The 63245-nt window shown below is 46.2% G+C and overlaps 1 long non-coding RNA gene across 1 annotated transcript; it reads right to left on the reverse strand.

Annotated features, from left to right (window-relative positions):
* Positions 1-45275: 45275 nt before the first annotated feature.
* Positions 45276-49609, reverse strand: LOC119271530. The gene is made up of 5 exons (XR_005134581.1): positions 49198-49609; positions 46909-46952; positions 46638-46781; positions 45886-45969; positions 45276-45600 (listed from the first exon to the last, which is right to left on the reverse strand). It is a non-coding gene; the product is annotated as an uncharacterized LOC119271530 (long non-coding RNA).
* Between the last annotated feature and the right edge of the window lie 13636 nt (positions 49610-63245).

The raw sequence follows: 63245 nt of genomic DNA on the forward strand, positions 1-63245 counted from the left end.
GGAGGGTTTTGCTTGGAGTAGGGGACAAGAATTAGACTAGGATTAGGAAACAAAGAGGGAAAAGATCTAGAAACAAAACGGAATAAACGGAAGTAGGACAAAAGTCCTACTAGGATTTCCAAAAGAAGCGGCGGCGGCTCCGTGGCGCCTGGCGCGGCGCGCGCTAGCGATGGCCTTGGCCTCCTGGCCGGCCGGCTGGCTTGGCGGCTTGGGCCTTTGGCCCAAGGCGCTGCGGCTCTCTCTTTTTTTTTAAACGGTTTCACGCGTAGAAAAAAAATCTATACAAACTCCAAAATTAATAAAGTAAACTTTCCCCGACTCCTAAAAATGAGTCAAACAAAATGAACTTTACTCGGGGCCTAAAATGCAATTTTTGAAAACACGCATTTTTCCCTAAGGCAATAAACTCCGAGAAAAATCCAAAATTTGATTTATTTATTAAATCTTCATTTTTCCTAAATTTTGGGAAGTCATATTATTCCCTCTCTTATTTTTGATATTGGAAAATATTTGAAGATAAAATAAATAAATCCAATGATCCTCTTTTCATAGTTTTGAGAGAACTCAAATACGAAAATTTCGAAATCTCCAACTCTCTCCGAGGGTCCTTGAGTTGTGTGAAATTTGTAGGATCAACAAAATGCAAGAAAATATGATATGCATGATGATCTAATGTATAACATTCCAAATTTAAAATTTGGGATGTTACAATCCCACCATGGCCATCGCCCACGAAGGACTTGCCTCACTAGCGGTAGATCTTCACGAAGTAGGCGATCTCCTTGCCCTTACAAACTCCTTGGTTCAACTCCACAATCTTGTCGGAGGCTCCCAAGTGACACCTAGCCAATCTAGGAGACACCACTCTCCAAGAAGTAACAAATGGTGTGTAGGTAATGAACTCCTTGCTCTTGTGCTTCAAATGATAGTCTCCCCAACACTCAACTCTCTCTCATAGGATTTGGATCTAGTGGAAAGAAGATTTGTGTGGAAAGCAACTTGGGGAAAGCTAGAGATCAAGATTCATATGGTAGGAATGGAATATCTTGGTCGCAACACATGAGTAGGTGGTTCTCTCTCAGAACATATGAGTTGGAATTGTGTATGTGTTCTGATGGCTCTCTCCACGAATGAAGAGGAGGTGGAGGGGTATATATAGCCGCCACACAAAATCCAGCTGTTACCACAGTTTTCCAATCTCGGTGGGACCGAATCAAAAAACTCGGTTGGACCGAAAAGGTAAACCTAGTGACCGTTAGAGATTTTCGGTGGGACTGACATGCAACTCGGTAGGACCGATATGGTTAGGGTTTGGGCATAACGTAATCTCGGTGAGACCGATTACACAAACTCGGTGAGACCGATTTTGGTCATTAGCTAACCAGAGAGTTGGTCAGGCAAACTCGGTGGGACCGATTTGCTCTTTCGGTGAGACCGAAAAGTTACAAAAAAGAAACACTGAATTTACATTGTAATCTCGTTGGGATCGATTCGCTCTTTCGGTGAGACCGAAAAGTTACGGAAGGGAAACAGAGAGTTTGCAATCCCATCTCGGTGAGACCGAGATCCCTATCGGTAGAACCGAATTGCTAGGGTTTGGCAGTGGCTTATGACAAATGAAACTCGGTGGCGCCGGATAGAAAGAATCGGTAGGACCGAGTTTGGCTTAGGGTTTAGGTCATATGTGGAAGTGGGAAAGTAGTTGAGAGTTTTGGAGCATATCACTAAGCACATGAAGCAAGAGGCTCATTAAGCAACACCTCATCCCTCCTTGATAGTATTGGCTTTTCCTAAAGACTCAATGTGATCTTGGATCACTAAAATATAAAATGAAGAGTCTTGAGCTTTTGAGCTTGAGCCAATCATTTGTCCTTAGCATTTTGAGGGTTCCACTTTCACATCCATGCCATGCCAATCATTGAGCTTTCCTGGAATAATCATCTTGGAATAGCATTAGCTCAATGAGCTATATGTTGTTATGAATTACCAAAACCACCTAGGGATAGTTGCACTTTCAGGAAGACATCTAAAACTTCAAGGTCATGTTGCATGAGCTCAAGGAGGCGTTCCACAAGAAACGTGAAGAAGCTAAAGGTTCTTGAGAGGGCATGAAACACCTGGCTGCAAAATGTGTTCAAGGCTACATTGAAGCTGAAGAGCGCAAGGCTCTCGGGCAACCAGGCATCGACCCCATAATGGCTGCCAAGAAGAAGAAGAAGAAGCCTGCTGTGGCCCAACCAGAAGCATCAAGGCAGGAAGAACCTCGCATTCTCTTCCCGGCCAGTATGACAGGCTCGAAGCCTAAAGTTCCCAAAGTGGCTTCGGAGCTCGAGAAAACAAGGGCAGCTGAAGCCGAAGCCCGAAAGCGCAAGACCAAGGCCACCACTGATGATGCTCCACCGACCAAGAAGAGAAAAACCAAGAAGAAAGATCGGGCTACTCCCACAAAGCCCCTTGCCGTCGGGCCAATCTCAGTTGCTCGTCCTGCATCTGAACACCGTGAGCACCAGTTGATAGTTCATGAGCCTGCTTCCATAGAGGCTGCAGAAGTTGAAGACATTCTAGCTTTTGACCCCACCGCAGCTGAAGACATTGGTCATCAAGACAATGTTGAAGATGATGAAGTCCTTCCTCAGATCGAAAACAATGTGGTATCATCACCTGTTCTCATGAACAACGAACTCATCAGCATTGGTCGTCCATTGAAGCCAATTGCTCAGGATGACTCATTGGCTGATCACCCACAAGACTCCCCCCATCGAGAAGAATCACCAAGTACTCCCCCACCTCAAGTAACCACTTCGGTGCTTGTAGACAATGACTTTGTGGCCCAACCAACTCCATCTTCACAAGCGTCGCCAGTGTTCCGCAGGCTTCGCAAAGGACCACGGCCACATGTCACTCTGTCAAGTGTTTCAGAAGGAGAAGAGCGCCAATCCGTTTCACGCCAAGTCTTTCTTGAAGCCTCTCCTCCTGCGAACATCCCCGAGCCTGAAGCCAAAGCGGCTGAAGATATTCCGGATGCATCAGCCGATGAACAAGAAGAGCCAAGACATGAAGAAGAACGTGTTGCTACACCCACAACCAACCCTGAAGTTGTTCTCGAGGAGAACGTGTCCGACCCTCCAGCTACTCGAGTGGAGGTTGATCACATTGAGGCAACCACCAACACCCATACTAAAGCTAATGACGTTGTCATGGCTGAAACTAATGTGGCGCCTGAAGTATAATTGCACCTATAACTAGTGCGCCAATAGTTTCAAACAACATATTAGAAAAGTATTTATGCTACATTGTCATGATACGAGGACTTTCTGGTAGATGGCCTTGACGTTTCCTCAGGCCATGAAACTGTACTATAGTTTGCTTGTCATCAATTCCCACAAATCAACAGATGTGGGTGTGTGTTTGTGTGTGTGTGTCGGAATCATTTTGCTTACATCAAAGAAATTTACAGATGTCTGTATTGCTGGTAAATGGTACCGAATTATTACTTTAAAACGTTGCCAAGAACTTGTTAGTTTTACTAGTTCATGTGTCATTAAATATGTTGCCAATATTGGTTAGTTTTACTAGTTTGATGTTAGTTTCTTATGGCTCTTGGAATACTTTATTTATGATTGCCAACATTCAAGTTTGCAGGATCCAACTGAAACTCTGATGGCACAATAGGTAGGTTTTCAAAAAGTTCCTTGTTTACCTAGTTGCTGCTATAACTTGTTGTTGTAATCATGTTACCAACTTGAAGTTTTCTGGATCCAATTGGAAGTCCAATTGCACAGCAGATACATTTTCAAAAATATATTTGTGGAACAGGTTTGCTGTTCTAACTTGTTGCTCTAATCAAGTTACTGGCTACTCAACTTTTCAGGATCCTAGAGAAACTCCAATGCCGTAATAGGTTCCTTTGGCAAAACTTTTTTGTTTAACTGCTTTGCTGCTGCAACCGGTTTCTCTAATCACGTTACTAGCTACTAAACTTCTTAGGATCCAAGAGAAACTCCAATGCCACAACAGGTACCCTTTGGAAAACTTGTCTGTTTAACTTCTTTGCTGCTGCAACCGGTTACAATGATGTCAATAACTACTTTTCAGCATCATATCGAAACTCTTTAATCCTTGTTTGTTTAACTAGTTTGTTGTTCTAACTCCCAGTTCAGATGTTTTGTGATGTAAGGTGGAACCCTAGGGGTCGATCTTTCACGATTGGAGCGGATCCTAGGAAGAACACAAGGGGAAAACATGAGGGGAAACATAAGAAAAATCACTCAAACCAACAAGATTTGATTACACATATGCTAGGTCCGCGAAACACAAAGAGATACACGATCCACAATCAACAAAGGACGATACAAGTAACAAGTTCTTCTCTGTGAGGAGGTCTTGAGGGTCCTGTCAGGACCCCTATTCCAAGTCACCTCGATCTAGCCGGTAACACCTCATATCACTTTGCGGCCTCACGCACGGTATTCCCACGGGTGTCGCCTTACCCTGGCCCGGGACCGTTTGCGCCTTTTGGCTCACGTATATGATTGTGTCGCTAGCATCCATGTGACAGAGAACCCGGGCCGACATGGCTAGTCGTGAACCCAAAGCGGCACTAACCTATGGGGACAGGCATACATGATTCACATCGAGCATGTCGGTCAGCAGCGTGTGAATCTGGGCTGTAGCTCTGGGCTAACAGGACTCCGAGGAACCTGGGCTGTAGCAGGCTAGGCAGGACTCTGGATGTCACCGCGTGACATTTCCCCGAAGGGACAGACACAGGAACGAGTGAAACACATGCCGGCCAGTCAAGTGTCCTGAGCAGTAGTGCTGGGCTAGCAGGACTCCGGTGAATCGGGCTGTAGCGGACTACTATGGCTCAAGGAAGCACTAGACTACATTTCCCCATAAGAGAGGCTGCCAAGGATAAACAACTAGATTGTCGGATCCCACACATAGCAATACACGTCACACGTACGCATAACATGCAAGTATGTGCTGTACAACATGGCATCACAACATAACGCAACTCATATAGCTAAAGACCCAAAAGAGCCACATAGCATTAAATACAAACAGGGGTCACATGACCCGTCATTCAGAGCATACAAGCAACAGAAGCATTACATGTTTGAGTACAGACAACTACAAAAGAAAAAGGCTGAGAACCCCGACTAACTACAAGTCCCTCCCAAGGGTACATGATCGTAGCTGAGGTAACAAGCTAGTCGTCGAAGTCCAAGCGGTACTACTAGTGAGACATATGTCTCACTTGCAAAACATAAATAAAGCAAACGTGAGTACAAAGGTACTCAGCAAGACTTACATCAGATCATATCATACATGCATTTGTATCAAGAAGGTAATGCGGGGTTTAGTTGCAGCAAGCCAGCTTTGACTCAGTTGCTATCCTGTTCTACGTCAACGAGAAACTTCTTTGAGGTGAGGCAGCGCACACGAGTCCACTAATCACCACATCAATACACTACTATGGATTCATCCTCGTCTTCTTACGAGAAAGCCATCCATAGCACTCACACTTGTCTTGAGCATTTTAGAGTATCCAATTCAAGTTGTCTATGTACCACGTAAGAATCCAAGAAGTCCATAACCGCGGACACGGCTATTCGAATAGATCATGATAACCCTGTAGGGGTGTACTTCTTCACACACGCTCTGACCACTTATCACCATGTACACGTCATGTACCTCGGCAACCTTCAAGTGGAAGCCTGGCGAGGGTGTCGGCCACGACCTGACTAACCACACAAGTCTCTCATCCAGGTTTATCACCTATTCGGGTTCCATCCGCAAGGAGATCCGGTCGGGGTGTCGCTCACGGCCCCAAACGATGTGAGCAGGGTTCCCAAGCCCACCATCCGGGTGCCACTTGGTACACCGTGCCACTATGCCTAGTCTGTCCCAAGCCCACCTAGCCGGGTGCCACTTGCTAGACTACTAACACTACCTACAAACACCAGAAACTAGTTGCGACTCCTGGACAAAGATCAAGTTGGTTAATAAGTCGAGAGGGGTCGAGTTACCGGAACCCAATGTGTGGTAGTATCGAGTCATTGGACAACATACACAGAACTCAGTTCTTAGGGACGGTTCCAGTGAGATAACCCACCATGTACTCCTACATGGCCTCTCACCGCTGCCTTTACCAAATCGTGTTCACACACTCAACTCTGAACATCAGAACATAGCACTGTACTCCAATTCATTCCCAATGAATCAGACCTGACATACTCTAAGCAATAGCAGGAAATGCATGGTAGGAACACCACATGGCTCAATCAACTCCTACACATGCTAGTGGGTTTTAACTAATTACTGTGGCAATGACAGGTCATGAAGAGGAATGGGTTCAACTACCGCAGCAAAAAGTAGCAGTTGAATCGTTGTTGTCCTAATGCATTAAATGAGAGCAGGAGCGAGAGAGTAGGGTTGTATCGGAATGAACAAAGGGGGTTTGCTTGCCTGGTAGATCAACAGGGGGGCACTGCTCCACTGACAGGTACTCTGGATTGGTCTCCGGAGTAGGACCTATCAAGAAGGAACGGTGTCGAAAATCAAACACAAGCATATGCAACATTATGATGCATGAACATGGCATGAGTATGTGATGTTGTTTGAGTTAATGCATCTAGCATTTATTTGGTTGAAGTCCATTTGAACCAAGGGTTCAAATACAACTCCAAATTATGCTCTTAAATATGCCATAAGTGTGTTTTCATATATACAGCATGTACAGGTTGGTTTTTGATGCATGAAAATGGTACAGATGGATAGATTGAAATTTTCTAAACATTTTTCATATATAAATTATTTCAATCTGAGCTGCGGTTGAATTTCTATGAATTTTTGAAGTTTATAACAATTTCTGGAATTTCCTGATTTAATTTAAAACCAGAAAACCATTACTGCGTCAGCATGACAGCAGCATTGCGTCAGCAAGTCAAAGGCAGCTGACCAAGTCAAACCTGGCGTGTGGGGTCCACACGTCAGTGTCTGTGGCTAATCCTAAATTAAATTAAACCTAAACTGGTTTAGTTAATGGGGTTGGGCCCACGCGTCAGTGACCCAATTAGTTAACAGGGTTTAATTAGTTGTTAAACTAATCCTAAATTAGAAATTAGCAGGCCGGGCCCCACGTGTCAATGACCCATACGAGTTAAAACTGGTCAACTGGGGGGTGAAACACGGTCAACCCGCCGGCGTTTAGCCGCCGGCGAGGCAGAACGCGGAGGAGGGCCTCGGATTTGGTCCTCCGGTGACCATTTGGGCGGCGGAGGCCACGAGCGAGGATCCAGAGCTCGTCCGCGTCTTCTGGGGCAAGAGGGAGAGGCAGGGACGGCCGGAGCTAGCCGGAATCGAGCTCGAGGCGGCGGCCGAAGCACGGCTCCAGGCGGGAATGAGCCACGGGGCACGGTAGGGGCTACGGAGTGCCTCGACGGCCTCCTGGCGTTGCACTGAGCATGGTGGTGTGCTCGGGCGCTAGCTATGGTGGCCCTGGCCACGGCGGCGACATGGCTGGCGGCGAGGCGCTCATGGTTGCGATGGTTAGCAGGGCTACGGCACGGAATCGAGCACGGGGAAGGAGGGGGGATGGAGGAGAGCTCACAGCGGTCTCGATGGCGTCAAGCGCGAGCTCAGGGGAGGCCTGGACGAGGTGAATCGCCGGCGAGGACCTCCGGGTACCGAGGTCGAAGAAAATGTTGGGGACGGCGTTGTGGTTCTTCTCAGGTTGCTTGGCTCGACGTGGAGGAAGAAGACGATGATGCGGAGCTCGAGGACTCATCGGCAGGGAGTGGAGTGGCCGGTGGCCATGGCTACGGCGAGAGGCGGCTCCGGTTGCGTGCGGTGGTCGCGTGGGTGAGAGCTGGGGAGGAGGAGAGTGAGCGAGAGATAGGGGAAAGGATCCAGGGGGCGCGTGGCGTCGGCTTGACGCGTCTGGGATGAAGCAGGCAGGGAGGAGGTGGCTCGCGCGCGGCGACCACGCGCCCTTCGTCCTCCTGGCAAGAGGAGGAAGACGACAGGGGAGGTGGGGATGGGCCGGGCTGGCCAGCTAGCTGGGCCGACTTCTCTCCCGGGCCAGGTAAGCCAGGTGAGGTTTTTCCCTTATGGTTATTCTTTTCTATTTCTGTAATTTGTTTCCTGATTTAGTAAAATACTAAATCAACTTATTTTCTTCTGAAATTTATTGTAGGAGCTAGTTGAAATATTCCAAAGCCCCTCACATAAAAATCAGAATTATTGGACATATATAAATAAATATATCATATATATATCCAATGCAAATAATTATTGCATTAATTCCAAATGGCCAAATAAATATTTATGAGCTCATGAAAATATTGGTTTGATTTTTATCTCTGTCCAATATTTTCAGAGAGCAACATGAACATTTTCCTGGACCTTTTTGGAGCAAATTTTATCTGGGTCATTTCAGAAATGATTTCTGAGGGTTTCGAAAATCCCCATTTCAAGTTTCAATGAAATTTAAACATGATGCAAACATGAAGGCTAGCCTAGGTCATACCAGAACTAGGGATGTGACAACTCGCCCCCACTCGGAAGAATCTCGTCCCGAGATTCAGGAGTTGGCGGAAAGAAAGTGGGGTACTCAAGTCGAAGATGATCTTCTCGCTCCCAAGTAGGTTCTCTCTCGGAATGATGAGACCACTGAACCTTGAGAAACTTGATGTTATGACGTCGAGTGACACGCTCTGCTTGATCCAGAATGCGGACAGGGTACTCTTGATAAGTGAGGTTATCTTGGAGATCAAGCATTTCGTGGTCCACTCTGCGGATGGGATCCGAGAAGCAACGCCTCAGTTGAGAGACGTGGAAGACATCATGTACTCGGGAAAGATGTGGGGGTAGTTCCAACTGGTAGGCAACCTCTCCTCGTTTAGCGAGAATGTGAAAAGGACCAATGTAACGAGGAGCCAACTTGCCCTTGAAACCGAATCGATGGGTACCCTTCAAAGGGGTAACCCGAAGGTAAGCTTTGTTGCCAACTTCATAAGCCACTTCCTTATGACTACGGTCATACTGGCTCTTTTGACAAGATTGGGCTGTTTTCAAATTCTCACGAATGATGCGAACTTGCTCTTCTGCCTCCTGTATCATATCCGGTCCAAAGAATTGTCTTTCACCGGTTTCTGACCAGTTCAAAGGTGTTCGACATCTTCGTCCATACAGAACCTCAAAAGGAGCTTTCTTGAGGTTGGATTGGTAGCTATTGATATAAGCAAACTCGGCGAAGGGAAGACACTTCTCCCAATCCATACCGAATGAGATAACACAAGCTCTAAGCATGTCTTCGAGAATTTGGTTGACCCTTTCCACCTGACCACTTGATTGAGGGTGGAAAGCGGTACTGAAGGAAAGATGGGTGCCCATGGCAGTTTGAAAACTCTCCCAGAATTGAGAAGTGAAAAGACTACCACGGTCTGAATTGATCTCTAGTGGAATACCATGAAGTGACACTATTCGAGAAATATATAAGTCAGCGAGCTGACTAGTAGTGATACTCTCTCGAACAGGTAGGAAGTGAGCCACTTTGGAAAGACGATCAATGACTACGAAGATAGCATCATTCCCTCTCTTGGTCCTGGGAAAACCGGTGATGAAGTCCATACAAACTTTATCCCATTTCCACTCAGGAATAGCTAAAGGTTGAAGGGTGCCAGCAGGTCTTTGATGTTCTGCCTTAACGCGACGACAAACGTCACATTAGCAATGAACTCAGCGATTTCTCTTTTCATCCTAGTCCACCAGAACCTCTAGCATAGGTCCTGATACATTTTAGTACTACCGGGATGAATCGTGAGAGGAGATTCATGCGCCTCCTTAAGGATTAATTGCCGAAGATGTTGCTTCTTGGGAACCACCAGATGATTCCCGAAGAGAACAACACCTCGAACATCTATAGAGAAACTACCAGCAATGCCCTTGGCAATGTTTCTCTTGATCCGGGTAATCCCCGTATCATGATTCTGGGCCTCTTTCATATGATCCACAAGAGTAGGTTTCGCCACCAAGGTAGAAAGGAATTCGTGAGGAGAAATGTGAAGGTTGAGCTTACATAACTCCTCATGGAGAAGTGGTTGGCCCTGTTGCAACATGAGATTGTTGCAATAGGACTTACGACTTAGCGCATCAGCCATGACATTTCCCTTGCCTGAGGTGTAGGTAATCTGTAACGCCCTCGATGCGGCTATAGCTCCCACGTGTTGAGGCACGACTTAGAGACATAACCGCATTGAAAGCAATGTCACAAGTTAGGCAATCATCACAACATCCCATGTAATATAGATAATAAAAGGGGAGATACATACTTGGCTTACACTCACCATGTCAATCAAAGTACATAAATAACATTACAACATTCAAACACTCATGGCCCGACTACGGCGCCAAAATGAAAGATAAACCCAACATGCGACACGGCCCCGATCACCCCAACTGGGCACCACTACTGATCATCAGGGAAAGACACTCAGTATCGTTGAGAGTCCTCGTCGAACTCCCACTTGAGCTCAAGAGCGTCATCTGGAACGAAATCATCAGGCCCTCCATCTGGTTTGGAAGTAATCTGTGAGCCATAGGGACTCAGCAATCTCGCACCCTCGCGATCAAGACTATTTAAGCTATAGGTAAAGGCAAGGTAAAAATATGTGGAGCTGCAGCAAGCGACTGGCATAAATGGTGGCTAACCTGTTCGCAAAAGAGAGCGAGAAGAGGAGGCAAAGTGCAAATGAGTAACTAAAGGATAACCTGCACAAGCATTACTCCAACACCGTGTTCACTTCCCGGACTCCGCCGAGAAGAGACCATCACGGTAACTCACACTGTTGATTCATTTTAATTAAGTTAAGGTTCAAGTTATCTACAACCGGACATTAACAAATTCCCATCTGCCCATAACCGCGGGCACGGCTTTCGAAAGTTCAAATCCCTACAGGGGAGTCCCAACTTAGCCCATGACAAGCTCTCACGGTCAACAAAGGAATAGACCTCCTCCCGAGACATTCCGATCAGACTCGGCATCCCGGTACTACAAGACAACTCCGACAATGGCAAAACAAGTCCAGCAACACCACCCGCTGTGCCGACAAATCCCGATAGGATCTGCACATATCTCGTTCTTAGGGCACACCGGATAAGCTAAGCATACGGGAGCCAACGTAACCCAAGTTGCCAAGGGACGGCCCCGCACGGTGCTCTAGGTTGGACCAACGCTCAGGGGAGCACTGGCCCGGGGGGGTTTAAAATAAGATGACCCTTGAGTCCGCGAAACCCAAGGGAAAAGGCTAGGTGGAAAATGGTAAAACCAAGGTTGGGCATTGTTGGAGGAGTTTTATTCAAGGCGGACTGTCAAGGGGTTCCCATTATAACCCAACTGCGTAAGGAACGCAAAATCCGAGAACATAACACCGATATGATGGAAACTAGGGCGGCAAGAGTGGAACAAAACACTAGGCGAGAGGCCGAGCCTTCCACCCTTTACCAAGTATATAGATGCATTAAGATAACAAGGCAATATAATGATATCCCAACAAGTAAATAATGTTCCAACAAGGAACGGTCTCCAATCTTCACCTGCAACTAGCAACGCTATAAGAGGGGCTGAGCAAAGCGGTAACATAGCCAATCAACGGTTTGCTAGGACATGGTGGGTTAGAGGTTTGACATGGCAATTTGGGAGGCATGATAAGCAAATGGTAGGCATCGTAGCATAGGCATAGCAAAAGAGCGAGCATCTAGCATAGCAAAGATAGTAGTGATTTCGAGGGTATGATCATCTTGCCTGCAAAGTTGTAATAGTTGACTGGATCCTCGAAAGCTAACTCAATGGGCTCCTCGTTAGCGAACTCGTCTCCCGGCTCTACCCAAACAAGACAAACAAGCAACAAGGACACAATCAACCACGTGCAAACTCAAACAACATGATGCAAAGATGATATGCTATGCGGGATGCAATATGTGATGCATATGCGAGATGCCTACCATTTGCTTATCATGCCTCCCAAACTGCCATGTCAAACCTCTAACCCACCATGTCCTAGCAAACCATTGATTGGCTATGTTACCGCTTTGCTCAGCCCCTCTTATAGCGTTGCTAGTTGCAGGTGAAGATTGGACACCGTTCCTTGTTGGAACATTATTTACTTGTTGGGATATCATTATATTGCCTTGTTATCTTAATGCATCTATATACTTGGTAAAGGGTGGAAGGCTCGGCCTCTCTCCTAGTGTTTTGTTCCACTCTTGCCTCCCTAGTTTCCGTCATATCGGTGTTATGTTCCCGGATTTTGCGTTCCTTACGCGATTGGGTTATAATGGGAACCCCTTGACAGTCCGCCTTGAATAAAACTCCTCCAGCAATGCCCAACCTTGGTTTTACCATTTGCCACCTAGCCTTTTCCCTTGGGTTTCGCAGTCTCAAGGGTCATCTTATTTTAAACCCCCCCGGGCCAGTGCTCCCCTAAGCATTGGTCCAACCTAGAGCATCGTGTGGGGCCGTCCCTTGGCAACTTGGGTTACGTTGGCTCCCGTACGCTTAGCTTATCCGGTGTGCCCTGAGAACGAGATATGTGCAGCTCCTATCGGGATTTGTCGGCACAGCGGGTGGTGTTGCTGGACTTGTTTTGCCATTGTCGGAGTTGTCTTGTAGTACCAGGATGCCGAGTTTGATCGGAATGTCTCGGGAGGAGGTTTATTCCTTCGTTGATCGTGAGAGCTTGTCATGGGCTAAGTTGGGACTCCCCTGCAGGGATTTGAACTTTCGAAAGCCGTGCCCGCGGTTATGGGCAGATGGGAATTGGTTAATGTCCGGTTGTAGATAACTTGAACCTTAACTTAATTAAAATGAATCAACAGTGTGAGTTACCATGATAGTCTCTTCTCGGCGGAGTCCGGGAAGTGAACACGGTGTTGGAGTAATGCTTGCGCAGGTTATCCTTTAGTTACTCGTTCGTGCTTTGCCTCCTCTTCTCGCTCTCTTTTGCGAACAGGTTAGCCACCATTTATGCTAGTCGCTTGCTGCAGCTCCACATATTTTTACCTTGCCTTTACCTATAAGCTTAAATAGTCTTGATCGCGAGGGTGCGATATTGCTGAGTCCCTGTGGCTCACAGATTACTTCCAAACCAGATGCAGGGCCTGATGATTCTGTTCCAGATGACGCGCTTGAGCTCAAGTGGGAGTTCGACGAGGACTCTCAATGATACTACATGTCTTTCCCTGATGATCAGTAGTGGTGCCCAGTTGGGGTGATCGGGACCGTGTCGCATGTTGGGTTTATCTTTCATTTTGGCGCCATAGTCGGGCCATGAGTGTTTGAATGTTGTAATGCTATTTATGTACTTTGATTGACGTGGCGAGTGTAAGCCAACTATGTATCTCCCCTTTTATTATCTATATTACATGGGATGTTGTGATGATTGCCTAACTTGCGACATTGCTTTCAATGCGGTTATGTCTCTAAGTCGTGCCTCGACACGTGGGAGCTATAGCCGCATCGAGGGCGTTATATAATCCCTAAGTCGTAATCTGAGATCAACTCCAACCAACGTCTTTGCCTAAGGTTCAAATCTGGTTGGGTGAAGATATACTTGAGACTCTGGTGATCGGTGTAAATCTCGCAACGCTTACCAAGAAGGTAATGTCGCCAGGTCTTAAGTGCATAGACTACGGCTGCAAGCTCTAGATCATGTGTAGGATAATTATCCTCATGTGGATGCAACTGTCGAGATGCATAGGCAATCACATGACGATCTTGCATAAGAATGCAACCTAGTCCCTGTCGTGAGGCATCACAATAGATAACAAAGTCCTTAGTGAAATCCGGTGGCACAAGTATGGGAGCAGAAGTCAGGCATCTTTTCAGTTCCTGAAAACTGTGCTCACACTGTGGGGACCACTCAAACTTTTTATCTTTCTTGAGAAGTTCCGTGAGAGGTTTGGCCACTTTGGAGAAGTTCTCAACAAAGCGGCGACAATAACTAGCTAGACCAAGGAAACTCCTAACTTGCTTAACTGTTTCAGGCGGAGTCCAATCAAGAACAGCCTGAACTCTCTCGGGATTGACAGAAATGCCCTTACCAGAGATTACGTGGCCGAGATAGGTCACTTCTGGTAACCAAAATTCACACTTGGAGAACGTGGCATAAAGGCGGTGCTCTCTGAGTTTTTCTAACACAAGTCTAAGATGTTCGGCATGCTCTTCCTCGTTCTTTGAGTAAATAAGGATATCATCGAGGTAAACCACGACGAACTTATCTAAGTACTCCATGAAGATCGAGTTCATCAAGCGGGAGAATGTAGCTGGAGCATTGGTTAGACCGAAGGACATGACGGTGTACTCATACTGGCCATAACGAGTGACAAAAGCCATCTTAGGAATGTCCCCGTTTCTGATCTTGATTTGGTGATAGCCTAACCTCAAATCCATCTTGGAAAAGACTGGGGATCCAGTGAGATGATCATACAGATCGTTGATCCTGGGGAGCGGATACTTGTTCTTTATCGTGACCAAATTAACGGGACGATAATCTACAACCATTCGGTTCGTACCATCCTTCTTCTTGACGAAGGGGACGGGGCAAGCCCAGGGAGAAGAACTGGGATGGATGAAACCCTTTTGCAAGGATTCATCGAGTTGTTTCTTAAGCTCAGCTAGTTCTAAGGGTGCCATCTTGTAAGGTCTCCTAGAAATTGGGGCGGTTCCTGCGATAAGATCTATGACAAACTCTACATCTCTGTCAGGTGGAATACCTGGCAGTTCCTCTGGAAAGACATCCGGAAAGTCACGGACTACCGTGATATCTTCAAGGTCTGGAAGAGGGCTGGCATTAAGAGAATAGAGTTGGCGCTTTGCAACTCTAGTGGAGATGGTGACTATCTTGCCAGATGGGTGTGTAAGCTGAACAGACCTTGTGTAACAATCAATCTTGGCATAATGAGCTTTCATCCAATCCATACCTAAGATGATGTTGATATCTGTAGACTTGAGGGCTATAAGTGATGCAAGGAATACAAGTTTGTCAACAAGGATTTCATTACCATGGCTTACACTAGAAGTTTGCCATTTGGATCCAGGAGTTTGAATGACTAGTGGAGAGGGCATATCACAAAATGACATGTTGTGCAAGTTAGCATAGCTTTCAGAAATGAAAGAGTGAGATGCTCCAGTGTCGAACAGAACCGATGCTGGATGACAATTGACAAGGAGTGTACCAAGAACGACATCTGGATCATCATGAGCGTCTTTAGCTGAAACGTGATGCACATGTCCACGTTCAGTGGAAGCTGACTTGACACTGACCAGCTTGAGTGATGGCTTACCACGGCCAACAGACTTCTCAGGCTGGGGTGGAGCATAATTGGTTTGAGAGCAGTCACGTGCATAGTGTCCTGGCTCTCCGCATGTGAAGCAAGTCCCTGAGGTAGGACGTGGACCCGCTTTGAAAAGCGGTCTACCAACAGGCTTGGGTGGAGCATGTAACTGAACTAGGTGAGGCGCCACATAAGAGGGCCTTTGTGAATAACCGGGTGGAAGAGCGGAGTTCGGAACCCAAATCCGGCGCTTCTGCGAAGTAGAACCGGAGGAAGAACCCAAATCACGAGTGTGCTTACGAGACTCCTCTTAAGTGAGTTGAGCTGTCTCTGCATTAATGGCCTTGTTCACAAGAGCCTGGAATGTATCACAGTGATGCAGGTGGAGATCACGACGCAACTTGGGGTTGAGACCCTTCCGGAACCTAGCCTGCTTCTTGGCATCTGTGGACACCTCGTTTGTAGCATAGCGGGAAAGGTTCTCAAATTCCCTACTATAAGCATCAACAACCATCTTACCCTGGGTGAAACTACAGAACTCTTCTCTCTTGCGGTCAATGAGAGCCTGAGGAATGTGATGCTCATGAAAAGCCTCAGTGAAATCTCTCCAGGTGGTTATCTGGCCAGCTGGAAGCATAGCCTCATAGTTCTGCCACCAAATACTAGCAGGACCTTCTAGGTGATATGCAGCATAGGTGACCTTGTCACTCTCAGCTACGTTCGCAGAACGCAGCTTGTAAGTGATACTACGAAGCCAGTCATCTGCATCGAGTGGTTCAATGGAATGATGGAAGGTAGGTGGTTTCAGACCAATGAAATCATAGATGGTCACTGACTCTTTGCACTGGGGTGCGGTGTTCTCCTCAATACGTGCTAACAAGCGGTTAGACTCACGCTGATGGAGTCATGTACCTAGGGTAGGGTCACAGACCTGATCTAAGTACCCTGCCTAGGGACATCCTTAGAAGAGATCACCTTCCAGTCGACCTACGAGGGACTCACTCGACTGACTTGAAGGACTCGACCACGAAGACTCACTCGACCACCAGAAGGTCAAGAGGCACTCTGCACTGCAACGGTCTGTAATTAAGTAGACTTTATGATAGTAAAGACACTTTATGTGGGGCGTTACCAGTAACGCCCCGGACTTAATGCACCTTAAACCCTCTCCTACGTGGGCTGGCTGGGGTCCTGGCGCACTCTATATAAGCCACCCCCCTCCACAGGTAGAAGGGTTCGGCACCCTGTAACTCATATACACATAATCCACTCGACCGCCTCCGGGCTCCGAGACGTAGGGCTTTTACTTCCTCCGAGAAGGGCCTGAACTCGTACATCTCTTGTGCTTACAACCTCTCCATATCTAGGACCTTGCCTCTCCATACCTACCCCCACTCTACTGTCAGACTTAGAACCACGACAGTTGGTGCCCACCATGGGGCAGGTGTTTTAGCGATTTTGTGGAGAAGTTGCGATTCTTCCGAGTACTTTCATCATGGTGGCTGCTGGAGTTTTGGTCGAGGGCCGAGAGATCCGTCTCGGTGCTCTCACCTTCGTCGCCGACGACTCCGCCTGGCTCTAGGAGGCTCCACTCGACGTCGATGCGCTCCCCGTCCGCGGTGCGACGCATTTTCGCGCATGTGTCCGCGGCGTTCTGCTGCGGCAACCGTCGACCCCGTATCAGTCGACTCCCCCATCGGCCACCCTCCCGGTCTCCCGCCAGTGCAAGCGCTCGGGCCGGTCGAGGCTTCAGCGGTGGGTGAGGCACGCGGTGGCTCGCCAGACGGCCACCACCCAAGTTGCGGTAATCGAGCCCGACGAATCTCTTTACGGCCTGTTCGATCTGTCGACTGGCTCCGTAGAGACTGCATCCGAGTGCGATAGCAGTGATCCAGCGGCGGAAATCCTGATGGTCGACGGGCCCCGCAGTCCCCCTGGCTTCGCCCGTGATGGTGGGGCAGGCGACGGAGGCGACCCCGCACGAGACCACGAAGAGTACCAGCCCGAGCCACTCGACTCTCTGCAAAGAGAGGAACTTCGCCGCAGGAACGTGGATGCCCTGCGTACTCCCATCGCAGGAGAAACCCCCGAGGCTCGTGCCTTGGAGGAGGCACGTTTGGCCAATTTGGCCGAATGCACTCGCCTGGAGAATCTTCAGCGAGCACTCGACGAGCGCGCGCGGCAATGAGTTCCCGACACCAGTCGACGTCAACTCTTCCCGCCGACTCAGGTATATCGAACCCCGATCCAGAATTTAGCAGCTGCGACCCGTATTGCAGAGTCCATCCAGCCCTCTTAGTCGGAAGCTGGCAGAGGCTTGATGCAGATCAGGGATCTGCTCCGGGCAGCAGGTGATCAGAATTCGGCCGTGTCGCAGTCGCGCAACAGAATTCACAGTCGATCCGTCGCTGCGAATACGGTTCAGTCGGCTCACAGCCCCAGATCGCCTCCGCGGCGTGAAGGGCGCGAGAATCGGCAAGACCAATATGGAGACCGATACGACCGAGATGATAGGCGTCGAGTGCCCAATTCCCCTCCGAGGGGTGGGTCTTACGCTCCTCGGCAGCAAGATGACAGACGTCAGCTCAGTGCGGGGCGAAGAGTTCCAGTCGACCCCAGAGAACCAGGCTTCGACGCGCGATCCATTATCGTGCAAGGCTTGGTCGACCGGAACAGAGCCCATCGAGGTGGACTCGACAGAGATGCGCCTACGAGCAGTCGAGTGCATGTTTCTGGTCCGGAATGTTTCAGCAGAGCTATCAGAGCCGCAGTGATCCCTCCCAATTTCAGGTTGGCAACAGGAGTCAGCAAGTTCACTGGTGAGTCTAAGCCTGAAACTTGGCTTGAGGACTACCGAGTGGCGGTTCAGATTGGTGGTGGGAATGATGAGGTGGCCATGAAACATCTGCCCCTCATGTTGGAAGGTTCTGCCAGAGCATGGTTGACTCAGTTACCTCCTAGCAGCATTTACACTTGGGAAGATCTGTCCCGAGTGTTCGTCAGAACGTTTGAAGGAACTTGCAAGCGACCGACTGGATTGACGGAGCTGCAAGTCTATGTGCAGAAGACCAATGAGACTCTCAGGGAGTATATTGAGAGGTGGATCACTTTGCACCATACTGTGGAGAATGTGTTTGATCATCAGGCAGTCTGCGCCTTCAAGGATGGTGTCAAGAACAGAGAATTGAGTTTGAAATTTGGTCGAACCGGTGACATGACCTTTAGTCGGATGATGGAAATTGCTACCAAGTACGCCAACGGCGAAGAAGAAGACCGACTCCGAAGCGGCAAGCAGAAGCCGAGTCAGTCGGAGAAGGGAAACACCAGTCGAAAACAGAAGCGGAAGGCTGAACCGGCAGCTCCTGGAGAGGCTCTGGCCGTGACTCACGGAAAGTTTAAGGGGAAACCAAAAGGATCCTGGAACCCTAAGAAGGTAAAGGATAAAGAAGGGAACGACGTGATGGATATGCCGTGCCACATCCACACGAAGAAAGACGAAGAGGGGAATATCATTTACCCAAAGCATACCACTCGCCAATGTCGACTCCTGATCCAGCAGTTTCAAGGAAAACAGTCTAAGGACAAGGAAAAGGAGTCGAACAAGGCCGAAGGCAAGGAGGACAGTGAGGAAGGATATCCGCATATCAACTCCACTCTGATGATCTTTGCAGATGTGGAAAGCAAGAGTCGATTGAAAGTCATTAACCGTGAGGTGAACATGGTTACCCCAGCAAAAGAAAATTATCTCAGATGGTCCCAAACACCCATCACATTCGACCAATCTGATCACCCGACTCATATTGCCACCCCTGGGAGGCAAGCTTTGGTGGTCGATCCAGTTGTCGAAGGCACTCGACTGACAAAAGTGCTGATGGACGGTGGTAGTGGTCTGAATTTGTTGTATGCAGACACACTGAAAGGAATGGGCATTCCGATGTCCCGACTGAGCACCAGTAACATGAGCTTTCATGGAGTTATACCAGGGAAGAAAGCCGAGTCACTCGGCCAAATAGCTCTGGACGTGGTGTTTGGTGATTCCAAACATTTTCGCAAAGAGAAGTTGACGTTTGAGGTCGTGGATTTTCAGAGTGCATATCATGCCATTTTGGGGAGACCAGCTTATGCACGGTTCATGGCTCGACCATGTTACGTGTACCTCAAATTGAATATGCCCGGCCCCAAAGGAGTGATCACTGTCACCGGTGATCGGAAAAAGGCAGAAGAGTGCTTTTAGAAGGGCTCAAAGATTGCTGATTCCCAGGTGACAGCGGTCGAGTTCGAAGAATACAAGCAAAACGCAGATCCGAGTGACTTGCTGCGATCCAAGAAACCCGCCACAAAATCTGCATTTCAGTCGTTCGGTGAGACGAAGCCTGTTCACATTCACCCGACCGACCCCGATGCAGCTCCGACCCACATCTCCACAACACTCAACCCGAAATAGGAAGAAGCGCTCATCCAGTTCCTCCGTGAGAACTGGGACATTTTTGCATGGAAGCCCGCTAACATGCCAGGTGTTCCCAGGGGACTGGCTGAGCATCGCCTAAGAGTCGACTCATCTGCAAAACCAGTCAAAGAGCATCTTCGGCGGTCCGCCGTCCAGAAGAGAAAAGCCATTGGTGAGGAAGTGGCTCAACTGTTGGCGGCATGATTTATCCGAGAGATATACCACTCCGAGTGGCTCGCTAATGTCGTCATGGTTCCTAAGAAGGACAAATCACTCCGAATGTGCATTGATTTCAAGCACATCAACCGGGCCTGCCCGAAAGATCATTTTCCTCTCCCTCGCATAGATCAAATTGTTGACTCGACCGCGGGATGCGAGAGATTGTCTTTTCTAGACGCCTACTCCGGGTACCACCAGATCCATCTGTACGGACCCGCGAGGTAAAAACAGCTTTCATCACTCCATTCGGGTGCTTCTGCTATATCACCATGCCATTCGGCCTCAAGAATGCCGGAGCCACATTTATGCGAATGATTCAGAAGTGTCTACTCACTCAAATCAGTCGGAATGTGGAAGCGTATATGGATGATATCGTCGTCAAGTCACGAAAAGGTTCCGACCTGCTCGCTGACCTCACCGAAACATTTGCCAACCTCAGAAGGTATGATATCAAGCTCAATCCATCAAAGTGCACATTCGGAGTTCCTGGTGGCAAGTTACTCGGTTTTCTCGTTTCCGAGCGAGGGATCGACGCTAATCCAGAGAAGATCGGCACTATTCTCCGAATGAAATGCCCTGTGCGAGTGCACGATGTCCAGAAGCTTACTGGATGCTTGGCCGCATTAAGTCGATTCATCTCACGACTCAGTGAAAAGGCATTGCCTCTTTACCGACTGATGAAGAAGGCAGACAAGTTCGAGTGGACTCCAGAAGCTGATGCAGCGTTTGCCGAGCTAAAAGCTCTGCTCTCCACCCAGCCGGTGCTTGCTGCTCCAATCAGCAAAGAGCCTCTGTTGCTTTATATCGCAGCCACAGGACAAGTCGTCAGTACTGTGCTTACGGTCGAGCGGGAAGAAGAAGGAAAAGCTTTCAAAGTTCAGCGCCCAGTGTATTATTTGTCTGAAGTCTTGACTCCATCCAAGCAAAGATATCCTCATTATCAGAAGGTTATGTATGGAATATACATGACCACAAAGAAGGTTGCTCATTATTTCTCTGATCATTCCATCACACTCGTCAGCGACGCTCCACTATCAGAGATTTTGCACATCAGAGATGCAACTGGTCGAGTGGCTAAATGGGCGATTGAACTTCTTCCCCTTGATATCAAGTTTGAGGCAAAGAAAGCCATTAAGTCCCAGGCAATAGCAGATTTCCTCGCCGAGTGGATTGAATAGCAGCAGCCGACTGAAGTTCACTCGGAGCATTGGACCATGTTTTTTGATGGCTCTAAGATGTTGAATGGTTCCGGTGCTGGGGTTATCCTGGTTTCCCCCAGAGGAGATAAGCTCAGATATGTGCTCCAGATTCACTTTGATTCCTCCAACAATGAGGCAGAGTATGAGGCCCTCTTATACGGATTGCGCATGGCCATTTCACTCGGCGTCCGTCGCTTGATGGTCTATGGCGACTCAGATTTAGTGGTCAACCAAGTGATGAAGGAGTGAGACGTGAGAAGCCCAGCCATGACTGGATACTGCAGTGCAGTGAGGAAGCTGGAAAAGAAGTTCAAGGGGTTGGAGCTCCATCATATACCCCGACTGAAAAATCAAGCAGCTGATGATCTAGCAAAGATAGGTTCCAAGAGAGGAGCCATTCCGAGTGGTGTGTTTTTGGAGCATATACGCACTCCGTCAGTCAAAGAAGATCCTTTCACCGAAGAAGCTCCACAGCCCAAGAGTGCCACAGATCCGACTGAGGTTGAAGTCCCAGCAGTAGTCGACTTGGTCATGGAGGTCTTGGTGGTCATTCCCAACTGGACAGTTCCGTATATCGCGTATATCCTGAGAAAAGAGCTCCCGGAGGATGAGGAAGAGGCTCGACAGATCGTCCGTCGATCTAAAGCCTTTACCGTAATCAAAGGACAACTATATAGAGAAAGCACGACTGGAGTTGGTCAGAAGTGCATAACACCAGAAGAAGGTCGAATCATCCTTAATGATATCCACTCGGGAACCTGTGGTCATCATGCGTCCTCTCGGACCATCGTGGCCAAAGCATACCGAGCCGGATTTTACTGGCCAAAGGCAAATGAGATGGCAAAGGAAATAGTAGACAAGTGCGAGGGATGTCAGTTCTACTCGAATATGTCGCACAAGCCTGCATCAGCTCTGAAGACCATTCCACTCGTCTGGCCTTTCGCAGTATGGGGGTTGGACATGGTCGGTCCTTTGAGAACAGGGCGAAGTGGCTTCACGCATGTGCTGGTGGCAGTCGACAAGTTCACCAAGTGGATTGAGGCTAAACCAATCAAGAACCTTGACGTCGGTGCTGCTGTTAGCTTCATCAGGGAACTGATATTCAGATATGGAGTCCCGCACAGCATCATTACGGATAATGGGTCGAACTTTGACTCGGAAGAATTCAGGGATTTCTGCAACTCTCAAGGCACACGAGTCGACTACGCTTCAGTCGCCCATCCGCAGTCGAATGGACAAGCAGAGCGAGCCAATGGTCTGATTCTCAAGGGATTGAAACCCCGACTGATGCATGATCTCAAGCATGCAGCTGGAGCTTGGGTCGACGAACTTCCCTTGGTGCTTTGGGGACTGCGGACCACACCTAATCGGTCGACCGGAAGAACTCCATTCTTCTTGGTCTACGGAGCTGAAGCAGTCTTGCCGAGTGATCTTCTCCACAATGCTCCTCGAGTTGAGATCTACAACGAAGCAGAAGCTGAACAAGTGCGGCAGGACGCAGTCGACCTTTTAAAGGAAGAAAGGGAGATGGCTCTGATCCAATCGACCATCTACCAACAAGATTTGTGTCGTTTCCACGCCAGAAATGTGAGGGGTCGAGCCTTCCAGGAAGGAGATTTAGTTCTCCGAGTGGATCAGAAGAAACCACACAAGCTTGCTCCTTCTTGGGAAGGACCCTTCATCGTCACCAAAGTTCTCCACAACAGGGCGTACCGTCTTTACAACGTCGAACATAATATCGACGAGCCCCGAGCTTGGAACGCGGAACTACTCCGCCCATTTTACACTTAAGTTTATCACTCGGATGAGTTGCAATAAAGTACTCCTGTAGTTCATGGATTTCAAAATAATAGTGTCATAGTTCCTCCATAGTTTTTGTCACTTTTTATTTTTGTCCAATAAAATTTTCCCCTCAGTGGGTGACTTAGCCACGAATCCGTTTCGCCTAAGTTTGTAAAAATCCTTACCGAGTGGTGAACCAGACTCCCACTCGGAGGCTTAGCTGCAAATCCGTTTCGCCTAAGATTAAATAAAATCCTACCGAGTGGTAAGCCAGACTTCCACTCGGGGGCTTAGCTGCAGTCCAAGTACTCGCCTAAGATTAAATAAAATCCTACCGAGTGAAGAGCAAACCTCTCACTCGGAGGCTTAGCTGCAGTCCAAGTACTCGCCTAAGATTAAATAAAATCCTACCGAGTGGTAAGCAAGACTTCCACTCGGAGGCTTAGCTGCAGTCCAAGGACTCGCCTAAGTTACCAAAATCCTACCGAGTGGTAAGCCAGACTTCCACTCGGAGGCTTAGCTGCAGTCCAAGGACTCGCCTAAGTTACCAAAATCTTACCGAATGGTAAGCTAGACTTCCACTCAGAGGCTTAGCTGCAGTCCAAGTACTCGCCTAAGATTAAATAAAATCCTACCGAGTGGTAAGCCAGACTTCCACTCGGAGGCTTAGCTGCAGTCCAAGGACTCGCCTAAGTTACCAAAATCCTACCGAGTGGTAAGCCAGACTTCCACTCGGAGGCTTGGCTACAGTCCAAGGACTCGCCTAAGTTACCAAAATCTTACCGAGTGGTAAGCTAGACTTCCACTCGGAGGCTTAGCTGCAGTCCAAGTACTCGCCTAAGATTAAATAAAATCCTACCGAGTGAAGAGCAAACCTCTTGCTCGGGGGCTTAGCTGCAGCCCAGTGCTCGCCTAAGATATAAAAATCCTACCGAGTGAAGAGCAAACCTCTCACTCGGAGGCTTAGCTGCAGCCCAGTGCTCGCCTAAGATATAGAAATCCTACCGAGTGAAGAGCAAACCTCTCACTCGAGGGCTTAGCTGCAGCCCAGTGCTCGCCTAAGTTATCAAAATCCTACCGAGTGAAGAGCAAACCTCTCACTCGGGGGCTTAGCTGCAGCCCAGCGCTCGCCTAAGTTATCAAAATCCTACCGAGTGAAGAGCAAACCTCTCACTCGGGAGGTTTAGCTGCAGCCCAGCGCTCGCCTAAGTGGATTAAGGAATAAGTCGACTGCAGTGAGCGTCTTGCTTTGAACCTGCAAAAGACATTTCGAGCCGAAAGCAATCATATTCAAACACCAAATTCGAGTTCAGATCGATACCTAAAGGAACCGAAAGTGCTCAGGCACTAAGCCTGTTAAGGTTTATCGGTTACAACTCCACTCGGCATACCGAGGCAAATTTAAAGCGTCGAGCTTAGAAGAAGTTTTTTACCCCTCCTGTGGAGGGTTGGAAGGTGCAACAAACTCATCGAGATCAATTCCATCTGCGATCCGAGTAGCAGCAGCAAGGAAAGTTTCCATAAAGGACCTGAAGTCGTGTTTCTTAGTGTTGGCCACTCGGAGGGCAGCCAGCTTGTCTTCTCGCGCATCTTTGCAGTGGACTCGGGCCAGACACAGAGCAACATCTGCACCGCACCGAGCCGAGGACTTTTTCCACTCATGCCCTCGACCAGGGACAACGTTCAAATGAGCCATCAGCGACTCGAGGTCGTTCTGGAGTGTCTCCCCGGGCCAGAGCGTTGAGTCGATGCGAGATGTGGCGACCTTCAACCTTGCAAGATAGTCCACGGCAGCTGCAACACGGGACTCCAGTCGGAAAACATTCATGGCAACTTCGTCGTTCACCGGAGAATTGACGGGGTCAAGGTTTGGTTCCAGTCGGCTAGTCTCTTCTTCAAAGTTTTGACAAAATTCTGCAAGGACGATCACGGAGTCAAGGCAATGGTCGAATGAAAAAAACCACCGTTGAAAATGATTGTTGAGCGTAAAGGTTTACCTTCAAGCATAAGAAACAGCTTCTTGGCAAGGCCACTCAGGAAGACCTCCAGGTCATTTTTCTTCCCAAGAACAGCTTTCAGAGTAGCATTTTCTTGCTCAAGCTTTGTGACTGAAGCTAACTTCTCGTCAACAAGCTTGATCTTCTCAGCCAGTTCAAGGTCTTTTTCCTTTGGGCCTCCCTCACCTTACCTGCAAGTTACAGCAAGATCAGATTTTGAAACAAATGAAGGGAAAAAGCCGTCGTCGAAGTCTCACCAAACATACCTTCGGTCTCCTCCTTCGCCTTCGTCAGATTCTCCTGAACCAGCTTCAAATTCAGCTCGAGCTAAATGTGCCTGTTTTCCAGTTCAGTGTAGCAAGCCACAAGGTCACAGGAGTTCTACGAAGAACCAATCGACTAAATGTCAAAAATAATTCACTTCCAAGTGAAAAAGGAAAAATCACGTGTTTCTAAGACTACAGCCGAATTCAAGCATTCGACCGTAGTCTCGGGGACTACACCCAGTGGGTGCACTCAGCGTGCCCCCACTAATCCTATTGAAGACAGAGTCGACCAGTCGACCTCAAAAAAAAAGAACAAGATGTATTCTTTAAGACTGTAACCGACTGCCTGCAGTCGACCACAGTCTCGGGGACTACACCCAGTGGGTGCACTCAGCGTGCCCCCACCGGTTTGCGAAATCCATTCGCCGTAGTCGAATGACGGAGAGACTGCCCTTATAAAGCCTAAGGCCGACTGCCAGCAGTCGACCTTAGCCTTGGGGACTACACCCAGTGGGTGCACTCAGCGTGCCCCCACCGGTTTGCGAAATCCATTCGCCGTAGTCGAATGACGGAGAGACTGAACTTATAAAGCCTAAGGCCGACTGCCAGCAGTCGACCTTAGCCTTGGGGACTACACCCAGCGGGTGCACTCAGCGTGCCCCCGCTAACACGGAGTTTAAATCGGCACACCCAGTGGGTGACTACTATAAATTTTGGAAAGAAAAGTTTTTGATAGCATATCCTAACAGAACAAACGGTGGTCGACTGACCTGAACATTGCTTTGGAGGGCGGAACTGGCGTCGTAAGCTGCCTGGCTCGCATCCCGGATGGTCCTCAACTGCTCCATCATGATCCCTGCCTGGCGTATCGCCTCCTTCGCTGCGCCAGCTTGGTCCTCTGGGACGTGGTGTGTCGTGAAGAGGGAGGGCTGCGGAGCACTCGTCAGCGGATCTGCGAAGGACACAGTGTGTCGAGTGGCGTTTTCCTCCTCCGCGACCAGAGTCTCAGGCACCGTCACATCCTGGGGCACCCTGCTGGCAGACGCTTTCCTTCTCATTCTGTGCTTCAGCGGTTCCTCATCTTCATCATCATCAGGGAGAGTGATAACAACATTGGATGGATCTACAGAAAAGAATCAGAATTAGAGATCATGAGTCAGTCGACTAGAAACGGTGTTAAGGGTATAATACCAGGTTTTGAGGTTGCTGCGTCCTCCATCTCATGGTCGTCAGCCCGGGCCGAGGTCTCAGAAGTAGCAGCACTGCAACTCCAAAGAGTCAGTCGACTAACTCCAGCGCCAACCAGAGATAAAGTTCACGCAAAACAAGAAGACTTAAGCAACATGATTACCCTGATATGGTGGGGATGGACACCTTCATCTTCGGCAGGTGCTTGGTCGGCTTTGACGGGGCCGCCCTGGGCTGCTTCGACGCCTTTTCAGTCGGCGCCGGAGAGGTGGTCCGAGGGCGCTTGGTCGACTGAGTGATAGTCACAACCCCCTTGCCACGTTCAGTCGCAGGGTCATGGACAAGCTTCGACCGCCTTTCCGAGCGCGGTGGTGCAACCTCCTCCTCCTCCTCTTCCTCGTCCTCATCAACATCATCATTATCGTCATCAGTGTCATCATCATCATCATCATCCTCAGCGGCGTCCGAGTCCCACTCCTCCTCCTGGCTCTCGCTCCCGCTCGCTTCTCCCTCCTCAGTCGGAGCTTGTGCTCCGTTGGGCATCGAGTACAACTCAGTGAGGGCCTGATAGACATCCAGACAAAGATCAGTCGACCGATCGGCAGGGAAAACAGAAATAAATATGATGAGAATACAATGGGAAGTGGAGCAGACATACCTTGTTTGGATCACTGTGGCAGTCGAGTGGAGGAATCCTTCTGGCTCCGCGAGGGTTATCCTTGTTCCCAGTAATAGCGGCCATCCACCTTTCCAGAGTGGCATCGTCGACTATTTCTGGATTGACCCGAGTCACATCCTCAGTCCTGCAGTACAACCACATGCAATGGCTCCGGAACTGAAGAGGCTGGATACGACGCCTAAGGAAAACCTCCAGGAGATCCATACCCGTCACTCCATCCCGAACCAACTGAACTACACGCTCCATCAGCATCTTCACGTCAGCTTTCTCCTCCGGAATCACCTTCAGAGAGGAGGGCTTGTTCACTCGGTCCATGGTGAACTAAGGGAGTCCACTCGACTGCCCCGGCGTCGACTGATCCTGGCAGTAGAACCAGGTCGACTGCCAGCCTCTGACTGACTCGGGAAATGTCATGGCTGGGAAGGTGCTCTTGCTCCTCACCTGGATCCCCAGACCCCCACACATTTGGACAACTCGGGTTTTTTCGTCGCCTGGGCTCGCCTTCTTCACGGTCTGAGAGCGACACGTGAATATGTGCTTGAACAAGCCCCAATGCGGTCGACAACCCAGAAAACTCTCACACATGGACACAAACGCGGCAAGATAGGCGATAGAATTCGGGGTGAAGTGGTGGAGTTGCGCTCCAAAGAAGTTCAAGAAACCACGAAAGAAAATGCTCGGCGGCAAAGAGAATCCGCGGTCGACATGGGTAGCCAGAAGCACGCACTCACCCTCTTCTGGCTGGGGCTGCCACTCTTTCCCCGGAAGCCTCGCAGCTCCATGAGGGATCAGGCCCTCGTTGGCCATGTCGAGGAGATCCTTCTCCGTGATGGTCGACTGGATCCAATCTCCCTGGACCCAGCCTTTCGGCAGGCGAGATCTAGATGAAGACCCGCCGCGGCTAGTGGATCTCCCCTTCGCCTTCTCCGTCGCCGACGCCTTCTTCGCGCGTTCCAGTGCCGCCGTCTTCTCCTTGACCATGGCTACCGGCGAGGCGCGCGAGGAGAGGTTGTGCGGAGGCGAGAGCGAGCACGTTGGGCGGAGACAAAGGGAGCAGAGGGAGAATGCTGAGGCACTGTTCAAAAAACCCTCGCCGGGCGCATTTATAAGATCCCTTCCGAGTGGATGACAGGTGGGCCCGGTCGATCTAATCATATCCGGAAACAGTTGCGCGAGCGTGACACGTGGCGAAAAAAGCGGCGCAGGGATCAAGGCGTCTATGCCCCGTCCCATCCGAGCGCCGCGGACCGCTCCGCTTCACGCGCTCCCCCAAATTCCGTATCCCGCGGAATCCGCGAACGGTAGATCAGTCTGCCAGACGCGGGATTCCCTGCGATCCGTCGCTCGGAAATCAGCGAAGTCCAAAAGATCACTCGACGAAGAAAAAGAATGGATCGAGTCAACTGAAGAAAAGTTGCTCACTATCAACAAAGAGATTTTTTGGTTCAAAGCAACGCACGACTAGCATGCGAAGGCTAATCGGAAACAACATCAACTCCTTCATCACTCAAGCCTCAATCCATTCGGGGGCTAATGATGGAGTCATGTACCTAGGGTAGGGTCACAGACCTGATCTAAGTACCCTGCCCAGGGACATCCTTAGAAGAGATCACCTTCCAGTCGACCTACGAGGGACTCACTCGACTGACTTGAAGGACTCGACCACGAAGACTCACTCGACCACCAGAAGGTCAAGAGGCACTCTGCACTACAACGGTCTGTAATTAAGTAGACTTTATGATAGTAAAGACACTTTATGTGGGGCGTTACCAGTAACGCCCCGGACTTAACGCACCTTAAATCCTCTCCTACGTGGGCTGGCTGGGGTCCTGGCGCACTCTATATAAGCCACCCCCCTCCACAGGTAGAAGGGTTCGGCACCCTGTAACTCATATACACATAATCCACTCGACCGCCTCCGGGCTCCGAGACGTAGGGCTTTTACTTCCTCCGAGAAGGGCCTGAACTCGTACATCTATTGTGCTTACAACCTCTCCATAGCTAGGACCTTGCCTCTCTATACCTACCCCCCACTCTACTGTCAGACTTAGAACCACGACACACGCTTGTTCCTCTCCATCTCTAACATGAACTCTGCCAACGAAGACTGATCGGGAGGATCCTCATCCCTACCATCTCCGTGGTTCCGACTACGAGCAACAGAACTTTGGTTAACTGATGACATCCTGAAGAACCAACCAAGGAAACAAGGATGGATTCAGCATCATCATAAGGATGTAGAATATCAAACAAGGAGAATACTATCTCTTGAACTCCTAAGGCAATTCCGGCAGCATAAGGGCAGTAAAATGCTCAAAATGAGACATCCTGCAAACGATGGGGTAGTACCAAACTCAACACCATCACTCAAGGTTCTGAGATATTACTAAACAGACTACACCGAAGGTACTCGAACTGGGATATGACTCAGATCAACCAATCTTAAGAGACTACGAAGTAGTAACACGTGATCCTGATAGACAGAAGAGGAGGACTAGTTCCTTAACCCCGTAGGAAAGATAGGATGACAACAGATCAGAAGGCATGAGGTATAAGGAGTAAAAAGAGCCTTACGTTCCCTTCCACAATCAATTCCCCTATATAGATAAAGAATTTCTAGACTCAACTTCCACCACGTTGGCTTGGAAATCCTACAGGCAGTCAGGCTCTGATACCAAAGCTGTCAGGACCCTGATTCCAAGTCACATCGATCTAGCTGGTAACACCTCATATCACTTTGCGGCCTCACGCACGGTATTCCCATGGGTGTCGCCTTACCCTGGCACGAGACCGTTTGCGCCTTTTGGCTCACGTATATGATTGTGTCGCTAGCATCCATATGACAGAGAACCCGGGCTGACATGGCTAGTCGTGAACACAAAGCGGCACTAACCTATGGGGACAGGCATACATGATTCACATCGAGCATGTCGGTCAGCAGCATGTGAATCCGGGCTGTAGCACTGGGCTAACAGGACTCCGGGGAACCCAGGCTGTAGCAGGATAGGTAGGACTCCGGATGTCACCGCGTGACATTTCCCCGAAGGGACAGACACAGGAATGAAGTGAAACACATGCCGGCCAGTCAAGTGTCCTGAGCAGTAGTGCTGGGCTAGCAGGACTCCGGTGAACCGGGCTGTAGCAGACTACTATGGCTCAAGGAAGCACTAGACTACATTTCCCCATAAGAGAGGCTGCCAAGGATAAACAACTAGATTGTCGGATCCCACACATAGCAATACACGTCACATGTACGCATAACATGCAAGTATGTGTTGTACAACATGGCATCACAACATAACGCAACTCATATAGCTAAAGGCCCAGAAGAGCCACATAGCATTAAATACAAACAGGGGTCACATGACCCGTCATTCAGAGCATACAAGCAACGGAAGCATTACATGTCTGAGTACAGACAACTACAAAAGGAAAAAGGCTGAGAATCCTGACTAACTACAAGTCCCTCCCAAGGGTACAGGATCGTAGCTGAGGTAACAAGCTACTCGTCGAAGTCCAAGCGGTACTACTAGTGAGATAGATGTCTCACCTGCAAAACATAAATAAAGCAAACGTGAGTACATAGGTACTCAGCAAGACTTACATCAGATCCTATCATACATGCATTTGTATCAAGAAGGTAATGTGGGGTTTAGTTGCAGCAAGCCAGCTTTGACTCAGTGGCTATCCTGTTCTACGTGAACGAGAAACTTCTTTGAGGTGAGGCAGCGCACACGAGTCCACTAATCACCACATCAATACACTACTATGGATTCATCCTCGTCTTCTTACGAGAAAGCCATCCATAGCACTCACACTTGTCTTGAGCATTTTAGAGTATCCAATTCAAGTTGTCTATGTACCACGTAAGCATCCAAGAAGTCCATCACCGCAGACACGGCTATTCGAATAGATCATGATAACCCTGTAGGGGTGTACTTCTTCACACACGCTCTCACCACTTATCACCATGTACACGTCATGTACCTCGGCAACCTTCAAGCGGAAGCCTGGAGAGGGTGTCGGCCACGACCTGACTAACCACACAAGTCTTTCATCCAGGTTTATCGCCTATTTCGGTTCCATCCGCAAGGAGATCCGGCCGGGGTGTCGCTCACGGCCCCAAACAGTGTGAGCAGGGTTCCCAAGCCCACCATCCGGGTGCCACTTGGTACACCGTGCCACTGTGCCTAGTCTGTCCCAAACCCACCTGGCCGGGTGCCACTTGCTAGACTACTAACACTACCTACAAACACCAAAACTAGTTGCTACTCCTGGACAGAGATCAAGTTGGTTAATAAGTCGAGAGGGGTCGAGTTACCGGAACCCAATGTGTGGTAGTATCGAGTCATTGGACAACATACACAGAACTCAGTTCTTAGGGACGGTTCCAGTGAGACAACCCACCATGTACTCCTACATGGCCTCTCACCACTGCCTTTACCAAATCGTGTTCACACACTCAACTCTCAACATCAGAACATAGCACTGTACTCCAATTCATTCCCAATGAATCAGACCTGACATACTCTAAGAAATAGCAGGCAATGCATGGTAGGAACACCACATGGCTCAATCAACTCCTACACATGCTAGTGGGTTTTAACTATTTACTGTGGCAATGACAGGTCATGCAGAGGAATGGGTTCAACTACCGCATTAAAAAGTAGCAGTTGAATCGTTGTTGTCCTAATGCATTAAATGAGAGCAGGAGTGAAAGAGTAGGGTTGTATCGGAATGAACAAAGGGGGTTTGCTTGCCTGGTAGATCAACAGGGGGCACTGCTCCACTGACAGGTACTCTGGATCGGTCTCCGGAGCAGGACCAATCGAGAAGGAACGGTGTCGAAAATCAAACACAAGCATATGCAACATTATGATGCATGAACATGGCATGAGTATTTGATGTTGTTTGAGTTAATGCATCTAGCATTTATTTGGTTGAAGTCCATTTGAACCAAGGGTTCAAATACAACTCCAAATTAAGCTCTTAAATATGCCATAAGTGTGTTTTCATATATACAGCATGTATAGGTTGGTTTGTCATGCATGAAAATGGTACAGATGGATAGATTGAATTTCTCTAAACATTTTTCGTATATAAATTATTTCAATCTGAGCTATGGTTGAATTTCTATGAATTTTTGAAGTTTATAACAATTTCTGGAATTTGCTGATTTATTTTAAAACCAGAAAACCATTACTGCATCAGCATGACAGCAGCATTGCGTCAGCAAGTCAAAGGCGGCTGACCAGGTCAAACCTGACATGTGGGGTCCACACGTCAGTGTCTGTGGCTAATCATAAATTAAATTAAACCTAAACTGGTTTAGTTAATAGGGTTGGGCCCACGCGTCAGTGACCCAATTAGTTAATAGGGTTTAATTAGTTGTTAAACTAATCCTAAATTAGAAATTAGCAGGCCGGGCCCCACATGTCAATGACCCATACGAGTTAAAACTGGTCAACTGGGGGGTCAAACACGGTCAACCCGCCGGCATTTAGCCGCCAGCGAGGTAGAACGCGGAGAAGGGCCTCGGATTTGGTCCTCCGGTGACCATTTGGGCGGCGGAGGCCACGGGCGAGGAGCCAGAGCTCGTCCGCGTCTTATGGGGCAAGAGGGAGAGGCAGGGACGGCTGGAGCTCACCGGAATCGAGCACGAGGCGGCGGCCGAAGCACGGCTCCGGGCGAGAATGAGCCACGGGGCACGGCAGGGGCTACGGAGTGCCTCGACGGTCTCCTGGCGTTGCACTGAGCATGGTGGTGTGCTCGGGCGCTAGCTACGGTGGCCCTGGCCACGGCGGCGACATGGCCGGCGGTGAGGCACTCGCGGTTGCCACGGTTAGCAGGGCTTTGGCACGGAATCGAGCACGGGGAAGGAGGGGAGATGGAGGAGAGCTCACAGCGGTCTTGATGGCGTCAAGTGCGAGCTCGGGGGAGGCCTGGACGAGGTGAATCGCCGGCGAGGACCTCCGGGTACCGAGGTCAAAGAAAACGTTGGGGACAGTGTTGTGGTTCTTCTCAGGTTGCTTGGCTCGACGTGGAGGAAGAAGATGATGATGCGGAGCTCGGGGACTCATCAACAGGGAGTGGAGTGGCCGGTGGCCATGGCTACGGCGAGCGGCGACTCCGGTAGCGTGCGGTGGTCGCGTGGGTGAGAGCTGGGGAGGAGGAGAGTGAGCGAGAGGGAGGGGAGAGGATCCAGGGGGGTGCGTGGCGTCGCCTCAACGCGTCTGGGATGAAGCAGGCAGGGAGGAGGTGGCTCGCGCGCGGCGACCACGCGCCCTTCGTCCTCCTGGCAAGAGGAGGAAGACGACAAGGGAGGAGGGGATGGGCCGGGCTGGCCAGCCAGCTGGGCCGGCATCTCTCCTGGGCCAGGTAAGCCAGGTGAGGTTTTTCCCTTTTTGTTATTCTTTTCTATTTCTGTAATTTGTTTCCTGATTTAGTTAAATACTAAATCAACTTATTTTCTTCTGAAATTTATTGTAGGAGCTAGTTGAAATATTCCAGAGCCCCTCACATAAAAATCAGAATTATTGGACATATATAAATAAATATATCATATATATATCCAATGCAAATAATTATTGCATTAATTCCAAATGGCCAAATAAATATTTATGAGCTCATGAAAATATTGGTTTGATTTTTATCTCTGTCCAATATTTTCAGAGAGCAACATGAACATTTTCTTGGACCTTTTTGGAGCAAATTTTATCTGGGTCATTTCTAGAAATGATTTCTGAGGGTTTCACAAATCCACATTTCAAGTTTCAATGAAATTTAAACATGATGCAAACATGAAGGCTAGCCTAGGTCATACCAGAACTAGGGATGTGACAGGTCCTCCCGTTAGGGGTCTTGAATCCAAGTTGGATCTTCTCCATAGAGGCCGCGGTCTCTCTTGGTGGGGTAAATTATGATGGATGAGCAAAGCTCTATCTCTCAAATGAGCTATCACCTTGCTAACCCTAGAAAAAGGGAGGAGGAGAAGTATATATAGTCAAAGGGGGTGAGAGGATACAAGGGCCTCGGCTCAACACGCTGTGCACAGACAAGCGTCGATCATCCGGACACTGTCAGACGTCCGGTGGCTCGCGAGGGTCCAGACGTCCGAAAACGGTCGGATGTCTGACATTTTGGCTCGGGTCAGGTGGCGTCAGATTTCTGGAGCCGGTCGGTTGTCCGGTCGTCGGTCGTCCGGAGGCTTCGGACTTCCGATAATTTACCTTCTATTGGGTAACACCGGATGTCTAGAGGGGCTCGGTCGTCTGGTCGCTAGGGGTTGTCGGACGTCCGGTCTGTGTCGGTCGTTCGACCACTGTAGCGAGCGCAGGATGGAACTTGGCTGGCGAGCCGGCGCTTCAGGCATCGGACATCTGGTGAGGTCCGGTCGTCCGGTGGCTGTAGAACTCCTGGTAGCACGTTTTCTTGGACCCTGTACTTGGTGTCCTCACCGTTATGGCCGTTGTGTGTAGTTGCTCCATGGCTATCCTCTAGGTACTGGATCACACATAGTATTTCTTCTTGAGGTAGTAGCCATGTCTCACATGTAGAAAGTGGTAGTTCAGAGAGGAGCGAGTTCACCTTATCTTCGATAGCCTTTGCTCGAGCTCTTCTCATTGGTCCAAGTGGTGTCGTGGGAGATGTAGATATGTCCATGGGGATGACCGAAGGACACTCTGCATCATCTCCCCCCTGGGAAAGATTCGACCTCGGATCAAAAACATCATCACCATGATAGGGAGAGAGAGATCTCTGACAGTGAAGACATCACTCACATTGTACTTGTCGCGCGGAAGATAGATCTTGTAAGCATTGTTGTTGTAGCATGCTAGCACCTTGAAGGGTCTGTCGGCTCGAGGTAGAAGCTTGGATTTGCATTCGTTGGGGAAATAGTCCTTGTGAAGTTGTAGCCACACGAGATCTCCGATATTGAATAGCATGGGTTGCTTGTTGAGGTTGAGCTTGGTCACGAGTCATTGTACTGTGCGCTTGATGGTGTGCCTTGAATCTTCATGCATCTTCTTGACGCAGCTCACTCGTGCACTCATGTCCATGTTGATGCGCTCTTGTACAGGTAGAGGAAAAATGTCCTATGCGGATGATGGGTTGAAGCCATAGAAGACCTCGAAGGGGGACTTGCCGGTAGTCGGATGTCTTGCACGGTTGTAGGCGTACTCGGCGATTGGTAGACATTCCTCCAACTCCTTGATGTTCTTCTTGTTCAACGCGCGTAGTAGAGTGGAGAGCATCCAGTTTGTGACCTCTGTTTGGACGTCGCTTTGTGGATGGTATGCCAAAGAGAACAAGAGCTTTATTCCGAGCTTGGCGCATAAGGTCTTCCAAAAGTATCTCAAGAACTTGACGTCGCGGTCCAAGAGAATAGTCTTTGGCACTCCATGTAAGTGCAAGATTTCTCTACAAAAAAAGATTTGCAACATGTGAAGCATCCTCTATCTTGTTGCATGGGATGAAATGTGCCATTTTAGAGAAATGGTCCACAATAACAAACACAGAATCTTTGCCATTTCTAGTTTGACGCAAACCAAGCACAAAGTCCATACTAATTTCTTCACATAGGTGATATGGAATAGGAAGTGGCATATAGAGACCATGGGATTGAGCTTTTCACTTAACTTTGCAACATGTAGAGCATCAGTTTGTAAAGCGTAGGACATCATGGAACATCTTGGGCCAAAAGTAGTTCTTGGAGAGCGTTGCGAATGTCTTGTCACGTCCAAAGTGTCCCATAAGTCCTCCTCCATGAGATTCTTGCAAAAGTAACAAACAAAGAGAATACTCAGGGATACATAGTTTGTTAGCTCTCATAAGATAGTAATCTTTGATGAAATAGCGTTCCCAAGATGTATGCGTCATACATTTAGCATAAGGAATAGCAAAAGTAGGATCATGCAAATAAAAGTCGTTTATGTGCTCAAAGCAAATGACATTCAATTCCAAACATGCATCAATGGGAAAGTGCATCCACCACAACATTTTCCTCACCTTTTATGTACTTGATGGCATAAGGAAATGACTCAATGAATTCACTCCACTTAGCATGATGCTTGTTCAACTTAGTTCGACCCTTAAGATACTTGAGTGTTTGATGATCCGTGTGAAGAATGAGCTCATGAGGGCGGAGATAATGTTCACAAACATGCAAGACTCTAACTAAAGCATATAACTCTTTATCATAGATGGGGTAATTGATTTGTGCTCCAGAAAGTTCTTCACTAAAGTAAGCTATGGGGTGCTTCTCTTGGATTAACACACCGCCTATGCCATAACACCGCTAGCATCGCACAAATGGTTTATCAAAGTTGGGTAATGCAGGCAAAGGAGCATGTGTAAGAAAATTCTTCAGCTCATTAAATGCGGTATCTTGGGATGGTCCCCAAAGAAAAGGTGCATTTTTCTTACTCAAAGCATGCAAAGGGGATGCAATAGTGCTAAAGTCCTTAACGAATCTATGGTAGAAACCGGCTAAACCAAGAAAACTACGTGCTTGTTGCAAGTTGGTTGGATGGGGCCAAGTTTTAATAGCATTGATTTTAGATTCATCAACATGAACACCCTTAGAAGACACAACGAAACCCAAGAAAACGAGCTTATCAACACCAAAAAGGCATTTGTCCATATTAGCATAAAGGCGCTCTTTTCTAAGAGTTTGCAACATGGTTCTAAGATGAGTGACACGATCTTTAAGAGATTTGCTAAATACAAGCATATCGTCAAAGTAGAACAACAAATACGCCAATGTACGGGTGAAGGACAAAATGCATCACACGCATAAAGGTGTCGGGTGCTTCGGAAAACCCATTGGCATGACCAACCATTCATACAAGCCAAACTTGGTTTTGAATGTGGTTTTTCATTCATCACCTTCTTGTATGCATATTTGATAGTATCCACTTTGAAGATAAATTTTAGAGAAGATGGTGGCTCCGCTAAGCTCATCTAGCATGTCGTCTAAGCGTGGAATAGGATAGTGATACCTAACCGTGATAGCATTGATAGGACGACAATCGGAACACACATGATATGTAACATCTTTCTTGGGAACAAGGATTATCGGGACGGCACAAGGGCTCAAGCTTTCTCGTACATGGCCGTTGTCTATGAGATGTTGTACTTGCTGTTGGATCTCCTTGGTTTCCTCGAGGTTGACGCGGTAGGGGGCCTTGTTAGGAAGAGGTTCTCCGGGGATGATGTCGGTGCGGTGTTCGATGCCTCGTAGTGGAGGTAGACCCAAAGGTAGCTCGTCGGGGAATACATCTTGGAATTCCTGCAATAGAGAAGATAAGACTAAAGGTAGATTGTGAGTGGTGTTAGTTTTTGGTGTCTCGTCCTTGCACAAAAGGACATAGTGCATAACACTTGATGGGTTCTCACACAATTTTCTCACCTCACTTTTGGTGGCAAATAGTACTAAGTTTTTCTTGTCACTCATCGTGGAGGCACTCAATTTGGGCTTGTGGCGCTCACTCTCTTTTTGGTGGTTCACTCTCTCACTATTCTCTCCACGATGGGTGGCTTTCTTGTTGGCGATCACTTGGATTGGAGACATTGGTCATAGCACATACTCCTTGCCCTTCATCTTGAAGCTATAGTGATTGGTACACCCGTTGTGGATGACGCGTCGGTCAAATTGCCATGGTCGTCCAAGAATGAGACGGAAAACGGACATCAGAACGACATCACATTCCAACGTGTCTTCATATGCTCCTATCTTGAAGGAAACTTGCACCACGTGCTCCACTTGAATAGTGCTAGAGTCGCTTAACCATTGGACCTTGTAGGGATGAGGTTGCTTCATCTTGACCAGTTGGAGGTTGGAGCATAGTTCTTCAATTGCCAAATTAAGGCAACTTCCTCCGTTGATGATGACCTTCACGGACCTTCCATGTATGCGGGCCTTAGTGTGGAAGATATGGCATCTTTGGTGTTCGTCTTGTTGATGTTGAAGTGTCAAGACCTTGGAGACAACAAGAGCGAGGCTCAAATCTTCGTCACAAAAGACTTGATCATCGTCATCCATATTCACTTGTCGGTGCATAGCCAGATTCTCAAGGGCTTCCATTTCTCCTTCACTCATGGAGTCGTATGTACCGTCATCGCTGAAAATCATGGTGCGCTTGTTGGTACATTTAAAGGACTTGTGGCCTCGGCCACCGCATGTGAAGCATTTGGTGGAACTTGTCTTATGGTCTCATCCGGTGGAGTTTTATATGATGAAGCTCTCGGCTTGAAGTTGCTTGAAGTAGGAGGACGACTTGAGGTTTTCGAAGTTTTCTTGTAACTTGACTTGTCGCCGTTGCTTGTAGAAGGCTTGCTTGAGGTAGACGGTGTTGGAGTCATTGAATCTTGGGTGTTGGAGAAGCCATAGAACTTGGAAGAGAAATTGGCATACTTGAAGTCATGTTGTACTTGTGGCTCCGCCTTGGTGGCTTGGTGTACTAGCTCGATGAGGTTTGAGTACGGTTGGATGTCGACGATCTTCTTGATATGATGATTGAGTCCATTGAAGAAACGTGTCGTAGCACTACTAGGAAAAAGCCTAGTAGTAGCGTGGATTAAACAACTAGTAGTAGCGCGGGTGCCCGCGCTACTACTATGACGCTACAGCTAACTGGTAGTAGTAGTGCGATGCATCCCGCGCTACTAGTATGTGTGTTAGTAGTAGCGCGTGTCTGTGACCTGCGCTACTACTATTAATTTCAAAAACCAAAAAATATCTCGACCCCGTGCATGTTGTCAATGGTTCGATCCAGTGACGACAGGGGTCGCCGGAGGTGCGGACAGGTAGCGGCAGACCAGATCCGGTGACGGCTGTTGGAGAGGGACCAGATCCAGTGTAGAGAAAGACAACGGTGTGAGGATCCTCATTGGAGGCCAAGGTGGAGAGCTCCTGGTTGGCCATTTTGACGACCTGCACAGGCATGGGCATGGGAGGTGAGTAAAATGGAAGGGAGAGGGGGAGGGAAAAAGAGAAACCAGGGAGAAAGGAAGGAGACGGAGGGCACATCAGGGCAGCTCACCGGTGGTGAGGTGCTCCCTTGTGGTGGCGTGGAGGCGAGGGGGAAGACGGGAGAGGTCCTGGATGCCAGCGACGCGAGGAGGCAGACTTGTTGGGTGCCATGGAGGAGTAGATGTCCTTGGGCAGGAGCACCTAACCACCGGAGAGCCTATGGAGAGAGGGGAGAGTGAGGGAGAGAGGATGGACTCGGCCGAGGATATGGGGGACTTCATGATGTAGGGTGGAAACCCTCAGGCCGATCTTTCACGATTGGAGCGGATCCTACGAATGACCACAAGAGGGGAACAAGGGGATACACAAGAGAAAACTCTCAAACCAACAAAATTCGGTCACACATATGCTAGATTCTCGAAACACAATGAGATACATGATTCGAATCCAACAAAGTACGATACATAGGTAACGAGTTCTTCTCCGTGAAGAGGTCTTGAGGTCTTCCCATTAGAGGTCTTGAATCCAAGTGGATCTTCTCCGAGGAGGTGACGGTCTTTCTCGGTGGAGTAGATCCGGATGGATGAGCGAGGCTCTATCTCACATATGAGCTATCACAACGCTAAGCCTAGAAAGAGGGAGCAGGAGGTCTATTCATAGTCTAGAGCCACGAAAGGGTAAGTGGGCTTCAGCCCAACACGCGGGCGACATATAGGAGTCGGACGTCCGACCACCATCGGTCGTCCGGTGGCTCGCATGGGACCGGACGTCCGTCCAGGGTCGACCGTCCGATGTTTTGGCTCTGTTGGCGCTTGGTCGGTCGTCTGGTCAGGGTCGAATGTCCGGTGCGTCGGTCGTCTGGTCGGGGTCGGATGCCCGGTGCGTCGGTCGTCCGGAGGTCTCAATTCTTCTGATGTTTTGGCTCGGACCCAGAGGTGTCCGATTTCCGTAGGGCGTTGGTCGTCTGGTGGCTGGTGGCTGGAGGGTATCGGCCATCCGATAGCTGTCGGACGTCCGGGCGCTGGAGCCTCTTCTGGCTGGGACTTGGTCGGTGGGCTGATGCTCCAAGCGTCGGTCGTCCGATCGGGGTCGGTCGTTCGACGGATGAGGACTTTCAGGCTGCTTTTCTTCTCACTCCTTGTACCTGGTGCCCTCGCCGTCTTCTCCCTTGGGTGTAGCTGATCCGTGGCTGTCCTCTAGGTACCTGATCACACATAGTGTTTCCACTTGAGGTAGTAGCCATGTGTCACATTTAGTAAGTGGTAGTTCAGAGATGAGCGAGTTCACCTTATCTTCGATAGCCTTTGCTCCAGCTCTTGTCATTGGTCCAAGTGGTGTCGTGGGAGACGTAGGTAGGTCCATGGTGATGACCTTGGGGTGCTACGCATCATCTCCCCCTCTTGGGAAAGATCTGACCTAGGATTGAAATCTTCATCACCATGGTAGGGAGCTAGATATTTGACATTGAAGATGTCGCTCATGTTGTACTTTTCACGCGGGAGATCGATCTCGTAAGCATTGTTGTTGTAGCACTCGAGCACCTTGAATGGTCCATCGGCTTGTGGTACAAGTTTGGACTTGCATTCAATGGGGAAGCGGTCCTTGCGTAGGTGTAGCCATACGAGATCTCCAATGTTGAATATCATGTGTTGCTTGTTGAAGTTGAGCTTGGTCGCAAGTCGGTGTACTTGTCGCTCGATGGTGTGCCTTGTATCTTCATGCATCTTCTTGATATAGTTCACTCATGCACTCGCGTCCATGTTGATGTGCTCTTGTAATGGTAGAGGAAGAATGTCCAATGGGGACAACGGGTTGAAACCGTAGACGACCTCGAAGGGGGACTTGCCGGTAGTCGAGTATCTTGCGCGGTTGTAGGCGTACTCGGCAATGGGTAGGTACTCTTCCCACTCCTTGATGTTCTTCTGATAAACACATCTAAGAGAGTGGAGATCATTCGATTCGTCACCTCCATTTGGCCGTCGGTTTGAGGGTGGTATGCCCAAGAGAACAAAAGCTTTATTTCAAGCTTGGTGTATAAGGTCTTCCAAAAGTAACTCAAGAACTTAACGTCGCGGTCCGAGACAATCGTCTTAGGCACTCCATGTAGGCGCAAGATTTCCCTACAAAAAAGATTTGCAACATGTGAAGCATCGTCTATCTTGTTGCATGGTATGAAATGTGCCATTTTAGAGAATCGATCCACAACAACAAACACGGAGTCCTTTCCATTTCTAGTTCTAGGCAAACCAAGCACAAAGTCCATACTAATATCTTCCCTTGGGTGATATGGAATTGGAAGTGGCATATAAAGGCCATGAGATTGAGATTTAGACTTAGCTTTGCGGCATTTAGAGCATCGGTTGGTGAAACGTGAGACGTCACGGAACATCTTTGGCTAAAAATAGTTCTTGGAGAGTGTAGCAAATGTCTTGTCGCATCCAAAGTGTCCCATTAGTCCTCCTCCATGAGATTCTTTCAAAAGTAATAAATAAAGAGAAGACTCGGGGATGCATAGTTTGTTAGCTCTCATAAGATAATCATTTCTGATGTAATAGCGTTCCCAAGATGTATGTGTCAAACATTTGGCATATGGAATAGAAAAAGTAGGATCATGCGCATACAAGTCTTTTATGTGCTCAAAGCCAATGACTTTCATTTCAAGTTTGGTGACAAGCATGCATATGTGGGAAAGAGTGTTTGCCACAACATTTTCCTTATCTTTAATATACTTGATGACATAAGGAAATGACTCAGTGAACTCACTCCATTTAGCATGATGCTTGTTCAACTTAGTTTGACGCTTAAGGTATTTAAGCATTTCATGGTCGTATGGATGACAAATTCATGAGGGCTAAGATTATGTTCCCATTCATGCAAAACTCGCACTAAAGCATATAGCTCTTTGTCATAGATGGGGTAATTGTGTTGCTCTCCGGAAAGTTTCTCACTAAAGTAAGCTATGGGGCACTTCTCTTGCGTCAACAAACCTCCTGTGCCATTACCACTAGCATCACAATGAATTTCAAAGGGTTTGTCAAAGTTGGGTAATGCAAGCACGGGAGCATGAGTAAGCAAACTCTTAAGCTCATTAAATGTTCTATCTTGAGATGGTCCCGAAACAAAGGGTGCATACTTCTTACTCAAAGCATGTAAAGGAGATGCAATGGTGCTAACATCCTTAACAAATCTATGGTAGAAACCGGCTAAACCAAGGAAGCTACGCACTTGTTGCAAGTTAGTTGGTTGGGGCAAAGTTTTAATAGCGTTCATCTTAGATTCATCAACATGAACACCCTTAGGAGACACAATAAAACCCAAGAAAACAAGCTTATCAACACCGAAAAGGCATTTTTCCATATTAGCGTAAAGGCACTCTTTCCTAAGAGTTTGCAACACGATTAGATGGGTGACATGGTCTTCGAGGGATTTGTTAAACACAAGAATATCGTCAAAATAGACCACAACAAATACACCAATGTAGGGCCTAAGAACAAAGTACATGACTCGCATGAAAGTACCAGGTGCTTCGGATAAACCCATTGGCATAACAAGCCATTCATATAAGCCAAATTTGATCTTAAATGCGGTTTTCCATTGATCACCTTCTTGGATACGTATTTGATAGTAGCCACTTTTAAGCTCAGTTTTAGAAAAAATGGTGGCTCCGCTAAGTTCATCTTTCTTGAATGGGATAACGATAACCCACGGTAATAGCATTAATAGGACGACAATCGGAACACATGTTATATGTACCATCTTGATAACCCACAATTTTAGGGTATCATTTGTATCCTTCTTCGATAAATAAGAGTGTCGAACCCAACGAGGATCTAAAGGCAAAACAAATATTCCCTCAAGTTCTATCGACCACCGATACAACTCTATGCACACTTGACATTTGCTTTATCGGAAACAGGTATGAAACTATTTTGTAGGTGTGATGCTATAACTACTTTGCAACAACAGAACTAGAAGTACTTTGCAAGATCAGAAAAGTTAAGTGTTTAGAAAAAGGCTTTGTGTCAACAAGAAAGTTATTTGTCCCTAGGCAATCGATAACAAGTACCGGTAATCATTCTTGCAACTTTATATGAGGGAGAGGCATGAGCTAACATACTTTATCTACTTGAATCATATGCACTTATGATTGGAACTCTAGCAAGCATCCGCAACTACTAAAGATCATTAAGGTCGTGAAACCCAACCATAGCATTAAGTAGCAAGTCCTCTTTATTCCCATATGTCACGTGAATGACACAAAACTAAAAACATACTGATACTTGTTGAAGAAAGATGGGATGCCTTCCGGGGCATCCCCAAGCTTAGACACTTGAGTATCCTTGAATATTTACTTGGGGTGTGATGAGGACATGACTACCTTGGATACGACCAAAAATATTGCATACATGCATATTTGTCAGGTGATTTTTAGTGCAAACTATTCAATAATCTATTTATGTTATTTAGAATAAAAATACTTCACACTTTTGTGTTTTGTCTAATTGTAGGTGTATGAGACATTTGTACAATCCACATATGAAGATAAGGGAAAATGAGAAGTTTAGGTTCTGCTCAAAAAGTCCTCTCACGTCACTTTTGGGCCAAAAGAAGATAGAGTCCAAGTCTCTCACGTTTTGGATTCAGATTCAGACTGCACAGATATACCTGAATCAAAACGTCAACAACTTTTTCATACGGACTCCAAATTGGGTGATTCTTTTTTTTGGAAAGTAGATTTAGTGCTCTTTCCAACTCAATTGAAATCACCTTCAAATTCGTCCGAAGCATTGAGATATCGACGAAACAATCTGACGCTGCAGCAGAATCTTCTATTATATACTTAAAACAGAAGTAAAACAAACCATTACGTGCGTCCACATAGATTAAATTATTTTGATCATTTATTTTATCTTTTAATGGCTGAGATTAAAATATGGAAACGTTACATAAAAATATGTGTACATGTACAAGTAGTAAAACATGCCACGTACAAACAACGCACATAGGTTCCATCCGAACGTCAACTAGCCCGCAGAAACAGAAAAAATATATTTCAATCAATGGGTCAAGGAATCAAAAATAATAGGAAACCTAAACAAATAAGGACAACGATTGGACCTAACCAGACCTCACATGAGAAACTTCCAAAACAGGAACCATGACACGAAAAAAGACCGATCTGCTTTCTCCACGGTCACAACCACCTGAACCCACACACCTCCACCCATATATAAATGAGTACAGCCGGCCGCAGAAGCACACACCCAAAGAATTAGAAGTCAGCAAAGACGTCACACGCGACTAGGCAACTCGACGTCGACATGAAAAGCCACCTCAGCCACCTCCAGCCGCTTCACTTGACGTCCGATGAAGTCACGCCAAAGCACGCTCAACGCATGACGAAGCCACGCCCAGCTACTCCAATCGACATCGGACGAAGGGACGCCAAAGCACTTTTGGCCTGAATCATCAGATAATTTAGTAATTGTTATTAACAGTCTTATTTTCTCTAGATATAATCTTTATAAATATTGTATCAATTGAAAAATTGTTCCCTATTAATATTCAAGGCAAAACACTATGGCATGTAACAAGTTGAGCGACTTAAATACAAGGGGACATCACTGGAACATTCAAGTAAAACAAATGTGAATATGGGATTCATTCAATCCTACCACCGATGAGCTTATTAGCCTAGATATGATACACGTGCAAAGTAACATTACAAATCGACCAAATAATCGGTGCGGAGATCCCAGACAAAGATGACGATCCGGATGGATATGAAACTGTGGAAAATTTCATGATGCACGGGCCTTGCAGAGTGTCAAATACAAAATCATCATGCATGATTGACAACAGATGCACTAAGCACTTCCCAAAAGGATACAATGTCGATACCACAAACGATGAGGATGGCTTTCCAGTATATAGAAGGCGAGACAATGGAAGGAAAATCAAAAAGGGAGGAGCAATGCTCAACGATAGATTTGTCGTACCCTACAACCGAAACCTTTTGGCCAATTCCAAGCTCACATAAATGTCAAGTGGTGCCACAGGCCAAGGTCAATCAAGTACCTACCTATTTAAGAACATCCATAAAGATGACGACCAGGTAACAACCTTGCTAAAGGGAAGAGATGCAGCAAATGACTATGATGACATCAAGAAATACCTAGAGATGAGATACATATCAACAACTGAAGCATGCTGGCAAACATTCCTGTTTGATATACACCATCATGATCCACCAGTCGAGAGACTACCATTCCACATTAAAAATGAGCAAGAACTTATTTTTCTGGACTCCACTGACATAGAGAAGATAGTAAGAAGGCCAGGATCCACGAGTACTAAGTTCACTGAGTGGATGGAGGCAAACAAAATACATGAGGCGGGAAAAGAATTAACCTATGCAGAATTACCATCAAAATTTGTATGGAAAAGCGAAACCAAAACCTGAGGAGCGGAAAAGGGGCTTCGCTATTGGGAGAATCTACTATGGACACCCTGCAAGTGGAGATAGAGAAACTAATGAGGCAAGCAAGAAAAACACTAAAGGACTATCCATACATAGAACTACGAAATGCTATAGAACTTGAACAACTTGGGAACAGAATGATAAACGAAGAACTTATCTACGACATGGAGGCACTAAAGAATGAGCACGAAACCATAATAAGCAATGTCAACCACAGCTAGATAATGACCTTTGATGCAATAATAGAATCAGCTAAGAAAGGACTTGGAAAACATATATTTGTAGAAGGCTATGGTGGCACAGGCAAAACTTACCTATGGAAAGCAATTACAACGAAGCTACGATCAGAAGGAAAGAAAGTGATTTCGGTAGTATCATCTGGCATTGCAGCTTTGCTCCTATAAGGTGGAAGAACAGCGCACTCAAGATTCCACATTCCAATAAATACGACGGAAGAATCAACATGTAAAATAAAACAAGGATCACATTTGGCTGAACTGGTAAAGAAAACCTCGGTGATATTATGGGACGAGGCTCCTATGACAAACACTGCTTCGATGCACTAGAAAAAAGCCTTAGGGATATTCTAAGGTTCACAAACGAAAATAGTGACGAAAGGCCATTTAGTGACATGACAGTTGTGCTAGAAGGCGACTTCAGAAAAATACTTCAAGTGATAACAAAGAGCAGATAGTAAATGCCTCGGTCAAAGGTCATACCTATGGAAGTACTTTTAAATATTTTTCTAACTGAAAACATGCGGCTAAAGTTTGTCAGAAGATCCAATACAAAAGCAAAATGTGGCCGAATTTGCAGAATGGATCAAATTGCGATAAAAAAATGATGAAGCAGATGATTGGGTAAGAATACCTAAAGACCTACTTCTACTTAAAGGAGAAGACCCCAAAGAAGAGATAGTAAAAATCACGTACCCAAACTTGCAGCAAAACTATCGTAACAGTGAATTTGTCGAAGAAAGAGCAATACTGTGTCCAAGGAATGAAATAGTTGAGAGAAGATAAATTACTACATAATGAGCCAAATACAAGGTGAAGAGATGACATACCTATACTTGGACACTGTATGCAAGGCAACAATGAATTACAACACAATGGAGAATATGTGTCTAGCAGAGTTCCTCAACAACATGACCTTCCCAGGAATTCCAATCCACGAGCTAAAACTGAAGGTAGGCTTGCAGGTGATGCTCCTACGGAACATCAATCAAGCGGCAAGTTTATGCAATGGCACAAGAATGACTATCACACAGCTGGGCAAAAGGTACATTGAGGCACAAATAATCACAGGAACACACGTCAGTGACAAGGTATACATACCTGAAATCATTATGTCACCAAGCGACTTGAAGTGGCCCTTCGTGCTGAAAAGAAGGCAATATCCTCTATCAGTTTATTTTGCAATGACCATAAATAAAAGCCAATGTCAATCCCTAAAGAAGGTGGGCCTATATTTGCCTAAGCAAGTCATCTGCCATGGGCAACTATATGTGGCATTATCAAGAGTCACATACACAGAAGGATTAAAGGTGTTGATTGACGACATAGAGTGCCCAAGCGAAGATAGCGCAAAGAATATATATAGTATACAAAGAGATCTTCTAATTTTAGAAGATCTCTTTGTAAATCATGACCTTAGTAAGAACATGACAATGCATATTATTATTGCCATACACTGCTTTCATGCATACAAATGTTAACAAGTATGTACATGTAGCTTCCTTTCTGTATGACGACAATCAATCGGTACATATTAATTTAAAAATATAAACTCCATTGATTCTTATTATAGCGGATGAGCTTTAAAGATGAAAAGGTTACGTAAGACATAGAGCGCGTACACAGTAGATCATTGACACATCTACAAGGAGTTCTCTTTTTTTCCCCTAGAGAGGATGTACAGGGAAGTCCAACATGCATACGTACACATTTTAGTTAGAAAAAGCACACCAACTTCAACTCAAAAAGAAAAGGCACACCAACTTCCGTGAGATAACACACGTATAGGGGAGTCCAACACGCATACAAAGACATTAGTTAGAAAAGGAAACCAACTAGAAAGAGCAAACTACAAGAGGTCTGTTATCGGGAATAAAAAGCACATACATGGCAGAAAAAACACAAGAAGGTCTATACCAAATTAAAAACGCCTTATCGGATAATAATGAAAATATATATGAGTCTTCCCCGAACATGTATGCCGTACATGGAAGAGATGTGTCCCTGTCTATCTAGGATTCTAATTGAATGCAAATCTTATTTTTGCAAAAAAAATCAACACTAATTTGCAACTCCCACATGCACGCATGCAAACAGGAAAGCTAGCATACATGTATGCATGCTTATCTCCATACTTGCATGAGAAATAAGAAAATAGACACCTATAATACTATAGCTAACACATCAAAATATCCCATACACTTATCAACCTACCGCGCATTGAATATAGAAGCGATGAGCGTCCAACTAATTGAAATATCAAATCCATAGATTCGTACAGGATCTGCATTAGATGAGTTAAGAAAACATTGTATCTGGTGAACACCCAAAAATTGGTTTTAAAATTAATTTTGTAATAAAAATGTTTGGAAAAGAATCAAAGATATTCTATATGAAGTCCATAAAAAAGAATCCAGTAAATTAAAATAAGAGGATAATTTAGCAATTTTCAATGAGTAGTTACATTTTCTTAGATGAGCAAGTTACATACTAATTAATAACCAAAAGATAAGCATGATTGCAACTGTATTGTCGTAATCAAGGAATGCAATTAAAACATGTTTAGGCGAAGGAACCGAGATGATAAGGCGAGACTGAACAATGTTTAGACTTGATCTCATGGCGGCAATTTTTCAAAACAATATAAAAACATAGCCAGACACTAAGAGATGAGATGTGGAAGAGGTAAATCATGACCTTAGTAAGAACATGGCAATGCATATTATTTTTTACATACACTGCTTTCATGCATACAGATGTTAACAAGTGTGTACATGCAGCTTCCTTTCTGCATGGGCAGAAGTTTTTTTGAATAATAACCACTCTAATAAACATGATTCTCAGAAACCATATTAGCCGACAAGATTCCATAATCAAGATAAGAAACTATATGTGTAGCTAATTCAGACGCCTTACATTTGTGTGTGCACCATATAACATTGTGTATGTTCACCATATAGCAGTGCCTCTACATGGTAATTAAGACGCAAGAAGCCAACAACAAAACTAGCCGCACCTAAATCGCTGAACTTGAAAACTTAACCTGCAGCTAGACGCATGCATGTCTCACATTAAGTTGATGCTTCTGTTATCTAGATCGGTAAAAGTGCATCTAAAATTCCTTTGTTTTACTGTCAATCAATAATTAAATGCAAGGGTCTGTTGCTAGGTTCAGTTAGACTTAATTCCAGCAGATCCATATGTTTGCTTTACTGTGTTCTCTACTACAGAATTCAGAGAACAAGTATAAGTGCACTGCTCCACACAGAAATTTTTGGTATAATTTTTGATTTCACACGAAAAGTTGTTTAGTAACGGGAAGATAAAATCTTATTCTGATTTCTATATCATTCAACTTAAAAAAACTTATATGGTTCAAATAACACTTACATTTGGTAGAAGTCTGGACAGCAGGAGGGCAACAACTAACATCGACTCGCAGAAGATACTCACGTCTTGCATATATTTCTTCATCCACGAACTCCATCAATGCCTTCGCAGCTCCAACATCCAGAAACTCTGGCTACGACAACTTTGAGTAGCACAACCCGCGTTCTCACTGGACATCTCCGTGACCGCGTTGCCAGGGTCGACGAGTTCGCCGAGATCCACACGCTCACCCAGCCACATGTGCCACCACCAAGGAAGAAAAATCAGAAGAAAAGAAGCGACATGCGGATCTGGGATAGCATGAGGATTAGTTTCCTAATGGGGCACATCGACATCGTCCTTCGCCGGCGGCAAATTGGAAGAAATGGCGGATGTGTATGAGGTGCCTGGTGGGGATCGTATGGGAGGAGAGTTCTTTTTTTTACTGAGAGGGAAAGGAGAGAGAGTTCTATGTAGGTATCTTTTTAGGGCTGAGAGTTCTGTGTAAATGACTGGGACTGGGACTACCGGCTGTTTTACTTAGAAATTTTTTTATACGGAGTGGTAATCATCTTCACTCTAATGGGCTTGCAGAAAAGTATGTTAGGCATGACACATAATACATCTTTTCTTTTTGCCGGAACACATCATACATTGGCTATGCAAGATTGGGTACAAATATATATATATATATATATATATATATATATATATATATATATATATATATATATATATATATATATAGGGTCGCGCTATTCGTCACCCTGGGTGAGGAATAGTTATTCTTCACCCCCTCTCTATTTTGACGTCAATGCATCGTATTTTTAGTTTCTTAAATTTTATCTTATTTCATACGTAAAAAGAGAACGTAAGAAAATATATACTCGCCGTAAAAAATATTTTATGTTATGTAAAGTTACGAACGTAAAAACATACATAAAAATGCGATATTTATGGTCTTATAACCTATTTTTTTGTTTTCTTATACCAAATTTTATGTAGTGAATCAATATGAATGTAACTATTTGTAATTCAAACGTAATTTTTTTATGAAGCGACCGTAAGATTACCTTGGGTGAAGAATAACTTATTCTGCACCCTAGGTGATGAATAGCAACACTATATATATATATATATATATATATATATATATATATATATATATATATACTTCTCGGTATACACAGATGCAAACATTAAAAACCATGAATGTGCTGGTGAAAAATGCTCTTAAAAAGATGGAACTTATACTTCCCCCAGAAAATAGATGAAACTTATCCATTGTTATTCAAAGGATCAGATATGATATAAATCTTTATATTTTTCACCATTAGATAATCAGCAAGATTAGTATGAATCAACAAACATTTTTGAATGATAGGAATATATATAAATTACATGCCAAAATTCATGTTGGAAAATAAACAACTTTTAGCATTTCTCGATGTACTATAAACAATTCAAAATGAATGTCATTTGATGCGATAAAAAATAAGAACAATATGTCAGGCCAAACTAAAATAGGAGTAGATAGAGAAATTGGAAACTACATATGAATAGTGAGGCTCTAAAAAATATTATAAAATTATGTACACTACATGTTCAAATTCATAAATTCAAACAGAAGACATCAACTGCCCCAAATATAAAACATAACAAAAACTACTCTAGCCGCGCAAATGCGCGGGTGCACCCGCTAGTTCGAGTCAAACAACAAGTCCAAAGGTGTTGCACCACCTCCACTTGGGCCCATGAGCCTTGTACGACCTAGGTTAGTTTTAGGTTGCCTTGGGACATCCTTCCACCTCCTTGGCTGCCACCCCTTGCTCCTATATAAGTATATCCATCTACTAGCTTTTTCCTTCGGATTTGTTTAGTTAAAAGTTAGCCATTGCAACTTCATGTACTTCGTTTGTGTCCAACGACCAGACCAAGACTGCTTTCGGATCCCACCTTTATCAATACTTCATCTATATTCGCAATATTCAGATTGCATTATCATATTCTTGCTTGTTCTTTGATTGCGTGCAGGAATAGACCTTCGTGGTCAGGCTGATCGTGCTTCTGAAGGAAATAGGCCCTAGAGGCAAAATAAAGTTATTATTTATTTCCTTATATCATGATAAATGTTTATTATTCATACTAGAATTGTATTAACCGGAAACATGATACATGTGCGAATACATAGACAAACAGAGTGTCAGTAGTATGCCTCTACTTGACTAGCTCGTTGATCAAAGATGATTATGTTTTCTATCCATAGACAAAGAGTTGTCATTTGATTAACGGGATCACATCATTAGGAGAATGATGTGATTGACTTGACCCATTCCGTTAGCTTAGCACTTAATCGTTTAGTTTGTTGCTATTGCTTTCTTCATGACTTATACATGTTCCCATGACTATGAGATTATGCAACTCCCGTTTACCGGAGGAACACTTTTTGTGCTACGAAACATCACAACGTAACTGGGTGATTATAAAGGTGCTCTACAGGTGTCTCCGAAGGTATTTGTTGGGTTGGCTTATTTCGAGATTAGGATTTGTCACTCCGATTGTCGGAGAGGTATCTCTGGGCCCTCTCGGTAATGCACATCACTTAAGCCTTTCATGTTGGAAATATGCCCTAGAGGCAATAATAAAAGTATTATTATTATATTTCCTTGTTCATGATAATTGTCTTTTATTCATGCTATAACTGTATTATCCGGAAATCGTAATACACGTGTGAATACATAGACCACAATATGTCCCTAGTGAGCCTCTAGTTGACTAGCTCGTTGTGATCAACAGATAGTCATGGTTTCCTGGCTATGGACATTGGATATCGTTGATAACGGGATCACATCATTAGGAGAATGATGTGATGGACAAGACCCAATCCTAAGACTAGCACAAAAGATCGTGTAGTTCATTTGCTAGAGCTTTGCCAATGTCAAGTATCTCTTCCTTTGACCATGAGATCGTGTAACTCCTGGATACCGTAGGAGTGCCTTGGGTGTATCAAACGTCACAACGTAACTGGGTGACTATAAAGGTACACTACAGGTATCTCCGAAAGTATCTATTGTTTTATGCGGATCGAGACTGGGATTTGTCACTCCGTGTAAACGGAGAGGTATCTCTGGGCCCACTCGGTAGGACATCATCATATGCGCAATGTGACCAAGGAGTTGATCACGGGATGATGTGTTACGGAACGAGTAAAGTGACTTGCCGGTAACGAGATTGAACAAGGTATTGGATACCGACGATCGAATCTCGGGCAAGTAAAATACCGATAGACAAAGGGAATTGAATACGGGATTGATTAAGTCCTTGACATCGTGGTTCATCCGATGAGATCATCGTGGAACATGTGGGAGCCATCATGGGTATCCAGATCCCGCTGTTGGTTATTGACCGGAGAACGTCTCGGTCATGTCTACATGTCTCCCGAACCCGTAGGGTCTACACACTTAAGGTTCGATGACGCTAGGGTTATAAAGGAAGTTTGTATGTGGTTACCGAATGTTGTTCGGAGTCCCGGATGAGATCCCGGACATCACGAGGAGTTCCGGAATGGTCCGGAGGTAAAGATTTATATATGGGAAGTCCTATTTTGGCCACCGGAAAATGTTCGGGATTTTTCGGTATTGTACCGGGAAGGTTCTAGAAGGTTCCGGAGTGGGGCCCACCTGCATGGGGGGACCCACATGAACGTGGGTAGTGGGGGCAAGGCCCCACACCCCTTGTCAAGGCGCACCAAGATCCCCCCTTAGAAGGAATAAGATCATATCCCGAAGGGATAAGATCAAGATCCCTAAAAAGGGGGGATAACAATCGGTGGGGAAGGAAATGATGGGATTTCTTTCCTCCCACCTTGGCCAACGCCCCAATGGACTTGGAGGGCAAGAAACTAGCCCCTCCACCCCTATATATAGTGGGGAGGCGCATGGGAGCTGCACACGAAGTTCTGGCGCAGCCCTACCTCTCTCCCTACTCCTCCTCTCCCATGGTGCTTGGCGAAGCCCTGCTGGATTGCCACGCTCCTCCACCACCACCACGCCGTTGTGCTGCTGTTGGATGGAGTCTTCCTCAACCTCTCCCTCTCTCCTTGCTGGATCAAGGCGTGGGAGACGTCACTGGGCTGTACGTGTGTTGAACGCGGAGGTGCCGTCCGTTCGGCACTAGGATCATCGGTGATTTGAATCACGACGAGTACGACTCCATCAACCCCGTTCACTTGAACGCTTCCGCTTAGCGATCTACAAGGGTATGTAGATGCACTCTCTTTCTACTCGTTGCTGGTCTCTCCATAGATAGATCTTGGTGACACGTAGGAAAATTTTGAATTTCTGCTACGTTCCCCAACAGTGGCATCATGAGCTAGGTCTATTGCGTAGATTCTTTGCACGAGTAGAACACAAAGTAGTTGTGGGCGTTGATGTTGTTCAATATTCTTACCGTTACTAGTCCAATCTTGTTTCGACGGTATTGTGGGATGAAGCAGCCCGGACCGACCTTACACGTACTCTTACGTGAGACAGGTTCCACCGATTGACATGCACTTGGTGCATAAGGTGGCTAGCGGGTGCCAGTCTCTCCCACTTTAGTCGGAACGGATTCGATGAAAAGGGTCCTTATGAAGGGTAAATAGCAATTGGCATATCACGTTGTGGTCTTGCGTAGGTAAGAAACGTTCTTACTAGAAACCCATAGCAGCCACGTAAAACATGCAACAACAATTAGAGGACGTCTAACTTGTTTTTGCAGGGTATGCTTTGTGATGTGATATGGCCAACAAGAATGTGGTGAATAATATGTGATGTATGAGATTGATCATGTTCTTGTAATAGGATTCACGACTTGCATGTCGATGAGTATGACAACCGGCAGGAGCCATAGGAGTTGTCTTTATTTATTGTATGACCTGCGTGTCATTGAAGAATGCCATGTAAACTACTTTACTTTATTGCTAAACGCGTTAGTCATAGAAGTAGAAGTAGTTGTTGGCGTGACAACTTCATGAAGACACGATGATGGAGATCATGATGATGGAGATCATGGTGTCATGCCGGTGACAAGATGATCATGGAGCCCCGAAGATGAAGATCAAAGGAGCTATATGATATTGGCCATATCATGTCACTACACTATTTGATTGCATGTGATGTTTATCATGTTTATGCATCTTGTTTACTTAGGACGACGGTAGTAAATAAGATGATCCCTTACAAAATTTCAAGAAGTGTTCTCCCCTAACTGTGCACCGTTGCTACAGTTCGTCGCTTCTAAGCACCACGTGATGATCGGGTGTGATGGATTCTTACGTTCACATACAACGGGTGTAAGACAGTTTTACACAGCAAAAACACTTAGGGTTAACTTGACGAGCCTAGCATGTGCAGACATGGCCTCGGAACACGGAGACCGAAAGGTCGAGCATGAGTCGTATAGCAGATACGATCAACATGAAGATGTTCACCGACGTTGGCTAGTCCGTCTCACGTGATGATCGGACACGGCCTAGTTGACTCGGATCATGTGATCACTTAGATGACCAGAGGGATGTCTATCTGAGTGGGAGTTCATAAGATGAACTTAATTATCCTGAACATAGTCAAAAGACCTTTTGCAAATTATGTCGTAGCTCACGCTATAGTTCTACTGTTTTAGATATGTTCCTAGAGAAAATATAGTTGAAAGTTGAAAGTAGCAATTATGCAGACAGTAGATAGCTTATGTCCTTAATGCACCGCTTAGTGTGCTGAACCCCAAACGTCGTTTGTGGATGTTGCGAACATCGGACATACACGTCTTGATAACTACGTGATAGTTCAGTTAAACGGTTTAGAGTTGAGGCACTAAAGACGTTTTCGAAACGTCACGAAACATATGAGATGCTTCGAGGGCTGAAATTGGGATTTCAGGCTCGTGCCCACGTCAAGAGGTATGAGACCTCCGACAATTTTCTTAGCCTACAAACTAAGGGAGAAAAGCTCAATCGTTGAGCTTGTGCTCAGATTGTCTGAGTACAACAATCACTTGAATCAAGTGGGAGTTGATCTTCCAGATGAAATAGTGATAGTTTCTCCGAAGTCATTACCACCAAGCTGCTAGAGCTTCGTGATGAACTATAACATATCAGGGATAGATATGATGATCCTTGAGGTATTCGCGTTGTTTGACATCGTGAAAGTAGAAATCAAGAAGGAGCATCAATTGTTGATGGTTGATGAAACCACTAGTTTCAAGAAGGGCAAGGGAAAGAAGGGATACTTCATGAAACGGCAAATCAGCTGCTGCACCAATGAAGAAACCCGAGGTTGAACCCAAACCCGAGACTGAGTGCTTCTGTAATAAGGGGAACAACCACTGGAGCAAGATTACCCTAGATACTTGGTAGATGAGAAGGCTGGCAAGGTCGATATACATTATGTTAATGTGTACTTTACTAGTACTCCTAGTAGCACCAGGGTATTAGATACTGGTTCGGTTGCTAAGTGTTAGTAACTCGAAATAAAAGCTACGGCATAAATGGAGACTAGCTAAAGGTGAGCTGACGATATGTGTTGGAAGTGTTTCCAAGTTTGATGTGATCAAACATCGCACGCTCCCTCTACCATCAAGATTAGTATTAAACCTGAATGGTTTATTGAATCTCGATCGTAGTGATACACATTTTCATGCCAAAAGATATAAGATAGTAATGATAGTACCACTTACTTGTGGCACTGCTATGTAAGTCATAATGGTATAAAATGCATGAAGAAGCTCCATGTTGATGGATCTTTGGACTCACTCGTTTTGAAAAGTTTGAGACATGCGAACCATGTCTATTGGTGTATATGCATGAAGAAACTCCATGCAAATGGACCGTTTAGACTCACTTGATTATGAATCACTTGAGATATGCAAATCATACCACATGGGCAAGATGACTGAAAAGCCTCGTTTTCAGTAAGATGGAACAAGACAGCAACTTGTTGGAAGTAACACATTTTAATGTGTGCAGTCCAATAAGTGCTGAGGCATGCAGTGAATATCGTTGTGTTCTTACTTCACAGATGATTCGAGTAGATGTTGAGAATATTTACTTGATGAAACACAAGTCTGAATTATTGAATGGTTCAAGTAATTTCAGAGTGAAGTAGAAGATCATTATGACAAGAGGATAAAATGTCTATGATACGATCATAGAGATGAATATCTGAGTTACGAGTTTTGGCACACAATTAAGACATTGTGGAAATTGTTTCATAATTAATACCGCCTGGAACACCATAGTGTGATGGTGTGTCCGAACATCATAGTTGCACCCTATTGGATATGGTGCGTACCATGATGTCTCTTATCGAATTACCACTATCGTTCATGGTTTAGGCATTAGAGACAACCACATTCACTTTAAATAGGGCACCACGTAATTCCGATGAGATGACACCGTATGAATTATGGTTTAGAGAAACCTAAGTTGTCGTTTCTTAAAGGTTTGGGGCTGCGACGCTTATGTGAAAAAGTTTCAGGATTAAGCTCGAACCCAAAGCGGATAAAATGCATCTTCATAGGAAACCCAAAACAGTTGGGTATACCTCCTAATTCAGATCCGAAAGCAATAAGGGATTGTTTCTAGAATCGGGTCCTTTCTCGAGGAAAGGTTTCTCTCGAAAGAGTTGAGTGGGAGGATGGTGGAGACTTGATGAGGTTATTGAACCATCACTTCAACCAGTGTGTAGCAGGGCACAGGAAGTTGTTCCCGTGGCACCTACACCAATTGAAGTGGAAGCTTATGATATTGATCATGAAGTTTCGGATCAAATCACTGCCGTACCTCGTAGGGTGACAAGGATACGTACTACTTCAGAGTGGTATGGTAATCCTGTCTTGAAAGTCATGTTGCTAGACAACAATGAACCTATGAGCTATGGAGAAACGATGGTGGGCCCGGATTCCGATAAATGGCTTGAGGCCATAAAATCCGAGAACGGATCCATGGACTTTGGTGGACTTGCCCGATGATCGGCAAGCCATTAAGATAAATGGATCTTTAAGAAGAAGACGGACGTGGATGGTAATGTCACCGTCTATGAAGCTCGACTTGTGGCGAAGAGTTTTTCACAAGTTCAAGGAGTTGACTACGATGAGATTTTCTCATCCGTAGCGATGCTTAAGTCCGTCAGAATCATGTTAGCATTAGCTGCATTTATGAAATCTGGCAGATGGATGTCAAAACGAGTTTCCTTACCAACTTTCGTAAGGAAAGGTTGTATGTGATACAATCAGAAAGGTTTTGTCGATCCTAAGGATGCTAAAAGGTATGCTAGCTCCAGCAATCCTTCTAAGGACTGGAGTAAGCATCTCGGAGTTGGAATATACGCTTTGATAAGATGATCAAAGATTTTGGGTTTATACAAAGTTCATGAGAAACTTGTATTTCCAAAGAAGTGAGTGGGAGCACTATAGAATTTCTGATAAGAATATGTTGTTGACATACTGTTGATCAGAAATGACGTAGAATTTCTGGAAAGCATATAAGGTTATTTTGAAAGTGTTTTTCAATGGAAAGCCTGGATTAAGCTACTTGAACATTGAGCATCAAGATCTATAAGGATAGATCAAAATGCTTAATCATACTTTCAAATGAGCACATACCTTGACATGATCTTGAAGGTGTTCAAGATGGACCAGTCAAAGAAGGAGTTCTTGCCTGAGTTGTAAGGTACGAAGTTAAGACTTAAAGCTCGACCACAGCAGAATAGAGAGAAAGGACGAAGGTCGTCTCCTATGCTTAAGACATAGGCTCTACAGTATGCTATGCTGTGTACCGCACCTGAAGTGTGCCTTGCCATGAGTTAGTCAAGGGGTACAAGAGTGATCCAAGAATGGCTCACAGGACAGCGGTCAAAGTTATCCTTAGTAACTAGTGGACTAAGGAATTTTCTCGATTATGGAGGTGGTAAAAGAGTTCCTCGTAAAGGTTACGACGATGCAAGCTTGACACCTATCCGGATAGCTCTGAATAGAGAGACCGGATACATATAATGGAGCAATAATTTAGAATAGCTCCAAGTAGAACAGTTGTTTGGAATAGCTCCAAATAGAGCGTGGTAGCTGCATCTAGGAGATGACATAGAGATTTGTAAAGCACACACGGATCTGAAAGGTTCAGACCCGTTGACTAAAACCTCTCTCACAAGTAACATGATCAAACCTAAAACTCATTGAGTATTAATCACATAGTGATGTGAACTAGACTACTGATTCTAGTAAACTCTTGGGTATTAGTCACATGGCGATGTGACCTGTGAGTGTTAATCACATGGCGATGTGAACTAGATTATTGACTCTAGTGCAAGTGGGAGACTGTTGGTAATACGCCCTAGAGGCAATAATAAAAGTATTATTATTATATTTCCTTGTTCATGATAATTGTCTTTTATTCATGCTATAACTGTATTATCCGGAAATCGTAATACACGTGTGAATACATAGACCACAATATGTCCCTAGTGAGCCTCTAGTTGACTAGCTCGTTGTGATCAACAGATAGTCATGGTTTCCTGGCTATGGACATTGGATGTCGTTGATAACGGGATCACATCATTAGGAGAATGATGTGATGGACAAGACCCAATCCTAAGACTAGCACAAAAGATCGTGTAGTTCATTTGCTAGAGCTTTGTCAATGTCAAGTATCTCTTCCTTTGACCATGAGATCGTGTAACTCCTGGATACCGTAGGAGTGCCTTGGGTGTATCAAACGTCACAACGTAACTGGGTGACTATAAAGGTACACTACAGGTATCTCCGAAAGTATCTATTGTTTTATGCGGATCGAGACTGGGATTTGTCACTCCGTGTAAACGGAGAGGTATCTCTGGGCCCACTCGGTAGGACATCATCATATGCGCAATGTGACCAAGGAGTTGATCACGGGATGATGTGTTACGGAACGAGTAAAGTGACTTGCCGGTAACGAGATTGAACAAGGTATTGGATACCGACGATCGAATCTCGGGCAAGTAAAATACCGCTAGACAAAGGGAATTGAATACGGGATTGATTAAGTCCTTGACATCGTGTTTCATCCGATGAGATCATCGTGGAACATGTGGGAGCCAACATGGGTATCTAGATCCCGCTGTTGGTTATTGACCGGAGAACGTCTCGGTCATGTCTGCATGTCTCCCGAACCCGTAGGGTCTACACACTTAAGGTTCGATGACGCTAGGGTTATAAAGGAAGCTTGTCTGTGGTTACCGAATGTTGTTCGGAGTCCCGGATGAGATCCCGGACGTCACGAGGAGTTCCGGAATGGTCCGGAGGTAAAGATTTATATATAGGAAGTCCTGTTTCGGCCATCGGGACAAGTTTCGGGGTCATCGGTATTGTACCGGGACCACCGGAAGGGTCCCGGGGGCCCACCGGGTGGGGCCACCTGCCCCGGGGGGCCACATGGGCTGTAGGGGGTGCGCCTTGGCCTACATGGGCCAAGGGCACCAGCCCCTAGAGGCCCATGCGCCAAGATAAAGGAAAAAGGGGAGAGTCCTAAAGGGGGAAGGCACATCCGAGGTGCCTTGGGGAGGATGGACTCCTCCCCATCCTTAGCCGCACCCCTTCCTTGGAGGAGGGGGCAAGGCTGCGCCTCCCCCCTCTCCCTTGGCCCTATATATAGTGGGGAAAAGGAGGAGCAATCATACCTAAGGCCTTTGGTTGCCTCCCTCTCCCTCCCGTGACACATCTCCTCTCCCGTAGGTGCTCGGCGAAGCCCTGCAGGATTGCCACGCTCCTCCACCACCACCACGCCGTTGTGCTGCTGTTGGATGGAGTCTTCCTCAACCTCTCCCTCTCTCCTTGCTGGATCAAGGCGTGGGAGACATCGTCGAGCTGTACGTGTGTTGAACGCGGAGGTGCCGTCCGTTCGGCACTTGATCATCGGTGATCTGAATCACGACGAGTACGACTCCATCAACCCCGTTCACTTGAACGCTTCCGCTTAGCGATCTACAAGGGTATGTAGATGCAAACACTCCCCTTTCTACTCGTTTCTGGTCTCTCCATAGATAGATCTTGGTGTTACGTAGGAAATTTTTGAATTTCTGCTACGTTCCCCAACATTTCAAGCATTGCAACTAATGAGTTAGTTGCGGGAAGATGTATTACAGAACCAGTAAAAGACTTTCCCATAATGAGATTGAACTAGGTATTGAGATACCGACAATGGAATCTTGGGAAAGTAACATACCGATGACAAAGGGAACAACGTATGTTGTTATGCGGTCTGACCGATAAAGATCTTCGTAGAATATGTGGGAGCCAATATGAGCATCCAGGTTCCGCTATTGGTTATTGACCAGAGATGTGTCTCGGTCATGTCTACATAGTTCTCGAACCCGTAGGGTCCGCACACTTAAAGTTCGATGACGGTTATATTATCAGTTTATGAGTTTTGATGTACCGAAGATAGTTCAGAGTCTCGGATGAGATTGGGGACATGACGAGGAGTCTAGAAATGGTCGAGACGTAAAGATCGATATATTGGACGACTATATTCGGTAATTGGAAAGGTTCTGAGTGATTCGGGTATTTTTCGAAGTACCGGGGAGTTACGGGAATACGGGGGAAGAATTATATGGGCCTTACTGGGCTTTAGGGGAGAGAGATAGAGGCAGGCTGCGCGCCCGCCCAATGACTAGTCCGAATTAGACTAGGGGGAGGGGCGGCGCCCCCTCCTTCCTTCTCTTCCCTCTTCCCCTTCCTTGTCCCCTACTCCTACTACTTGGAAAGGGGGGAATCCTACTCCCGGTAGGAGTAGGACTCCTCCAGGGCGCGCCATAGGGGCTGGCCCTCTCCTCCTCCTACACTCCTTTATATACGGGGAGGGAGGCACGCCTTGGAGATACAACAATTGATCGTTTGATCTTTTAGCCATGTGCGGTGCCCCCTTCCACCATAGTCCACCTCGATAATACTGTAGTGGTGCTTAGGCGAAGCCCTGCGTCGGTAGAACATCATCATTGTCACCATGCCGTCGTGCTGATGAAACTCTCCCTCAACACTCGGCTGGATCGGAGTTCGAGGGACGTCATTGGGCTGAACGTGTGCTGAACTCGGAGGTGTCGTACGTTCGGTACTTGATCGGTCGGATCGTGAAGACATATGACTACATCAACCGCGTTGTGCTAACGCTTCGGTCTACGAGGGTATGTGGACACACTCTCCCCTCTCGTTGCTATGCATCACCATGATCTTGCGTGTGCATACGAATTTTTTTGAAATAACTACGTTCCCCAACAGTGGCATCCGAGCCAGGTTTTATGTGTAGATGTCATATGCACGAGTAGAACACAAGTGAGTTGTGGGCGATATAAGTCATAGTGCTTACCAGCATGTCATACTTTGGTTCGGTGGTATAGTTGGATGAAGTGGCCCAGACTTCCATTACGCGTACGCTTACGCGAGACTGGTTCTACCGACGTGGTTTGCACACAGGTCGCTGGTGGGTGTCAGTTTATCCAACTTTAGTTGAACCAGTGTGGCTACGCCCGGTCCTTGCGAAGGTTAAAACAACACTAGCTTGACAAATTATCACTGTGGTTTTGATGCGTAGGTAAGAACGGTTCTTGCTCAGCCCGTAGCAGCCACGTAAAAATTGCAACAATAAAGTAGAGGACGTCTAACTTGTTTTTGCAGGGCATGTTGTGATGTGATATGGTCAAGACGTGATGAGATATAAGTTGTTGTATGAGATGATCATGTTTTGTTGAAGTTATCGGCAATTGGCAGAAGCCTTATGGTTGTCTCTTTATTGCATAAGATGCAAGTGCCAAATAATTGCTTAACTTTATCGCTATGCGATAGCAATAGTTGCAAGAGCAATAGTTGGCGAGATGACCATGTGACGACACATTGATATAGATCAAGATGATGGAGATCATGGTGTCATGCCGATGGTGATGGAGATCATGGAGATAGAGATCAAAGGCACAAGATGATGATGGCCATATCATGTCACATATTTCATTGCATGTGATGTTTATCTTTTATACATCTTACTTTCCTTAGTTATGACGGTAGCATTATAAGATGATCTCTCACTCAATTTCAAGAGAAAAGTGTTCTCCCTGAGTATGCACCGTTGCCAAAGTTCGTCGTGCCCAGACACCACGTGATGATCGAGTGTGATAAGCTCTACGTCCATCTACAACGGGTGCAAGCCAGTTTTGCACATGCAAAAATACTCGGGTTAAACTTGACGAGCCTAGCATATGCAGATATGGCCTTGGAACACTGGAGACCGAAAGGTCGAGTGTGAATCATATAGTAGATATGATCGACATAATGATGTTCACCATTGAAAACTACTCCATTTCACGTGATGATCGGTTATGGTTTAGTTGATATGTATCACGTGATCACTTAGATGATTAGAGGGATGTCTATCTAAGTGGGAGTTCTTAAGTAATATGATTAATTGAATTTTAATTTATCATGAACTTAGTCCTGATAGTATTTGCATATCTATGTTGTAGATCAATAGCTCACGTTATTGCTTCCCTATGTTTTATTTTTGATATGTTCCTAGAGAAAACTAAGTTGAAAGATGTTAGTAGCAATGATGCGGATTGGATCCGTGATCTAAGGTTTATCCTCATTGCTGCATAGAAGAATTATGTCCTTGATGCACCGCTAGGTGACAAACCTATTGCAGGAGAAGATGTAGATGCTATGAACGTTTGGCTAGATCAATATGATAACTACTTGATAGTTTGGTGCACCATGCTTAAACGTCTTAGAATCAGGACTTCAAAGACGGTTTGAATGTCATTGACCATCTAAGATGTTCCAGGAGTTGAAGTTAATATTTGAAGCAAATACCCGAGTTGAGATATATGAAGTCTCCAACAAGTTCTATAGCTAAAAGATGGTGGAGAATAGCTCAAGCAGTGAGCATGTGCTTAGATTGTCTAGGTAATGTAGAAAAAGGGTCTTCTGTCCCGGTTGGTAAGGGCCTTTTGTCCACGTGGCCGTTGCGCCGAGCCCAGGCACCAACCGGGACCAATAGGCATCCACACGTCAGCATT

The sequence above is a fragment of the Triticum dicoccoides genome, chromosome 3A, assembly GCF_002162155.2.
Source record: "Triticum dicoccoides isolate Atlit2015 ecotype Zavitan chromosome 3A, WEW_v2.0, whole genome shotgun sequence".
In the NCBI taxonomy this organism is placed as follows: Eukaryota; Viridiplantae; Streptophyta; class Magnoliopsida; order Poales; family Poaceae; genus Triticum; species Triticum dicoccoides.